This window comes from Heterocephalus glaber, unplaced genomic scaffold, assembly GCF_053883595.1.
Source record: "Heterocephalus glaber isolate CG9 unplaced genomic scaffold, H.glaber_assembly_v1.0 deba00001729, whole genome shotgun sequence".
Classification (NCBI taxonomy): domain Eukaryota; kingdom Metazoa; phylum Chordata; class Mammalia; order Rodentia; family Bathyergidae; genus Heterocephalus; species Heterocephalus glaber.
The window spans coordinates 146,102-218,190 of NW_028258440.1; the positions used below are offsets into that span (position 1 = coordinate 146,102).

Below are 72,089 nucleotides of genomic sequence, written 5' to 3' on the forward strand. Positions count from 1 at the left end.
AACAAGAGCCTTGGTTGGTAAAAGCTGTTGTGGCACTGACAAATTTTTGGAATATCACCAATTAGGTTGAGGCACTAAAGACCTCCATTTAACACTGATTTCAGCTGGTAAACTGGAGTAGCTGCAATTCATACAGCCCCTCAAACCAGACTAAGAGTTTAGAGCAAACCGGGTATGGTGGCACAAGGCTGTAATCCAGCACTTGGGAGGCTGAGCCAGGAGGATCTCCATGAGTTTGAGGCCAGCCTGATTAACATAGTGAGTTCAAGGTCAGCCTGAACTATACAGGGAAACCCTGTCTCAAAAAACCAAAAAACAAAACACAAAAAGCAAAAAAGAGTCTAGAGCAAGGAAGGACAAGGAAATTCAAGAAGGTTTTGCCTCTACTAGCTGCAGATACAATTTTACTAAAATTTATCTGTCCTGCCAGACCCTCCTTCCAAGCTTTGCTCTATAGTTTTGATTTCTTCATATCTAAAAGGCCTTTCTCAGAAAGAATCCTAAGTGAAGGCCCGGAATTTAGCTCAGTGGTGTTGCCACCTGCCTTGCAAGCACAAGGTACTGAGTTTGATCCCCGGTACCAAAAGAGAAAAAAAAAAACAAACAAACAATCCTAAGTGAATTCATTTTAATATATACATCATTTGTTACAGTGTTTTCCAGACTTGCCTGAGGAAGGTTCACCTGGTGTCATTCTCAATTGCACTCTTGCACTTGTCTGTCATTCATTCATTCATTCATTCATTCATTTATTTGAGACAAGGTCTTGCTGCATAGTACAAGCTGGCCTTGCACTTACGATGTAGTCCAGACTGGCCTCAAATTCACAGCAGTCCTCCTGCCTCAACATCCCGAGTGCTAGGGTTATAGACGTGTATCACCACACCTCGTTTCTTGTCTTTCTTTTAGAAGTTTATATTAAATAGGTCTGAGGTAGGGTCTGGGAATCTGTTTTTAATAAGAACTCCAGGGTTGAGCGTGATGGTGCACACCTGTAATCCCAAAACTCAGGAGGCTGAGATTGGAGGATCACAATGAGTTCAAGGCCAGCTTGAATTACACAGTGAGACCAAGCAAGCAAGCAAACAAACAAACAAAAATAGTAAGACCCTCTCTCAAAAAAACAAAAAGAAAGCAAAAAAGAGAGATGAAAGAAAGGAAGGAAGGAAGGAAGGAGGGAAGAGAGGAAGAGAGAGAGAAAGAGAGAGAGAGAAAGACTCTGGGTCATTCTCATCCTTAGGCAAATTTGAGAAACCATGAATCAAAACATTATCATGAGGAATTTCCAATAAGCCTTTTGATTTACAAGATGAAATCTAAAACACACATACCTAAGTATTAGAGCACTAAGAATTTTTTTTTAAATGTACTAATACAATAGACCTCAAAGGGTATATTGCCTCAAAATCCCACTCTGTAAGTGCAAAGACCATGGAGGTGCTGGATGTGGAACACCTCCACATCTGCTGGTTGAGGGCAGAGCTGAGCAGCTTTTGAAGTTTGAAACCCAGAGAACTACTGTGTAGACACCCAATACCTTAGAGGTGTCCTAGCAGTGCATTCACTTATTTAAGTAGTGATTGATTTTGCAAAATTTTCAAAAGTTTTGATTTGAGTCCCCTCTGCACATCCCTGTCTAGGCAGTAGTGTTAGTGCCTAATATAGGCATCTGGAGACTCAGGAAGGGGGCAGGATATACATGTGAGCTGGGTTTACTAGGGTAGATTCTTGTGGTTCTTGACCATTTCCACATACTGTTAGGTCATTTCTAGTTGTCACACAATTGCAATGTCTTTTGGGATTCAACTTCAAGACTGAGGTTGAGGTGTCTCACCAGGTGTCCGGAACCAAAGATCAAGTCCAGAAGTGACACAATGACATGAGCATCTCTGACATCCTCCACACCCGCTGTCATTGCCAAGTGAGAGAGAAAGGAGGTCTGGCATGCCCAGAGAGGAAGCAGCAGGTAGACATTGAGAAGCATGGTCTACACCAAAGTATCTGTGTCTAGATATCAGACAAGAGAGGCTCTGAGCTCATTTGAATAGAAATTCTTCTCTTGGGAGGAATGATCTCAGTGATACGTCAGGTGTGATGATAATGGCACATTTTTTATTTTCTTGTCAACAGAAATCTAGTGTTTCTAGATTTCTAGCACTCGAACCATCACCAGGAGTGTCTGGTGGGAAGTCAGTGCTTTATACAACCTAGTACATCAACATGGGCATAACACATCTGTCAGAATGAAGCCTGGGAGTCCAGCTGGGACCAGAGGCAGAGTTGCCCATGATAGCAGAGCAGCCTGAGAAGCCAGAGCTCCAGCAGCAAGGTCTTCCACCAGCTCAAGGGACATCAGGACACCCAGCATAAGAGCAGTGTGATGACTCAGTTCTGTGGCCCACACCAGCAATGACAATGTGTCCACTCATTATAATGTGTGATCTGAGATCAATTTTTATGTTTTAAAAATTATTGATCATATCAAAATTCAACCAGGATGAGAAGGGAGCATTCTTACTAAAAGGAAATTCAAAGACATATTAATGGCATTTGTCAGGTTTTGGGATTGTGCTATGATTTCTTGCCTCATTCTAAATAAATGCTCTCATTTGCAACTAAAAACAAACAAACAAAAAACAATAGACCTCATGTTTGAAAAGCATCCTATAGTTTTCATTATTACATATACATTATTGCATTAGAACTTCCTGAGAGCCTCCTAAGCTGTATAGGCCAAGGATTCTTGTCCCTGTTTTAGGGATGAGGAAACCCTGCCATAGTATGCCTTGTAATATACCTGGAGAGAAAGTAAGCTGGGTGCAGTGGCTTATGCATGTAATCTCAGCTACAAGGGAGAATGAAGCAGGAGGATTTCGAGTTCGAGGCCAGCCCAGACAACTTGGCAAGACTCTGTCTGAAAATTTTTTTAAAAAATAAAAAAGGACTGGTGATAAAGCTCAGTGCTAGTGTACCCATCTAACATGTACAAGGCCTGGGTTCAATATCCAGTACCACAAAAACAAAACAAAACAAAACAAAACAAAAACAAAGAAAATTAGAAAGAAACCCAATGTACCTTAATCAATGTAAGAACAACCAATGCAAAGAAAAATGTCTACATTTTTTGGTGGTGGTACTGGCAGACTGGACTCAGAGCTTCATGTGTGCTAGGCAAGCACTCCATTGCTGAACTATATCCCCAGCCCTTTTTAAATTTTTAAATTTTATTTTGAGACAGAGTCTAAGTTGGCAAAGTTGGCCTTGGACTTGTGATCCCCCCACCTCAGCTTCTGGAGTAGCTGAGATTACAAACATGTGCCACCGAGCATGACAAAATGTCCTCTTTTCCAAGAGAACACCTTATAACACAGGTAATATGCAAGGTTTCAGGGGATGTGGAACCCAAAGGCAGCCAAAGCAAACAGGAGTCAGAAGCCTCCCCAAGCTGGAAGGTATGTGTGCATTTGGAATGTCAATTATTTTTATGGCACTATACACTTTTCTACACTGGATTCTCATATGAGCTATCCCAGCTACATTTTCCACAACCCCATATTGTACCACAAACCAGTCCAACCTGCAAGCAAAGTACAAGCTTTGATCCTTTTGCAATGCTCTGCTGCCCAACCAGTTTGTGTTTGCAAAAGTGACACACAGCCAGGTCAAAATAGAGACATCCTAGTGAAGGGAAGGCGTTTGTTGCACAAGGCCTTGCCTAGAATCCTTCCTGGGCTCACTTAGGGGTTCTGATGTAGTGGAAGTGATGGATTTCATTTCATCAAATTGTATTAATGTCTCTTCTGGACCAGGCATTGTGCTGAGTTCTGGGTTATGCATAGTCTAGGCAGGAGAGAAGGGAAGACATATACATGACCAGTGGTTGGCTAAGTCAGGAAGAATTGCACAGCAGAATAAGCAATGTTCTATGGTGATGGAGCAGGAGTTCTGGAAGGTTAGTGAAGCAAATGATATTTCCACTTGGCCTTAAAAGATAGGTGGAGATTCCAAAGACAGGTAAGCACATTATAAAGTAGGGAATCTGAGCACAGGTATCAGAAGCCTGAGCCTAAGAGATACATACTGACAGCCCATTGCCTGGGTGGGGCTAGTAGGGTGAATTCTTTAGGGCTTATACTTGTCCAGAGGGGACTTGTGGCCATTCTGAACATCATTAAATTTTCATTTTGAAAAGTCAATCTTTAATAATATCCCAAGAAGACTATGGAAGTCACCGACAATGTAGCCTCCTTTCGAGAAGTATTTGGGGCAACCGATGCTGGGTGAATTGCCGCAGGTCCCACTTGTCTTCCATGGATGGATGGCTTATTGGACCAGAGAATCAGGTACATCAGAAAAGGATTGCAGGGACCTTATATACTATGATAAAGGGTTATCGTACAGCTGAGACTGAAAGGCTTTAAGCAGAATAATGGGATCATATATACATCTTAGAGCCCTCTGGCTGCTGTCTAGACGATGGCCAGAGGTAAGAGTAGGAGAGAGTCTAAACAGGAAGCTACTGCAGTAGGCCAAGAAAAAAGTCACATGACCTAAATAGAGGCTGTGGAGCTGTGAGCAAAGAGCGCGGTGGAAAAAGAGCAAGGGTCAATAAGACCTGTCTGTCTAGCTGAGGCAGAATCAACTAGCCTTGGTTCCTGATTTGGTGCCTATGGGGTTGGGAAGGACAGGAATACAGGGTGACTGACTGCCTAACAAATACAATGAGATGACTTTCTGTGAGGTCTCCAGTTCCTTCACGGGGTGGAAAGAGAGGAAGGGTAGGTCAGAGAACAGAGAAAGAAAGAAGTTTGGAGCAGTGAGAAAGAAGGAAGAAACCCCGACAGTACAGGCCAGGTGGCAGCAACAAAGCCCCGCCCCCTCCCGCCCCGCCCCGCCCCCGGCCCCACCACCTCTCCCTCTCCCTCTCCCCACCCACACCCGGCCCGCGACTCCTTCTTGGGGCGGGGAGAGGTGGCATTTGAGTCCTCCGGTATCCCAGCAGGCAGTGCAGCCCAGAGACGCTGACAAAGGAGCAGAGGAACATTTGCTGCTGCTTTCCCAGGAGCCAGTGTTGCGGAGGTGAGAGTCCCCCAGCGTCCCATCACCCCACTTCCTCCGACTTCGGCAGAACGTGGAAGTTACGTGGCCGAGAGCCCCCGCGCCGAAAGAATAACCCATCCCCAGACCCGGGGCTAGGCTCTGTGACTGACAGCGGGGCGCCGAGATGCGGGTGGGTGGTGTGTAGGAGGCAAAAGTGGCTACTTTCCCGACTGTCAGTGGCCCCGCCGCCGGGGGCTCGAGGCCGCTTCATCTGGCCGGCTGCGGTGTGGCTCGCTTTGCCCGGGCGGGGGCGGGCGTGGGAGCTCCCGGTGCTGCCCGGCGGAGTTCGGTTGCCCCGGGAATGTGCCTCCGGGGACAACTCTTTGGCGGACCGTGTGAGGAGGGCTGGGGGAGGGAGGTTCACTCCCTGTCCGCGGTGACACTGTCCTCGCCCTTCCTCCAGTCCGGCCGGTCCCCCCAGATCGAGTGGAAGGAAATGGGGGGGTGGGTGCTGGGGCGAGACGTCCCGGAATGGCTTTAGCTCTGCTCGCTTTGCCTGGAGGGAGATGAAGGTGGGATGGTGAGGCAGTAGACGAGAGCGAAAGCATTCTCGGAATAATGGGGATTGCGGGGGCGGGGTGGGGGGGGATGTGGCCTGTATCCTCCCCCTCTCCCTGGACCTCCGCACTGATCCCGATGGTTGCACCAGCTGCTCAGCTGTAAACAGGCTCACATGACCAGTTTCACATGGAGCCGGCCGGTGAGAGGACCAGGACTGGAGAGGCTGGGCCCCAATCAGGTGGGCTGAAGTCTTTGGACAGAACGTTTTCTACTCCCTTCGCAGCTCTTCAGCCCTTAATCAATGTTTTGCGGTTTCCCCTTTGAGGAAAGTAACTGACATCTGTCCTCTCCTACTTAAGTAGCATTTTTGTCCCAGCAGAATCAAAGGGTTCTTCTATCTGGGACAGGGACGAGGGTGGGGGAATATTTAAGTGAAAATGGTTTCAGGTCTTTTGACCTTTAAGGGAAATAAGAGGGCCCAAACCTCAAAAGTTGCGTCCTTCAGATTTTGTGTAAAAAGCAGTTCTGTTCTTTGGGAATGCATTGCCTTGCGTTCTTAATGTGAATTCCAGGCAGAAGGGGAAAGCCTACTTTTTTGCAGGCAAGGCACACATGGGATTTAATACATTCTTGATGATGAAAAGTTTGTTCATACTTCCTCTAAGTAGTGACATTTCTTTGCCTATAAAATGTATTGAGGAAACAGAGGTGAACACTAACTTTTAATTTTTTTTTTAAGGAACACTAACTTTTAGATTACACAAATATTTGGTATAAAGCAGTGGAAAGTTTGGGAAAACAGGAAACCAGGCCAAATGTGTCTTTCAAGTTGTTCACGTCTACATACCAAGTAGAATGTGAGTTTAAACTAGTTTCTGAAACATTCTAGGACTCTCAAAACAACAGGTTTATTCAAATGCTAGAATATTTGTTTTATTTTGGTTTTTGGTTTTTGGTTTTTGGTACCGGGGATCAAACTTGGGACCTTGCGCTTGCTAGGCAGGTGGTGGAACCACTGAGCTAAACCCTCGGCTAATGCTACAATATTTGGAAATTCTTCAAATATGTAAAGGGTAGTTGTGGTAGATTCTCTTTATGTGTAATGTAATTAAAGATAATGGACAGTACTCACTACATACAGTTACCCCTTTATGGGTGAAGATAGAAAGTAGAACAAATAGCATACAAAGGAATGGCATGTGTCTTCCATTTTCTTTACTTATATTTTTTTCTCAGAGGGTTCTTACGTTTAATTCCATTTTCTGAAAACAAAGAAATTAAGAAGCTGCAAGAAATTCTACACCATTCATTATTAGCTCAATAAAGTAATTTGTCACTATTATTTTTGTTTTTTAAAACATTTAAGATGGCAAATAGAGAAATTTAAAATATTTCCTAAAAGTTAGCAAAGAAGCTAATTACCAGTTTTGCTCTGAATCTTGTTTTGTCACCTTGCACCATTCTAGAGAATCTTGCCCTACAATAAATACTTTCAGTGATTTTCCCTGTGCACCGCTTGATTTCCTCCTCTGTAATATGAACGTTTTTGTTTCCAAGGTCCCCAGTAACTCCAAGTTCCCTACAACAGTGTAGATTTTGATCGGGAACTATTTTTGGACAAAATAAATTGGTCAAATAAGCTAAGATATTGGTATCAATTAAAAGAACCTGCAAGTGGGCCAGGGATTTAGCTCAGGGGCACTATGCCTGCCTGGCAAGTGCAAGGTCCTGAGTTCGATCCCCAGTACTGCCCAAAAAAAAAGCAAGTATCCAGAGTTGTGATAAATTGGAATTGCACCCTGAAAATTTCTCATTAGGTAAATTATCCATCTAGGTTGCCCAGTACCTCTCTCACTCTACAAGAAATTGAAGATGGGCTGGCGATTTAGCTCAGTGATTTCGCTGCCTGCTGTGCAAGTGCAAGGACCCAAGTTCGATCCCCGGTACCAAAAAAAAAAAAGAAAAGAAATTGAAGATGGCCTCAGCTAAATCATGGCTTCAAAATTAGAAATAACAATTCCACTTGACTTTCTGGACCTTCAGGATATAGTAACAAAGCCTGTTGTTTTACTCATCCCAACTTCTTCCTAAGTTAAGTGGGCCATGTGATTTTAATAATGTTGTTAGAATAAAAGAAGGAAAGCCCTAGCAGGGTCTCACTTCAGCAGTACCTTGGTTACATCACCAGAAACAATGTCAGGGTTCGAGCTTTTCCAGGTTTGAAATTTAATTTTGTCAGTATATCATGAAGTTATTTGTCAGTCTCAAGGACTGATCCATACCTACCAAACTCATGAAAGATTTATTTTAGTAATGAATCCCAGTTTACTAACAGTGAAAATAGAACTACCAAGCAGACCAGAAGGCTCCTGTACAAGCTAACATACTCTTTGCTCTTAACTATATAGAAATACATAGAAATTGCTCTTGACTTCCCTTTTTCTAGGGTCTATGTGGACTACTTTCAAACCTTGCAGTTGGTAGATTCAATGAGATTACAGCTTTCTTTTATGTAAAAACCATTTGTAAGTATCTATCCTAGTTATCTAGTTACCTGGTTGAACTTTGGTTACCTGTAGAACATCTCTCAAATCTGTTTCCATTCCTACTGCCTTAGTCTAGGCCAGTGGTGGCAAACCTATGGCATGCATGCCACAGCTGGCTGTTTGTTGTCATTGAAAGGCCTAAAAGGTTCGCCATCACTGGGCTAGGCCCTTATCATCTCTTCATACAATATTCATTCAACAGTTCTTTTTTTATTGTGACTACTCTGGAGTCTGCTGTTGTGCTTGATTGATCAATGGCAACCACTCTCCTACTTCAGATCTTCTTGGGTCAGTTCCCTGCTTAAAATTATTCAGAGGTTTCCCATTGCCTGCAGCAGTGGTTCTCAGAGTTAGTCATGCATCACAATCACCTAGAGGGCTTGTTTAAAAACACAGATAGCTGGGCCCTGTGCATCCAGAATTTTTCTCATAGTACTGAGGATTGAACCCAGGGCCTGTGCCCTGAGCTGCATTCTCAGCCCTTTTTTATTTTGAGACGGAGTCTCACTTAATTGCCCCAATTGGTCTTGAATTTGTGATCCTCTGCAGTCACAGCCTGCCAGAGTAGTGGGATTACAGGTGTGCTCCACCATGCCTGGCTTGCTTCTAAATCAGCAGCACTAGGGTGGGGAACCAAGAGTTTTTGTTTCTAACAAGTTCCCACGTGAACCACCCAGATAGCAAGTCCAGCCTTAAACTTCCAAACTGGGCTTACAACATTTTTCACAATCTTGCCTCAACTTACCTTTCCAGTCTTATCTCTTACCACCCTCCCAGTACATACTATTTTTTAACCATATTCAATGCCAAAACTCATTTTAAGTGTTCCTTTCATGCCTCTACACATATGCTTCAGGGAATTCACTCTCCTCCATTCCTATTGTAGACTCTTATAAAGGCAGATTGTCACCTTTATGCTCCCAAATCACTTTGTAGCTACTGGCATTCCCGTCCCCTTTTTTTGGTACCAGGGATCAAACTCAGGACCTTGTGCTTGTGAGGCAGGCATGATGCCACTGAGCTAAATCCCTGGCCCTCTACTGGCATTTTAACAAGTCACTTCATATTCTAATGACAGCTGTACATACGTCTATTTTTCCTGCTTGATAAGAGTTTTGGAAGGCTGAGACAAATGTTTTTATATTTCTTCCATATTCCTCAGTACAGTGCCTGTTGTATAATAAATGCTGAGTAAAAGTTGAATTTGAGATTCTAAAACTTATAGGGGCCAGGCTTGTGCCAGCAGGGATTCTAAAACTTCTGAGACTGCTACATGTAGCAACATATATACTTCTTACAATGAATTAATATAGATGTTTCTTGGAGAATTATATACTTCTTGAAATAACTGGAGACATTAGAATGTTGTGAAATATAGAAGTAACATGTTTTTTCTTGTAACAGGGAAATGTTTTTCTAAAAAGACATTACTGTATTTTTTAATTTGCTATTCAGCATTCACATGTTGAATGTGTAATAGCCTACTGCTGCATACGATTTGTAGCAGTTGGCCCTATTAGTAAGATATGAAATGATATCAAAAACCTAGAAGATACATAAAAACAAAATTGCTTATAATTGAGCGATGAACAATTAAAATGTAAAATGGGCATTATTGTAATATTGTTTGTGAAAGAGCTGACTTTAGGAACATACTAGCCATTACAAATAATAGATGATACCAAAAATTCAAGAAGGACAAAAGCTCAGCTTTTCAGCATTTTTTTTTTTTTTTTTTTTTTTTTTTTGCAATACTGGGGATGGAACTCGGCCCTGTACATGCTATGTGAGTGCTGTACCACAGAGCTCCATCCTCAGGCCAAGAGCTGAGTTTTGTTTTGTTTTGTTTTGTTTTGTTTTGTTTTGTTTTGTTTTGAGACAGGTCTGGCTATGTACGCAGTTCGGGCTGGCACCCAACTCACTGCCATCCTCCTGCCTCAGCCTCCCAAGTGCTACGATCACAGGTCTGTGCCACCTCACCTAGTTTAAGAGCTGAGTTTTTTAAGTGGGAGGGAAAGGTTTTAGTGAGACTAAAGCAACAGAAATTGTTCTTATCTATTTTTTAAATAAATTTTATTTTATCCCACCCCCGCCTGCCATTCTTAACTATTTAGCATTTACTTGGCCTTTAGCAAGGATTGCACACAATATGCAAGACAGAGAGCTGTGCTCAGATAAAAGGGAGCTGGCCTGAAGCTGGAGCTCTGAACCTTAATCAGAGTAAACAGCAGGAGCGAGGGACAGATAGTTAAGTAGCTGGTTCACTGTGGCCAAGCAGATGGGTCACTAATTTCTGGGGAAGGCTATACTTTGAATCATCCTCAACTGGGTTTTTTTTTTTTGAAATTTTGAATCATGCTACTAGTACAAGAATACCCAGGGCCCACTTACTTGATTTGATTCTTCTTGCAGCCTCTTCCCAAAAAAGGGGGCATGGAAAAGAGCAAACGAGAATATGCTTTTAAAGTGTTTTCTGTGCTCATTAGCAGTCTCCATTTTTTGAATCCATGGTGATAAAGTACATTGAAACTTCCTTGTTTACCTGAGAGTCTTTTTGAAAGAGACACAAACAGTTATTAGAAATGTGAAAGTATACACTCAAAAAATAAATACAAGTATACACTCAAAGAAAAAGAGTGTGGGCCCTCAAGAGAGACAGGTTATAGTTTGGAGCTGGGAATATTTGAGGTTTTCGTGGTAGAAATCTGAATTTTGTGAATCTATAGTGAGTTCTGTCTTGGTCTTGGTTTATTGGAAAAGGATGGCCCCCTTTACAAGGGAAAGGCATGAGCCCCATTTTATTGTGGGGGGATGAGCAATCTAAGGTATTTTGCCTGCAAGCATTCTTTGAACTCTCTATCTGGTTCTCTAGCTTGTGATCAGGGTTCTGCCCTTCACCTTATCAACTAAGCTCATTTGGGCCTGGGATTTAGCTCAGTGGTGCCGCTGCCTGCTGCCTGCCTCGCAAATGCAAGGCCCTGAGTTCAATCTCCCCCGTACCAAAAAACAAAAACAAAACAAAAAAATCAACTAAGCTAATTTATGGATTCAAGTATCTTTAGAGATTTGTGGTGTGAAAGATCTAGAAGAAAAGAAACAAAACAAACCTAAGGAATATTGATATGGATAATCTTGGGTAACTTTGACTGTTTCCTGGAGTTGCAGTCTTCTTAAAGTACAGTTTGTTTGTTTTGTTTTCCGGTGACAGGGATTGAACTCAGGACCTTGCGCTTGCCAGGCAGGCGCAGTGACGCTGAGCTACATCCCTGGCCCCAAAAGTACAATTTTTTAGTTATTTTTCTTATCTCTTTTCTCTTATCTTTATTTCTTCTATCCTACCTCTGGACTTTGATCTCTTACTCTGTTTTTGATTTGGGTTTTGTTTTTTTGTGACAGAGTCTGGCTATGTATTTCAGAATGGCCTTAAAAAATTCACTGTGTAGCCCAGGTTGACCTGAAACTCCTGCCAATACTCCTGCCTCACCCTCCTGAGTGCTGGGATTATGATCGAGCCCCACCATGCCTGGATAATCCCTTATTCTTTTGGAGGGGGGTACTGGGGATCGAACTTAGAACCTTGTGCTTGCTAGGCAGACATGGCTCCACTGAGCTACATCCCCAGCCCTCATCCCCTGTTCTTAAGGGGTAAGAAGAGCCCAGGTTCTATCTTCTAACTGCTTCAGGCTAAGAAGAGGCATTAATGAAACCTAGCCAGGGATCAGAATCTTACCCTGACTGATCTAAAAGGCAAAGGAAGATGTGTTTTGTTGTTGGATAAACCGTCTTCTTTCAGTAATTGAAGTTTTGGTCCCGCACTTCTTTTTCCTCCTGCCACTGGCTCTCCAAGAGAAATGTCAAATGTCACAAGACAGGGTCAGAAGAGTTTCCCAAAGTAGAGATAAGGAACCTAAACCCACCCTACCCGTAAAATAAGTTTGTAGGTTCGCTGACTCCCATCATGGAAATAAGAATTTTCAGGACTGATAAGCCGAATAAAGGGATTCGAAGGGATTGGTAGGCAGCAATTTAGACGTACACACTCAAGGAAATAGAGTGGAGGCCCTCAAGAGAAAGAAACGCTGAGAGCCTTGTCTTTCCCTTCCTTTGCTCAATGCAAGTTGAGGAAAACAAGAAAACTAATCATTTGGGGTGCTATTCTTTCTGGGCGAATGACAGAAAGTCTATGTGAGAATGTCAGTGTTTATGCTGCTTCTTGTAGGAGAGTTGTTTGCAAACTGGTCACCAGGTGGTGTGCACACATAAGTTTTTCTTTTGTATTTTCATTCTGGATTGCTTCTCTGTGCCCGTAGTACAGAAACAAGGACAAGGTGGTTTCCTGTATCACCACCTCCCAGCTGCACCATCTGCCTGGCATGTTGGAGCCTTGGGTAAACACTGCTGGCCCAGTTTGACTCTGAGGAGCCGGGGGAGATGAGAGGAAAACAGAAGAGGAGAGGAGAGACAGCTGGGAATGCTGATTCTTTCTGCTCTACCCCACCCAGCCTATGGCTCCCAGCCATCAGAGATTTACTGCCCGTCTAATTAGGATCCTTTGCTTGTCTTTGATGGACAGAGTGCATCCAGCTGTGGGTTGCGCAGATTCCCCCATGGAGGAGACAGTTATTAGTAGATACCTGTTAGGATAACTGATAAGCCCAGCATCTGTTAAGAACCAGCAGTGAACTTGGGTCTACAAAGGAGGAAAAAAACAAACAAAAACCAATATGGCATTATGCCTGAGATCTGAACGAAGAATCAAAATTAAATCATGTAGAACAACTGTCAAAATATGAATCCATACAATAAGTACGTTAAAAATACAACACTGATGGGCCGGGGATATTTAGCTCAGTGGTGCCGGAGCCTTCCTTGCAAGCGCAAGGTCCTGAGTTCGATCCCCCATACCAAAACAAAAAAAAAATACAACCCTGAGATCCATGTAGATCTGAATAGTGAGATATGCTACAAGGAGGGCAAATTTATACTAGCCCTTGAAGAGTGCATAAAATTTTACTGTCCAGAAAGGAAGAATGGGGCAAGCCTTGGTTATTAATGCCCTAATTAACAGTTACTGACAGCCAGAGCTAATGTTTCATAATCAGGAAAAGCAAGTGTGCAACTCAGTAAATGAAACTGAAATTGTCTCTTGACTTTTTTTTTTTTTTTGGTGGTGGTGGCGGTGGTACTGGGGATTGAACCCAGGGCCTTCACACTGAGCTAAATCCCCATTAAGTTCATTATTTTTTTTTAATTTTTTAAACAGGGTCTCACTAAGTTGCTAAATTGCCCAAGCTGAGCTCAAACTTGTAATCCTCCTGCCTCAGCCTCCCATAGTGCTGGGATTATAGACATGTATAACCACACCCAGCTACTTTTTTTCTTTATAAAATGAAAAGGGAAACACAAATCACGATAATGCAGTCTTGGTTGTGATTTGAATTTTGAGTCATGTTTTAAGAACTCGTCTTTCTGAAAAGGAGGGAATTTTTCTAGAGATGAGGGTATGGCGGAAGTCAGCATCAGTGTGACTCTAGAGACCAGAATTCTTCCCCCACTTCCCTGTGCAATGCTGGGTAGGTGTCTTAACCATCTTGTGCCTACTTTCCTTATCTGCCAAATGAGAAAGATTGGAACCAGACCTTTTTTGATTTGGCATGCATTTGACTTTTAGAAAGTAACTTCATACCAAAAGAAAAAAAAAAAAAGAAAGTAACCTCATAAACCAATTTGTGGTAAGGTTTTATCAGCTTAGTGTATAATCTCTCCCCAGGACTTACACTTTATCATTCTATACTATGGACTGCAGCAAAGAGAAAGTGTTAAGTCTCCTAAAAAGCCATCAATTAAAGGCAGATGCTATGCTTCATTATGTTTGCTGGCAAAGTTGCTAATCCTGCCCTGGTGACCTGGTGCTAATTCTTCCCTAATACCCACTAGTTGGAATTTAGGATGCAACCTGTATCTCAGCCAAGATAAGTGATAAATGGGAAGGGAGAATGAAAAGAAACAGTCAATTCCTCAAAAATGATTAATGTCACCACTTTTTGGTGGTGACAAGGAGATGGCCTATTGGACTCATAGGGAAATGTACACATATTCAGCTCACAAAGAATAAGCTTCAAAATAAAAATAAGAATTTCTTCTAAGCCCTTATTCCAAGCTAATAACATTTGTACTATGACCTTTGCCAACTAATTTCTCCTTAAGTTAAAACCAAGTCTTTAGCACTTGTCTTTGTGGTTATTTTTGACCTCCTAGGCAGACTCACAAACCATCTCATGCACTTACTTATTTTTATTAGCACATGTTTGTGAGACATAATGATTACATTCTTTGTGGGTAGCTGGTACATTCTTTTATACCATAACATTTATATTGGAGTTATAGTTGTTTCTAGGTTGCAAACAAATCTTTGCTTTTCCCATTGTAATGAGTTTCTGTTGTGTCAAATTATTTAAAATAGTTGAGATCCTATTTAACACATAGTTTGAGATTTTAAATGTTATTAGAAGATCATAAATTTAAAAATGCAATTAACAGAATTTTTTACACATTGTTTCTAAATTCTCTCTTAGCTTTCAAAACAAACACATTTTTCACACTAGACCAAAGTAGTTGTGAAAGAGTATCTCCAGCCACTCAGTTTCTATCTTAGAGGCAAACGTGAGTATCCTTCCAAAGATTTTTCCACATACCCAAGAAAGTAAGTATACATGTTCTTTGATTTCCCTTTCCCATACAAATGGTAGCGTGTGCTTCATGCTGCAGTGTTCCTTGCTCCTTGCAATTAACCCTACATCTTTTGAGGGGAGAGTGGTGCTGGGGATTGAACGCATGGCCTAACCCCTTGGTTTTCCACCAGCCCCAGCCGCGACTTTATCCCACATCTTGAATATCAGTCCATGTCCGGCTGCACAAAGATCTTCCTCTTTCTGACAGATATCTGGTATACCAACAAATGTATGCTTTAATGAGTCCCCTATTAATGGACAGTTGGGTAGCTTCCAATCTGCTTTGAATGGTGAGCTTGTATTGAGTATAAGCTCTGTTCTCTGTGCTTCTCATACATCATTTTATTTAATCTTCAGTGCTGCAAAGAAAACCTTTCACATACAAAACTTCGCAGAGATGTGTATCTCCCATTCCTTTCTGTACCTGAATATATATATATATATATATATATATATATGATATCCATATATATATGGATATCATAATATGGCTTTAGTTTGCATTTCTCTTTGAGTCAAGTTAAACATTCTTTTTTTAGCAAAACATTTATTGGTACATTTTAGATATACAGAATGATAACTCTCATCATAGGGAATTTGCACCTGTACATGATATATCCTGCCTCTTCTTTTTTTCCCATTCTCTTCTCCCCCTCAACGCCCTCCCCTCTCTACACATAAAAGCTTTGTTTCCATTTTTTCTTTCTATTTTCACTTTTTTTCTTCCTTCTTTTCCCCCTCCACCTGCCTCGTTCCCCTTCCCATTTGAACATTTTCTTCCCATTTCCCAATAACTATTATGCATTTTATTTTATTTTATTTTATTGGTCTTTTTTTTCTTTTTTCTTTTTTGGTACCAGGAATTGAACTCAGGGCCTGGCACTTGCCAGGCAGGCACTGCGCCACTGAGCTACATTTTATACATTTTAGTCCTTATTTCCACTTTTGGTTTCTCACACCAGAGAAACAATGTGGTATTTATACATGTGTGTCTAAAAAAAAAAAAGACTAAAATAAAAAGGAAATTTTAAGCTGGGGATTTAGCTCCGTGGTTTCGCCGCCTGCCTCGAAAGCACAAGGACCAGAGTTCGATCCCTGGTACCAAAAAAACAAAAACAACAACAACAAAAAACTAAAATAAACATGTGTGTCCAATTTATCTCAAGAGTATGGTCTCAGGAGCATCCATTTAACTAGAAATGTGTCAAGCTCATCCTTCTTTATGGCAGAGTAGTACTCCATTGTATAAAAAAAACACATCTTCTTTGTCATTGGTTGAGCGGCATTTGGGCTTAAACATCCTTTTGTAAGCCAGAACAACTTGTAAGTCTTTTTCTTATAAAATAATTTGTTTGTTTTTCTACTGTCTTGTCTTAATCATTTGTAAGTCCCCTGGTAGGGAAATTAGACATTGCCTATGATATGAATTGCAAATGTTCTTTAAATTTTGCTTATAAAATTTTTGACATGCAGAATTTGAAAAGTTATATAATTAAATTTATCAACATTTTTGGTTTCTAGTTGCATGCCGTTGTTAGGCTGAGATTAAAAAAACGAAATTATCCTTTTTTTTTCTAGTACTTATATGTGTGTTTGTCATTTTTTATATTTAAAGTTTTAATCTGTTTAAAATTTATCTTGGTATAAAAAGTGAAGGATAAATTCAACTTTGTGCTTTAGATGGCTACCGGGTTTAATCAGTACTAATTAACCTATCTCTCACAAAAAGGTGCCACCTTTTATGATAAGTTACATTCTGATATCAACAGAATTTTAGAATGAGGCAGTGCATATCATTTACTAATGTCAAGTTTGGATCTTCTCTACTTAATAGCCAAGCTTTCTGAGAAAGTAATTATTGAGCTGCTTATTTTCTACTGAAAAGAACTATATACCAAACTTGTGAAAGTACATTATCTGAACAGAAATGTATATAGCTTTAACCAAAAGAAAGAAATTCAGAGCAAATAAAAATGCAAAGTTGGAATTATTTAATCAGATGCTTTTAAGAATCATCTCAGTTTTGTTTTATAGAAACAGATAGGCAGTTGTGTAGTGGAAAGAATACTGGACTAGGAGACAAGTGGCCTGCCCATTTTGTTTTTGTTTTGACTTTTTATCTCAGTGCGGTCTCTTCATAATTAAATAATAATGATAAACACTTAGAACATTGCTTGGCCTACAGTAAATGCTATCTGTTTATTAATCATTCAGTCCATGTAATTAATAGTTTGTAATTTGTTATAAATCATAAAATGTTAAAGATTATTACTAAGAAAATGTCATCAACAGACCCTATCTCAGTCAAAACAAAACCAAGAAGGAAATTCAATATTGTATTAACCACATACATGCTATAAATAAAGTAAATGGCTACAGAAGTAAGGAATGAGTCCCTGGGAGAGCCTGTGGCTTCAGTCCCTTTGCATATCTAGCTCCCTTGGTGTGAATGCCCACCTCCCAGCACTGAAATGTGTATGCTTCTTTTCTTTAAGGACTCTATCACATATCACCTTGTGGCCTCTCTTCCAGGTAGAATTATTCCTTTAGTCGTTGGACTCCTAATACTTTATATACCTTGCTATGCACTATGATGGAGGTAGCTTCAGTAGTTTTGTCGCATCAACTAGACTTGAACCTTTTGAGAGCAGGACCTGTGCATTACTTCATCTTTATATCTCTGCTCAGCTACTGATGTATTTCCTGGCATATAATAGATGTTCAGTTGAAAGAAAAAATAAAAATTTGGCCACACGGTTATACAGTATCCTGTTTGATAAAAAAAAAAGCGTTAATAAGAATCAGCGTATTAGCCCTGATAGTAGTAAAACCAAATTTATTCATTGGTTATATTTTTCTCTGAATGTATGAGAACCTGAATCCAAGGTATTAAATGGTTTATAACCTATTTTAAATGTGTGATCTAATGGGTGAAAATCAGTTTCTGCAATTGTATGTTTGACCTGTCACTTTTTTTGTGTTGCGATAGGAATTGAATCTTGCGTTTTATTTTTAAGAGTCACACTTAAGGTGTTTGCTAAATAAGAATATTGATTCAAATGAGATTAGAAAATAAACACAGAAGCACCACACTTGACATTCAGACATTTTCTACTTACAACTATTTGGGATATATTCAAGAACCCAAGAAGAATCCAAAAATACTTCTGAAGTTGGAAGAAAAGAGCTCTCATAAAGCCTGTGTACTTGATATGGGGGGGTGCTACATATGCCAAAACCTACTTACTGACTGCTTAGCAAGCATGGCTCTTCAGCTTCAAGACATTTTAGCTTGTCTTGAGTAAAGATTTAAAGAATTCCCACCCGCTGCTACCAGAAGGCACTAAATAAAGCATTGTTGACATGAGTACAAAAGTTAGTCTCATGTTTTTCTCCCATAAATCATGGAAACTCACTTTGTTTTTCAGTTTTAGTCTTTAAGAATTCTGATGGACTCATATAAAGTGAGTTTTGACAATACTTAGGTTTTTCTACTTTTTAAAAAATCTGAATCTTAAAAAATGATGTCCCTGTGATCTCATTGTTTTGTTTTGTTTTGTTTGAGACAAGGCCTCACTATGTAGTTCAGGCTGGCCTTGAACTCACTGTGTAGCACAGGCTGGCCTCAAACTCACAGCAATCCTCCTGCCTCAGCCTTCCAAGTGCTGGGATTACAAGGGTGTGCCCACCACATGTGGCTGATCTCACCTTTTTAAAAGGAGATGATTAATTTGAAAAAGTCTTTATTCCTTTACTCAAGTACTTATGCAATTTATCGTAGGTTGAAGCTAGAGCATGAAAGGAGTCTGTAAATTTCTTTGCATAATTTGGAATAAGGTATATAAGTAAGCCACGTGGAAAGGTCAAAAGGCATGTTTTGGCGATTTGAAGAACTATTTTCATGGATGTTAAACATGCTTTTTGTGGGAAAACTATAGAGTAATGAAAATCAATATCATTCAGTTTCTTTTCTTTCTCTTTCTATTTCTAGATTGCCAAAATGCTTTGGAGTTTTTAACTGAATCTAGGAAAAGTCCACAGTAGATTTGAAACTGTAAAATAGAAGCTGCAGCAAGGGCGATTCAGTGCCAATGCATCAACAAAAAAGACAACCAGAGTTAGTGGAAGGAAATCTTCCTGTTTTTGTGTTTCCGACGGAGCTCATATTTTATGCAGATGATCAGTCAACACATAAGCAAGTGTTGACTCTGTACAATCCCTATGAGTTTGCCTTAAAGTTCAAAGGTGAGTCTCCTAGGTCAATCTTACACATTCTTAACTAGTCCCTACTAATTTTTTACTTGTAGAAACTAGTTGTTTTAAAACCACTAATGGCCATTGTGACTTTTTCTTTCAGTTTTGTGTACTACTCCAAATAAGTATGTTGTCGTTGATGCTGCAGGTGCAGTAAAGCCTCAGTGTTGTGTGGATATGTAAGTCAAAATCACTTCCTGGTAACACATTTTCAGTGTGTTAATATTTATGTTTTTAACTTGAAAAAGACCTTTTCATGAAGCTATTCCCACATAGGCATTGATAATCTTTTGATTTTTTTTTTTGCTGAAAATTATCAAACTTTAAGAAGTTTCTAAGAGATTCTAAAGAAATCAACCAACTTATAATAATATTTCATTATGTTGGAGCTAATGTATGTGTCAGTAGTTCCTTGAATACTTCCTCAGTGTGGTTTTCGTTGAAGCAGAGGTGTTGATGAAGGCCAAGTTCTGACTTGTTCTTTCAATTTCTCCAGCTATAATAGGGATTTTAGTTTTCTTTGGAATATCCTGCTATTACTGTGACATTTGGGAAACTAATAATACTATGGTATAAAAACAATGATGATATAAGTCCATTCGAAATTATTCAGCTAATAAGCCTGGAAGTTACTCTATATAAATAGGAAACAAGTGTGTAACTACTCATCTGTAAAAAGTTGTCTGAGCGCTTCCAGATAATTTCATCTTAGAGTGTCAGATAAATGATTGTTTGTACAACCTGTTCATATTTAATTTTCACTTTAGAGCTAGTGGTGACCATATGGATCCATTGACCAGCCCTTAATTTAAGCCACCAAGTAAACTGTATTTGTTAAAATCTTCTGTGAAAACACAACTCTTTTTTCTTAAATATATTGGCATCATCTTAAAGCCATAAGTTGATGTATATTTGCGAATGTGTTTTTACACATTTCTGTGGATTTTCATTCAGTACACAGTAAGCAAGGACTATTCCCAAAAAGTAGCCTTGGCACATAAATGTGTTATCCTTGACTTAATTGTTTTGTGTTCCCTAGGAAGAATAAAGTACAATAAAAAGAACTGCAGAAAACATTAAAATTACAGTGCTTTATACTCTTTTTTCTCTGTAGAAAAGTACAAAGGTGTATTATTAGCCCTCTGGAGCATTGGTCATAGTGGACTAGCTATTTATGCAGTTATTTATTTTTACCCAGGTATAAATTAGTTCTAAGTCTTGGGTGAGTTTTATGACTTGAATAATAAATTAGTAGCAATGGAAATTTAGGTATGCTTTTTTTTAGGTATGCTTATAGGGGATGCTATTTCATAAATTCCTATTTAAGAAATATTCCTTTCCACAGCTATCCAAGAAAAAAATCATTTAAAGAAAATTTACTTATTCTTTTACTTAAGACTTTTCTATATTTTAGAGTATGTGCTTTCATCAGATATTTCAGAATTACTCATTTCTTTAGGGTTATACTATTAATTTTTTGTTTTGCATCATTAGTAAATTTCTGGTTTTGAGTATTTGGTTATGGTCAGTTAATATTATTTTACTGTGTTAAAATCTCCTATTGCATTCTGTTTGACAGATCCCCAGAAACCTAAAGAGTATTTGTTATTTTTTGCCATTTTCAGTGTGATTCGTCATAGAGATGTTCGATCCTGTCACTATGGTGTAATAGACAAATTCCGTCTCCAAGTTTCCGAACAAAGCCAGAGAAAGGCTTTAGGAAGGAAAGAGGTTGTTGCTACTCTTCTCCCATCTGCAAAAGAACAACAAAAGGAAGAAGAGGAAAAAAGAATAAAGGAACACTTAACTGAAAGTTTACTTTTTGAGCAGTCATTTCAACCAGGTAGTGTTGGGTTATTTTTAAGCCCTTTGGGGTTTACACATTTCTAAATTTAAAATAATCAAAGAGCTAAGAAAAAGTACTAGAAAGTGGATCTACTACTTTAAATCTAGTTAACCACTTCAAAATTGAACCTAGAGACTAGGCTACCTGAAAAAGAACAAGAGGCCTAGAACTGGAAGAGAAGCTAGCCATCACTAGACTGGGCAATAAAGAGAGGGCAAACGTTGTACCCTAATTTTTATTTATATATACATATACATATATATTAAGTGTAAAAGCCTTTTTTATTTATTTTTTATATTTCTCGTGCTACATGATAAATATGAGTATGTATATGTTTCATATATATACAAAATATATGAAATTGGAGACTGCGGGCACCATATTTTATGATGCTGGCACAATTTGGCAATTATATACTTTTGTTTCTATGACTTTCTTATATCCTTTCTCATTTAATTAGTTCAAAAGAGGAGAGAGATTGTGTTTGGCAATAGGCCAAGTTTAGTGCACTGTTCATATTATTTTGAAAAAAAATCTCATTAAAGTTGAAGTTAATTAAACTAAGTAGATTATAATATCCCCTGTGGGCTATTAATTGAATCCCTCTCTACTTCTCATTTCCTTCTAGCTTAGATATTCAAAGTGTTATGATATATTCTTTCAACATTGACAGTATCCTCATATTCAACTCTTGGGACATTGTTCCCCCTCCCTCCTAACTTCTCATTATCTCTCTCTAAACCTATTATAAGAGGAGGGAGATAAAATTTTCCATAGAAAAACAGAGAAACTTTTTTGATGGTGTTATATGAATGTGATAACAGCTGTCCTTAAAATCGTAGCATATTACATATGAGGGATTTTTTTAAACATCCACTTGTTATTACATTATTAATTCATAGATCCTTATCAGTTTATTCATCTTCACCTGTTTCCTTACTGTAGCCACGTGTGTGTGTCTTATCAGCACATGCAGAGAGGGTCCAGATTTCCTGGTGGTACCAGGACTAGGGATGAGATAGTAGCTAATAGATTATTTTCTTCTCAGCAACTATTATTAATTGGTAGGACCATCTTTTCATCTTTTGAGGAAAGAGAACATTTGCCAGATGTCTTTTTGACAGATCAATATTGTGAAATTGACTTTCTTAGGAAATGCAGGATTCTCCCTTCAAAATCCCTCCTCTAGGAAAGAAAGGACATTTAATGATTATTTTTGATGTTATATTCATAATTTAAAGTAAAGTGGTTATTGGAGCTAACTTTGGACTTAAAAGACTAGTTTAATAGCCAAGAATAAGGTTAAGGCTTAGGGGTGTGTCTATTTGTATATAAGGAGAAATTATTGCTATTTTTTAGTTTCTTAGAATTCAAGTGAAAATCACCCTAAAAGACTGAATAATTATAAGATATTGTTTCACTCTTATTTTATCTTTATGATAAACATTGGCATCTAAAGTATATGAGAGAATTTTAATTGTAATGTTGGAGCAGGTAGATGAATTAGCATGGAGGATATTGGCACAACACATAGTGGTCTCTGGGGGAAAAAAACGTCTAAGCTATTGATGTCAGGAAGCTCACTGAAGGCAGACACCTTATTTCTCTTGTTCACCATTATGTCCTTCGTACTAGCATAGTGCTCAGCACAGAGTGGTTACACAGTAAATGCATGAATCGGCTGACTTGAGCCCTTTAAGTGTGATGATGACTTAGTCTATGTGGGCAAAGTGATATATTTTAACTTCTCTTGTCTATTAATTTATGTGTGGTTCCTAGAATATAGAATGTTCAGCTTTTCTTATTAACTTTCTCTGAACTAAAAATGTCAAAATAAATTAAGTTTGTTTTGTGGAAGTTTTTTCTGGGAGGATTTTAAATGTCACTATTTTTTCACGTTGTTAGCTTAGAAAACACTTCAACAAAAGCATATTATTAGAAGTGCCGCCAGTGCAGCAGTGTTAAAAGACTCACTGTTAGCTGGAAAAGGACTGTAGGTTGCATCAGGGAAAATTTCGATTTTAAAATATATTGAAAGTCAGTAAAATGAGAAGTTTTTAAGCTTATTGTATAAAAGACATTCAACAGTAATAAATTCAAAAGAGAAAGCACCTATAATCCCATGCACTTAACAAATCTGCTTATGTAAGTGCTCCATGTTACTTTCTTGACCTCGCCTGTGTGCATAAATACAATTTTGTATCTTCTCGGTTTTTTATTTAGCAGAAATTTAAGTGTTAAAAAGTTAGAGAAGCCCACAAAACCTTTCATAAAATACTAGAGCCCAGGTTATTAAAAAGACAATTTAAAAGATATAACTGAATTTTGCTGGGTCTGTCTTAATTGCATTATTAATGAACTGCTATGTCTTTGCTGCTTGAGTCTGTGCCTTCCGGCTCAAGAAAATTATGCTTTTTATTGTTGTTGATAGTAATAAAACTTTAAAATAACCTAAGAGCCCACCAATTGGGAATTGATTAAATTATAAATGTTCATAAGATGGAATGCAAGGCAGACATTTACAAGGATCTGATAGAATGATACCTGTTTATATATTGACATAGAAAAATCTTCAAATATATTTCACATTTAAGGGATGGGAAAGTCAGGCATGGTGGTACACACCTATAATCCAGCACTCAGGAAGGCGAGGCAGGATTGCTGGAGTTTGAGGACAGTCTGTATAACACAGTAAGTTTGAGGCCAGCTTGTACCACATAGTAAGATGCTGTCTGATAAACAAAATTAAGGGGATTACAAAAGTTATATAACAGTATTTATAATATGATTTCATTTATGTTTAAAAAATTATATCTTTATATGGGTATTCATAAAATCTGAAAGGATATAACCTAGCTGAGAAGATGGAATTATGGAAAAAACTGTGTTTTATTTTGTTGGTGTTTTGAGACAGGGTCTCACTATGTAGTTCAGGCTGGCCTTGATCCTCCTGCCTCAGCCTTCCAAATGCTGGCATTACCGCCATGCACTACCATGCCTGTCCTAGTTTTTGTTTTTGTTTTTGTTTTTTGAGATACAATCTTGCTTTGTAGTTCAGGCTGGCCTTGAATTGACCATGGAGTCCAAGCTGGCCTCAAATTTGCAGCAATCCTCCTGCCTCAGCCCCCTGAGTACAAGTATTACAGGCATGTTCCACAACTCCCAGCTTTGTTTTATATAGCTTTATAACATTTTTACAGTGTTCACATAGAATCAGGAAAATGGCTATTTCTCTTTTGTTTTTATCTTTTTGGGGGGTACCACAGATTGAACTCAGGACCTTGCGCTTGTGAGGCAGGCTCTGGAACCACTGAGCTAAATCCCCGGCCCTCCCTTTTGAAAAATTTCAAGCGTTTATGCAAATACTTTGGGAATCTCTGTAAATACTCATTTTTCTTTGGAATTATCTTTATTGTAGGTTTTCAATGAGCAACATAATTTCCATAAATGAATATGTCCTTAAAACCCATCCTTGTAACAAATATACATCTAAAATTACTTTCTTTGTTAACTAAGACTTGATTCTTTTTTAGGTATTTGTGCTATTGTTTTATGCCCACACAATAATCACTATAAAATTTGAATTTGTTTTCTACCTCCCTGGCTTTGGTGAGGTTCAATTAAACTTTACAACAGCTAAAGTATAAATAATTTAGAAAAGCTCCACTTACGAATAGAATGAACAGTGTTATTGCATTAATGAAACACCAAGATTGTGTTGCTGTTGGCTATCACTTTTTAATGAAAGGAAGATTAATGGGAAAAAACCATATAACAGAAAATGCTGTTGGGTTTCTTAAAACGATGGGTATGTATATTGTACATACAGAGTCAGAACACTAGAATAGCCAGCTTGATGACAAATCATTTACATTTTTATTTTGTTGTAAGGATATTCAACATGAGATTGACCCTCTTAACTTTTAAGTGTATAATGTTAGCTGTAGGACAAGGTTGTAGAAAAGATCTCTAGATCTTCTTCATCTTGCATAATTGCAACTTACACCCATTGATTAGTAGCTCAACGTTATTCTCTCCCAGGCCCTGGCAACCACCATTCTACTCTCTGCTCTACAGGTTTTGACTATTTAGATACTTAATTTAAGTGGGATCGTGCACAATTTGTTCTTCTGTGCTGGCCTTACTTTCACTTAGCATAAATTTGCCAGGTGTTGTTTCTCCTGCTTTCTTCTTTACTATAAATGAGGTAGAGCAGCAGGGGCAAGAACTTTCATAGGCAGGTTTATAATATTAATATTTTCAGAATTGGAAGCAGGATGCTGCAGTTATTAGAATCAAATTTACCTGGCGACCTCCCTAAGATATTCACAGAAGGTAATGCCGCTCTAATATAGTGGGCTCAAATGAAGTCCAGCTGCATCCTTGACCTAGGATGTGGTTATGTCCCCATGATCCCATTATCAGTCAAATCCATAGAATATTCCTAAACTACTAAGCCTCGTGGCTTAATCACACAGACACTGTAGCTTGTTGCTTGTCCCTTGTGATTGCATGGCTGACTGAGACTGCAGCTCACCGTGGCTGCTCAGTATTGCAAGATCATACCACATATCACTAGCCCAGAAAAGACCAGAATTCAAACTTTAGGGAATGGCTTCTGCTGAGTGTGTAACCCATTTGTACTGTCATAAAGTCAAGCCATATTAAGTCTCTTGCGACACTATTGAGGAAGAAAATAGCGAAAAACATTTCCTTTTACCACATTCTTTTAGGGTTCTGTTTGTATGTTTTACATTAAGCATACTAGTACAGAAATTGTGCAGATTATTTATAAATATACATGTACTGACAGTACACGCTTGAACACTACTGATGAGGGTGGGAAGTGGTAGCGAGGAGTGGTGGGCTACTGTTCTTTTCAGTAGGAACTCACAAGGTCACAATGCCATTTCTGGATACGTCTTGTAATGGCTCAAAAACACTTACGTTATAGGCGTCCAGATAAGTGCACCAGATAGGTCTCTATGGAATGGGAATGATGGGGAAGGCGTCAGAGAAGTTGGCCATAACGGAATACTGGTGAGTGGTAGCCAGTATATGTGAGGGAACTTTTGAGTTGTTTTTAGAAGCAAGCTCAGAAGTCTTTGTCTTTTTTACAGAAAGCAAAACTGTCTCCTCAGGACCTAGTTTACTAATGGTCTTCCTGGGAGTGGTGTGCATTGCAGCCCTGATGCTGCCTACGCTGGGGGACATGGAATCACTGGTGCCTCTCTACCTCCACTTAAGTGTGAATCAAAAATTAGTGGCTGCTTATATCTTAGGTAAGGGTTTTAAAGATGCATTTGGGATGTATGTGTAGGGTTTATTTGTGGGAGGTGAGGTTTTTGTAAAATAGATGAAGGATTGCTTCAAAAGCATGTTGAGGTCAGGTGCATTTGAAGATTTAATTTTTGTCTCATATTATTTCTTCTCACCTTACTTACCTAGTAGCTAAGACTATATTTACTGAATTATTTTCCTTTTGCTGACTTGCAGTGGTGTAAGCCATGAATAAAATGTATGTATTTCATGGTACAGCGCTTGTGCTTACAGGATCGGCTCTGGGAAACACTTAAACCAGGTGCTGAATGATGCAACCATATTTAATATCGTGAACATTTCGCTTGAAACCGGATCCTTATTTGTTGTTCAGTCAGTCTTTCAGTCATCTGACTTCAAATCTTATATTAATAATTTCAATCGAGCAAACATATATTAAGTACTTTTCATGTGTCAAGAATTGTGGTTGTGGTGATAAAGGACTATTTCTTCATATTCTCTTCTCTGCTCGACTTAGATGCCAGCTCTTTTGAGTATTCGCTCTCAGTATTTTTGGTGTGCTGTCTTTTTTATGTTTTATTTCAAAATTATCTTCTAAATTGTCTCCCTTGCTTCTGTGTGTGCTCTGCCTCTCCCTATTCCTTCCCCTCATTCTGTCCATCTTTCATATTGCTGTCAGGTGGGTTTCCGTTCTGTTTTAATTTCACAGCCATTCCCTACTCCAAAACCTTCAGTACTTCCTTCCCCATGGTCCACAGGCTGAAGTTATAACTCCGTAGGCTGGCATGTAACAGTCTCCACAGTCTGAGACCTCGCCAAGCCAATCTTGTCAAGCTGCTTCCCTATATAAACCCTTGAATAGAGCCTGTTGGATTATTGATTGATTTCAGAAAAGCTCATCTAGAATCATGGTCCTCCTCCTGGGCTCCTCTCTCCCCTGAAATGCCTGAGCACCCCGTTGTTCTGTATCTTTTCTGTCTGTCTTTTAAGGCTCGTCTCGGCTTTTACCTTTGGAAACAGCTTTGCTGACTGCCACAGTCCTATGTCATCATCTTTCACCTGTGTCCTTTTTATGTGTTTGTTTCCACTGCAAGGGCTGGAACCCAGGGCCTCATACATGGTAGGCAAGCAGTCTACCACAGAGCACCACCCCTAGCCCTGGACATTTTGATCACACACTCTCCTCACCACTCATTTACAACTGGCATGTTCTTATTTTATTAAGTGCTTATGTTTTCATATGTGAGATCTCTCAAGGAAAGCACAGATGCTTCTCTCTCTTTGTAGCACTAGGGCCTTGTTACAAATAGGCTCTTGATGCTTCTGTTGATAAAGTCTTTTGGCTTTGCCAACACTTTAAAATGGCATGTCTGCTATTATTATAGCTGATGTGACTGGATAAAGTGGGAGGTATGTTTGATGGTGAAATTAGCTATGGGAAGACATTAATGATTTAATTAAATCTGTCCAGTAACTGCCCATTGCTATAAATTGGATTTCTTCTGTATAATATCAACTAAATTCAAATTGACTTTGTGCTCTTACAAGAATGTCTGCCTATGTACTATATTTTATTTGTTCATTGAGGTTCAAACAATTGCTTCTTAAACAGAAGATTTTGTAAACTTCATGTCTTTAATTATTCTCCAATATTTTTCTTTTAGGTCTTATCACAATGGCTATACTTAGAACATGAGTGAGGATTTCAACTGACTTCTGAAGTAAATTTATCTTAAATATGAATGTGGACTGCCTTTCACTATTTCACTCCATTATCATGCTACACATTATTGAATGATTTCAAATCATTGTAAATGTATAATATATATTTTAAATTACTCTATAATTTTATTTGAAGGACTCTAGCACATTATGTTACAGTCAGCAAGGATGCTTCTGAGTGACACTTAGGAAATTATTTGATGAAATTCTTTTTATATCTATACCTATGGTACAAAAAGATTTTAATTAAAGCATTTGTTATTTTCTCATCTTTTTAAAATTCACTTTAATTGATAAGGGTCATGGGTCCTTCAAAGGTAAAGGCCTCAAAGAGCAAACTTTCCAGCCTGAAAATCAAATTACGTTTATTTCCTAGCTGTGAACATCAACATAACTATCTGAATTATACTTTGCCCTCTATTGCCATAAAGAGTTGCTATGATGTTTCTAAAATAACAGTTTTGCAGTTAATATGTAGAGGGTTAAAAAGGGATAAGGTACTAAGGGATTGTGCTTATCCTAGGGTCTCACAGAAAATAGGACATATTTAATTCATTTTGTGAACTACAGAATGGGTTTTGGTCCAGACACCAAGCATAGGAAATAGGTTGACCTCTCTATTTGGTCTAAGAGTTCTAAAGGAAGGCTAGCATTTGTTTAGTTAGTTAGGAGGGAATAGCTGGAGTAGGGAGGCAGCAAAAAATTGCAAAAACATGGCTTTACCTCTGATTAATGCTGTATGTTAATGGGAGGATCACTTTATCTTTTCTCCCAAGCCCCTTCCCTGCCCGACTATAAGTTACTTGTTCCAGTTGGGATTATCAGATACCAGGTAGTTTGTGTGAGGATGATTTTTTCTTTCAAACTCTAAGCCAAGTATAGGAAACCCTTGATAACCTGTGTCTACTTTGTATCTGTCACTGAGACACTTTTAAGTTTTTATTTATTAAAACAACTTTACCAAAATATCCCCTAAGCACAACTATATTTACATGTCGTAGAGCCTCTTCTGATCTCTAACGTATATATATATGCAGTTTTAACTGTTATTGTCATAGCAACTGATCATTTGTTTTAGAATTTTTATCTGAAAGCACAATGCATTGAGTCTCTTGAAAGTCATCTTTCAGATCTTTTTACAGAATGAATTTATGCACTGCTACTGTAGCATTCTCAAGGAATATATGTAAATACAAATGTATGCCTGAAGTGGGTTTCTTGCAGGAAACAGTACTCTGCTTCTAAAAGTACTCTGCTTCTCTGCTTCTTTTGTGTCTAGTCTTTCATAGAAAATCATTGTTTAACCATTTGGGGAGCGTAAATCATTTAAGGATCATGTCTACGTTGTGTAATGACGGAAAGAGCACATCAATGTAATCTACTTTGAACTTTGTAAAAAAGAAAAGCTTATATTTGGAAAGCTCTCTTTTTTCTCTGTTTCTCAAGTCCTGTGTTGTGCATGTGCAAGTGCACACATGTATGTGTGATAGCTCATTGTAAAAAACAAATTACTTTAACAAATAAAAGAAAATGGAGACCTGAGTTTCACATTGATGTAAGCATTTTATTTGGGTTACTTCTGAGGAACTCAGAGTTTTAGCTCTCATATTAATGTCTCATATTTCTGTGAATTAAATAAGGAAAAAGAGAACAGTGAAATATATGAGCTGGAAATATATCTGAAACACTGTTGAGGGACATTTTTGAGACTGAGGTATGTGCCATTAGTTCCCATCTCCCATGAAGAAAATCTTTTACTGCCATGGTTCAAGGGGATGGACATAGCTAGTGAGGAAAGAGCTAAAGTAGCCAGGGAACCATAGGTATTACAAAGTTCAAGGAAGAGGCGGTGAAATAGTTGTCGTTATGAAAACAAATATGATTCATCCTGAAAGCAGCTAGCAAACAGGAAGCGCACAGCAAGAGACACAGCAATGGTTGTAATTATCTGTCACTGCAGGTGTTTCTGCCACCTCCAAATCATTAGGCCAGCACAATTCTGCCACCCGAGTTCACTTCAAAAGGGGTTGTACAAAGTCAACATGTGAAGTTTCTGGTTTCTAGAAAGGATTCTGGAGGCGTGTGTCTCTTAGATATTTTCATTCACTGAGTGATTAAGTGGAAAGACCGTAGCAGCTGCTAAGGAGATACCTGTAGAGTTTCTGCATGAACACAGAAATAGGTGCTAAAGTTTCCAAACTTTGCTATTAGGAAAGAGACTGAACATTTCAAGTGGCACCTAATGCCCTGACATTTAGAGAGTGCATGCCTAAAAGGGAAAATTTAGATGTAAAGGAAGTTGGCAAAATGAGGACCCTGTGGCTACATTAGACTATTCAAAATGGAGGAACCCAGCAGAGCCTAGCTGCATTATTCCACCAACAGAATGTCAAGTTAGTGATTATTGCATTAGGAAAATATTTGCTACACCTATAATCTAGAAGTGACAAACAACACACCAGAGCAGAACATTAGTCTCCAGGATTAAATACCAAGCAGAATAACAAAGAGTTGACCCAGCTACAGGCATTAGGATGAGGGCTTGCTTAGTTACCACATCAAAGACTTTAAGTAAGCCATAAGCAGAGAAAGGAATAAATTAGGACACTCCTTTGGAGATGCTTTCTAGGACCAACAGAAGAAAAATGTGAATGGACTAAATCCAATTTGGCTGTTTTCCTTATTTTGTTCATTTAGTATTGCTCTGATTTGCTCATCACATGGTTAACCAACGGATCTTCAACAAATGAAACAAATGACATACTCTGGGCTATGTCAGCTTCAGCGCCTAATAAAAACTGGACCCAGGTCAAGGAAGATGATAGTGGAGAATGTTCTGCTCACTAAATGCATTTTCCAATTAGCTGGGTGATTGCTTTGTGAATCACTGACTTAATGAACATACAAGCTAGGCAGTTATGGATGTGATCAAGGTAGGCGGGGGTAGGGGGGACAGGCTTGTTTCAATAAAGTGAAAATAATAAATGATTTCCTAAGTCCACCAGGGTAGAGAAAAACAATGCAAAATCGATGTTGGCAAAATTAAGTGAGCTCTGCTAATGTTAAAAAAAATGTGCTAAACCCTGTGATGGATGGCAGAATGCAAATTTGGCATACACACAGATGAAACTCCACAGTAAATTACTTTTGCACAATCATAAGTCACAGGAGGCAAGGTTAGGAATGAATTCATTTGGAAAATTTAAACAAAAGCTCTTAGTCTCCTGAGAATGTATTTTTGGAGTTAATCACTGTACTAACCTGTATCTTCTGCTGTTCTCTGGCTGTTAGGAAATGGATGTTTTCTGCTTGTTTTTTTTTTTTAATAGACTGTTTTGTAGTTTTGGGTTCACAGTAAAATTATGTAAAAAAATATAGCGTTCCCATCACTTACATGCGCAGCTTCCCCTGCTATCAACATCCCACACCACCGTGGTACATTTGTCACAACCAGGAGCTTATGTCGACACATTACACTCCAAAATCCACAGTCTACACTAGGGTTCGCCATTGATGTGGCACACTCTGGGTTTGAACAAATGTATAATGACACACACATATTTGACAGTATCATACAGAGTAGTTCCACTACCCTAAAAATCCCTTCTTGAGTTGTTTGTTGCGCCCCTGTGGATTGAACCCATAGCTTTCACACTGAGCTACATCCCAACCCTTTTTTTCTAGGAGGGAAGGGGGCTTTTTTGAAACAGGATCTCACTATGTAGATCAGGCAGGTCTTAAATTCACTGTGTATCCCTGGCTGGCCTTGAACTCACAGCAATCCTGCTTCAGCCACCCCAGTGTTAGGAATACAGGCATGCACTACCAAGCCTGGCCCTTTTTTTTAGTTTTAATTTTGAGACAGGATCTCACTAAGTTGCTAAGTTACCCAGGCTGGGCTCCAATTTGAGATTCTCCTGCCTTAGTATCCCACAATACTAGGATTACAGGTATGTACCACCATGCTCTGCTGGGGTTTTCTTTTATAAATTAAAAAAAAATGTATTATGGAAAAATCTTAAACACTTAAAAAAGCCAAAAAAAGTATAATGAACACTTCCTATGTACCTATCACCTACCTTCAGATATTACCAGCCATGGCCAATCTTGATCAGACAGATTTCATAAAAGCTACAGGAACATGGATATTGGCACACTGGTTATTACTTTGGGAGAAAAAGGGTTTCTTCTCAGTTATTTTTAAATGAGAGAGTGAATTATTCTAGGGCAATGATGTATTAATCACTAACTCTACTAGGCACTTTGCAAATGGTATCTATACCCTTGTTACTCCAAGTGAGGCCCAGTAGTACCAGTATCACTAGGGAGCTTACTAGCAATGGGAAACCTCAGGCTCCACCCTAGACCAACTGAATAAAGGTCAGCATCTTAACAAGATTCCCAGGTGATCCAGATGTGTATTAAAAGTTGAGAAGCACTGTCTGCTAGCACAGGGTAGACACCGAGTAGCCTTCTAACAATCTTATAATGACACTACAGGGCAGATGCAGTATATCTTGCTCAAGTTACAGATGACTGAAACAGAGACCTTCTTTGGCTTTGCTGAGGTGCCACAGCTAATAAATTTAGGTCCATCTGGCTTCAAAGTCAATGGTTCATAACATGCTTTCTCCCAGTTAGAGTTCACTTCCATAACAACTCAATAAAAAGAGAAACCAAGGCAGTATGTGTGTACACACAACACGAACAACCAGTCATCTCAGCCACAACAACAGAAAACCAAACTGCTATTGTGCTAGGAATCACTTGCTTCACCAAAAGACATTTTGACTTTCAACTAGTCTTTATGGTATCATGTAGATATTTCAGAGAAGTTTAAAAAAAAAAAACAAACCTTAGAGCAATTACTAAATTACTCTCGACAAGTGACTGTTGACCCAAATTGAAAAGCATGAGCTCTCCCATGACAGAGATTTGCTATGGACCCAAATAACTGGTAAATATATTTTTAAGACTCTCCCCCCCGCCCTTCTGTCTCACATGCTCTCTCTCCTGGTTTCTACCGCGGCATGTCACAGTAAGAAGGTCCTCACCAGATGAAAGCACCTCAACCTTGGACTTCCTAGCCTCTGGAACTAAGAGAAATAAATTTATTTTCTTTATTAAAAAAGTCAGCCCAGCTTGACATCATATAAACAGGTGGTCCCCGATTCCTATTTCAGTTTCCAATAATTTGGGTGGCCTTCCCTGAATTGGTAGACCAAGAAGAGAGCCTTAATTGCCTGAGTTCCAGTGGACAATACAATGGTCCCTTTTGTTTTCTGGGTAGCTTTTAGAAAAAAATATTACTGAAAAAGGGAGGAAAAAAACCATAATGCCTAGAGCACAACTCCAGTTTAGCAGGAACTCATTAGATCTCAGGAACTTCTCTCCTCTGATCCTGGGAGATTAGGCCATTTCCTTCCCTTTCAGTGTCCTAATGAGTCTGGAGACTCGCATTAATGGATCAGCATGGCTACTTTGTTTAGCAATGTGCTGATGTGGTGATTAATTAGCCTCTAGCAGGAACCTGATGAAGTTCTCAGCTCAAATCCCCAGGGATCCAGTGTGGGGCGATCTGCCCTTACACATACACCAAAAAAAAGTCTGCAAACTGGCCAGCTGATAGGATGCTACAGGGATTGTGACTGACTTTCTACTTTACAGCCAAGTGACCAGAACACAACTTGCTGTTGTGAAACAGTAATATTTCCTCAAATTAATAAACCTATAGATTTCATAAAGCTAGTTCCATTGCTACTGTAAGACTGAGGGCCTTACCAATCCCTCCGAGGAGCTGACTGCAGCGAAAAACACCTGGGAAGGAACACACCGGACAAGTTGGAAAGTAAAACAGACCTTTATTAGTCTGGCCAGACGGCACTCCCAATGCAAAATAGCTTAGAGAGGCTACTGGCTCAGAGTCCGAGGCTGTTCTTATAGGGGGTTGAGGGGGAAGTTAACATATAGAATTAAAGAAAAGGGACAAAGGTTAGTGGTCAACTGTCATGTATTGATGGTCAGCAGACATTTGCAGCTTGTTCTATAGATTGTGGTGTCCGGAACATCAGTTCCGGGCAAACAAGGAGTTGAGTAGTTTACTTTGGGACTTTAGGTCTGTTACAGATTTTTATCTAGTGTCCCAAAACTAACAAGCATCTTTATCCATTAACTCACATTTAATCACAATGGGGCTGGAGAAAAGGAACAAAGGTTATGCAGTCCCACACTACTTCAGTCCACAAACTTGATTCTTTGCACGATGCTGGTCGCAAACTGAATTGGATGAGAATCAAATCAAATTCAGTGGTTAGGTTCGATGTTGACCTTAGGGTGAAATTCAGTTCAGTTCTCGTCCAGTCTGGTTTGTGACCAAAATTGTGGAGAGAATTAAGTTCCTGAACCAAGGTACCACTGTATTGTTATGCAAGACATCAAATTTTTAGTGTATCTCCTCTGCCATTTAGACAACTGTTTGGTCATCTTATCCAACTTTCTAATGGATTTAATATTTTTATGGCCAACTTTGTCCTCATCTTTAAAAATTATAATGAGCAATATGAAGAATTGAATCAAAATGAACAAAAACCACCCCCCAAAAAGGTAAAGTAGTTTAAGACTTTACGGGTTACTTTAAGAATATTTTTTCTAAGCCAGGAATGGTAGTTTAACATGCCTATAATCCCAGCACCTGGGAGGATCAGAAGTTCGAGGCCAGCCTGGGCTATATAGGAAACTCAAGCCCAGCCTGAACTACATAGTGAGACCCTATCTCAGAAATACAACAAGAATTTTTTGTCTAAATATTGAAAACATTTTAAAGTAATAATTTAATATTATATTTTAGTACTGTATTAATCACTGTATTTTCCCTTCAAAACCTTCAAAAAGCCTTTTCTAAGCTGTTCTTAATCTCAGCGATCACCTTTATAAAGTTAGAAGGGCAATTATTTATCTCCTTCTTGCAGATGGGGACACTGTGGCTATGAGAATTGCAGATACTGTTGCTCCCCACAAGAGGACCTACTAGCGAGTAACAAGTGAAGCTAACACCACCATCCAGACTAGGCACTAGCTCTGTGTTCTTTCCTCTTCCCATAAATTGAAGAAAAAGTTAGCACACGAGTAGGCACAAAATTACCCCCTAAAAAAAACAAAGCAGCTGAGAACATGTCAGGGTTATTAGATTTGTTGAAAATATGTTTTTGCTTTGAAATTACCAAGAGCATCTAGTGGCTTTTTGCTGAGGGGAAAACCTGAGCCATAGTAGCTGCATGCATCATGCATCCTGAGGACCTTTGGTTGTGGCTGTGATGTGGACCCAGACAATGGTGTGGAGTGGGGCACAGAATTAGGTGCATTCCTCTCCTGCCCTCCCTCGTTGCTTCACCTACGTGGAAGTGAGGAATGTTCTGGAAGGCAGGGTGTTCCTGCTCAGACAGGAGGGAACTGGGACAGATGCCAGGATGACAATGTCTCTGGGCTCAAAGGCAGATACTGGCACCTTCCTCTAGCTCTGGGCCTGGCTGTGGAGGGAGTCACTAGGTTGAAGTCATCTCTTCTCAAGGGCACCGCACCCTAATAGGTCTGACCCTGGGTGTGTGTATGCGACACTTTTGAGATGAAGGTAGCACAGTGTTCTTTGTTGTTTTCTTTTTTGGAGGAAGCAAAACCTTTATTGATACATTTTAGATATACACAATGATCACATTCATCACAGGGAATTTGTAACTGTACATGATACATCTTGCTTCTTTTCTTTCCCTCTCCCCACCCTCCCTTCGACTCCTCTTCCCCTCCTTATTTATAAAAGCTTTGTTTCCATTTTTCCTTCTATTCTCTTTTTTCTCCTTGTCCCTTCTCCCCCCCTCCCTTCCCATTTGAACATTTTCTTCACGTTTCCCAATATCTATTTTACATTTTGGTCCTTATTTCCACTTTCGGTTTCCCACACCAGAGAAACAATGGGGTATTTAAACATAGCACAATGCTCTTTGTGAAAAACAAGTTAAGTTCATGCAAAATGGAAAGGTGTCAGAACATTTCAGGGGAGAGAGGGCGGAGGGTCCATATTCATCTTAGGTGTGGAATCCCTGGGGCTTTCCTTCTGCTAGCCCCTGTCTTACCGTGGCTTCATTCTTTTCTGTTATTACAGTGGGCTACAGAATGAATGCCTTGCAGAGCTCTCCTAACCATAAAGGAGTCCTGAGGAGCTGAGCATCACTTCAGATTATCTCTTTAGAGGTATCAACCTTTTAGATATCATGGAGATAATACCTTACAATCAGCCTGGGAGCTCAGTTCATCACTTTCATTCTAAAGATCCTAATTTCCAGAGGCCAGATTATTTAATCTACAGTGAAGTGCTTTCTGGAATTTTCTTTGAGCCTGCCAGTTTTCCTGAAACTCATCTCCCTCACTAGGTAAAAGGAAAATAAAAAGGAGGTTCTTGTTTAGGAAAGGACAGTGTGTAATGGAAATATCAGCAGGTGAGGGAGATTTTGCAACGGTTAATCTGCACACTACAGTTTTTCTAATTACTGAATAAGTTTAGGGAAGAAAATAATGTCCTCCCTGTAAATGTTTATATCGAATTCCTCAGTACTACTAAATACCAGAGAAGGTTCTGACTCCTATGTGGTAGAAGCTGGATATACATTCAACAGGGAAATTGTGGAGGGAGTTAGGGCATGAAATATGGGTCTGGGCTGGGGAGGCTACTGTTTCGAGCTTGAGATTGCATGAAAACTAGAGGTGTCAATGTACTTTCTCAAAGAAATTATACTTTTAAAGTACACAATTATGGAAATCAAGAGAAAATTCATGGTTACAAGAGATTATGTGTAGTGGGAGAGGGGTAAGTGTGACTATAAAGGGGAACATGCAGGAGATCTTTGTGGTGACAGAATAGCTTTGCATCTTGATTGCAGTGGTGGGTCCATTAATCTATGCAGGTAATCAAATGGCATAGAATGAGATACAATTTGTACCTATGTCAAGTTTTCTAGCCTTCCTATCATACTACCATTATGTGAGGTGGAATCATTGGAGGAGACTGGGTGAAGGGCAACTCCTGCGAATCTATAATTTATTCAAAAGAAAAAGTTAAAAAAAAAACTCAAGCACAATCCCGTGTTTCTTTAAGTGCTTACAAAACTATTTTCCAAGTTTTCTTTTGAAAGAAGCTCACCCCAGCCCCGCCCCATACCCCACCACTCCTCCACTCTTCTTTGTTTCTCCAGTACCAGGGATTTAAACTACTTAGGGCCTTCACACTAAGCTACATGCCAAGTCCTTTTTACTTTTCCAGATGGAGGTCTCACTAAGTTATTAAGGACTGGGCTTGAATTTGCAATCCTCCTGCCTAAGCTTTCCACAGTGTTGGGATTCCCGTTGTGTGCCACCATGCCCAGCACTCTATTCTTAAGAATTAGAAGTACAAACTAAGAAACAAATTTTCCCTTTTCATTCTTAATTTCTCCATTATGGATAACAATCTTTTATTTTCATCTGTGGGTCTGTGGGTCTGATGTTTCAGATGGAGCTATCTATTGTTAATGCATTCAACAGACTGGGAAGATTCTTTAACTAAGCCTGCTCTTCTCCCTGCCATGGAAAAAAAAAAAAGCAGAAGCATGTTAAATTGCATTCACCGCTTAGATGTGAATAGAAGCGTAGGAGTAGGAAGGAGAGAGGGCACGCTAGGAGGCTGTGGGCTTTTGTGGTTCTGCAATAAATAAGAGGCTGTTCTCAGCTCAGAGGGAACTGTGCTTGGGGATTGAGACACATGGAGAGATTGCCCCCAGGAAGTTAGCTTGAGAGAAGGGGCAGCTTGAGTTGAATGCAGAAACCTAATCGGCTTCCCCTCCCACCTTCCCAAGCACAGCAGAAGAGGAGATGGACAAAGCTTGAGCCCTTCAGTGGGAGCAGATGGTTGTAGCTGGCAGTTATAAAGAGATTTGTAATGGGAGCACTTGTCACACTGTCAGACTGCAGACACATACTACTGCCCAGAGGCCCCGGCTTGGCCTTCATACATTCCATGTACTCCCTGAAACTTCTTTAGCATCTCTCATCTGGCTCATACAACCTAGCAGTTGATATACATTGTCTCATTCACATTAGTATTTTAAATCAGAGGAACCTGAGTTTGAATCCTAGTTGTATCACTTTCCAGCTACACAATCTTGGGTGCATTGTCTAAAGTTCTCTGCCCTACAGTTTGTCAAGTAAGGGTAAGACCTTCCTTAAAGAGTTTGTAAAGAGTCTGGCACCTAACAGGTCCTCAGCAAATGTTACCCTTCTCCTTGCATTGTTCATCTTTTTCCATGTGGATGCCACATTGCTTGCTAGACTGAATGCTTCTCTTCTTTATTCTCCAGTACCTAACCTCAGGTTGGGCACATGGTAGCTTGTTAATGACTCATTGCTGCCAAAGCTAAATGGCATTGGCTGCTTCAGCTATGCTGATGGAGCTCTGAAATGGGAATGGGCATAAAGGAACACCAGCATTCCATTTCAAAGATATGAAAGGAACAGGATAAATTTGTGTGTGTGTGTGTGTGTGTGTGTGTGTGTGTGTGTGGTGCTGGGGGTCAAACACAGGGCCTCACACATGCCAGGCAAGCACTCTACCTCTGAGCTACATCCCTATCCAACATGCTCAATTCTTAAAGCTAAATGTTATTTTTGGGTTTTTTTTGTTTTTTTGTTTTTGGTACTGGGGATCGAACTCGGGACCTTGCACTTGCTAGGCAGGCGGCAGAACCACTGGGCTAAATCCCCAGCCCATAAATTCTTTCTTTCCTTAGCATATTCTTTTGTTTGGTTCGTTTTGTTTTGCTTTTGTTTTTTTAAATATTATTTTATTGGTACATTTTAGGTATACAATATAATGACATTCATCATTGGAAATTTGTACCTTTACATAGTCTCTCTTGGTTCTTATTTTTCCCCCTTCCCCTGCCCTCCACTCAACCCCTCCATCCCTCCCTATTTGCAAAGACTTTGTTTCCATTTTTTCATTTTCACATATTAATTCCATTCCTTCTTTCCTTTCTCCTACCCCTCCCATTTCCCCTTCCCCTTTGCCCCTTTTCTTCCTATTTCACATTATCTATTATACCTTTTAGTCCTTATTTACACTTTCAGTTTCTCACACTAGAGAAACTATTTGGTATTTACACATGTGTGTCCTATTTATTTCACTTAAGAGTATGGCCTCAATGTGCATCCATTTAGCTATAAATGTCTCTAATTTCTCATTTTTTATGGCTGAGTAGTACTCCATTTTATTTTTTAAAAAAACACATTTTCTTTATCCAGTCTCCAGTTGATGAGCAATTGGGCTGTTTCCAAGTCTTAGCTATTACAAATTGCGCTGCTATGAACATGGGTGCACATATATCACTGTGGTATGATTCTTTTAATTCTTTGGGGAAGATACCCAGCAGGGGAATAGCTGGGTCAAATGGGACTTCCAGTCCTAGTTCTTTGAGCTATCTCCATACTGATTTCCACAGTGGTTCCTTAGCATATTCTTATAGCAAAACTCTTCACATGATAAATTTTGCCTTTAATCCAAGCGTAATTGTAGATGAATGTTAAGTACCTCAAGTAAAATTAGAAGCCAATGGTTTCAAATATCTCGACCAAATGGCTTCTTGATCAGTTTATCAGGTGTGAAGCAGGAATAAGAATCAATTAGAGATTTCAACACTACTACAGACTCCAGAAATTTATGAAATGGAGCAGAAGTATCTGAAATTGACTCAGTTACAGCTATACCCTCATCACTGTCTTGGGAACACTCCTCAGTCTACAGTTACTTGTGAGTTACAGTGGAAAGAGTAATAGGTCAGGAAATGAAGACTAGAGCTGGAGTCCCAGACTCAGACATTTGTTGACTCATTCAGCCATAGTAGGCACTTGGCTTTATAACTGGATGGCTGTGCTATATTTGATAACCTGTGTATGTGTGTATGGAGAGAGACAATGAGAAAGCAAATGTAATAAGATACATATTTACAATAGACAAATCTAGACAAAGGTTATGTGAAAGCTCTTTTTACTATTTTTATACAAGTTCTTTTAAGTTGAAAGTATTTCTAATTAATATTTTTAAAATATATTATTTTGGAGCTGGAGTGTAGCCTAGTTGTAGAGTGCTTGCATAACATGCTCAGGGCCCTGAGTTTGATCCTAAACAACTTTGAAAACATGCACATACATACACACGCACACCTTACTTTGAGCATTTAACTATGTGCCTGATGTTGTGCTAAATGCGAGATGTTCAAGGGAGAACAAAACATGGTCATTATCCTTAGGTTGCAGCCTGCGGCAGGAGGAAGACATAAAGGGGCAAGAGAGATGTCACGTGGTCCTGCTGGGAGAGCTTGAAGGTGGCTTCCAGGGTAAGGGGTCAGAGAAGCTCTTTATAGAAGAGGGAAGGAGGGCGCTTAGAGTTAGGAGACCTTGTGAAATTTTGGGTATCAATGAGACTTGCAAGCAGAGGTGGCTGACCGGCTACGGGATATGGGAAGGATACCTGGGCCTATGGGCAGCAAAAGGAAGCCCCCTGCCTCCTGAAGACAGACAATAAGATTACCAGGTGACAGGGGCCAGGCTGAAGCCACCATAGCCAGTGAGGTAATGTAAGAAGCACAGATATAAGCAACTATTTGAGGCGAAAAGGTTGAACACAAGTGTGCTTACTGATGACCTTTGAAGTTATGTATACTGAATGTCCAAGAGACATAACCCCCAAGATTGATAAATGTAAGTAATCCAGATCAGGGCAGAGCTCCAAATTAGTGTTGCTAATAATAAACTATGAGGCACAAGGAGAATGTCAAGTGATCATAAGAAACTAAAGAAGTGATTTTTTTTTTTTTTTTTTGAGAACAGGATGAGCTTTACTGGCAAAAGGATAAGGTACTAGCCAATTAACACACAACAGGATGGGGAGAGATTGTAGTTAATAGGAAAAATCCTGAGAAGAATACTGGGTTCCATAATAAAGGGCAATCAGTGAGGCAGTACTGCTGTTTCAGATGAGGGAGTGGGAATTTCCACTCAGTTATGAGATATTAGAGCCAGGACGAGAAAGTACACAAATGTCCTTAGCAAGTGCCTGCTGGGAGTGTTTTTCTTCTTTTTCAACTTTAGTAGTATGAAAATTTAGAAAAACAGTGAAAATACCGGTATCTTAAACCACATGAAATGCTGAAATTTGACCATTTTTGACCTACAAAAACAGGCAATTTCATGTTCCAAGTAAAAACAAACTCCCATACATCTATCACCCAACTTCAACAATTATTGACACATGGTCAGCTTCATTTCATCCAAATTCCCATCTAATACCCTAGCAAGCTGACTGGTATAAAACAAATCTCTGGACTTTTTGTTGGGCTTTTGTTTTAGTGATTTAATATCTATAAAAAGAGTCCCAAATTATTTATGCATTCAGATTGAGAGTTTCAAATTATGTATACACATATCATTTTAGTTAAGTGCTTTATTTTCTTGGTAAGCTATTCACATGGCTGAAAATTCAAAATGCACCAAAAATAGACAAGTGAAAAGTCCCCCTCCACCATGGTCCCCTAGCCAACAGCTTGCAATCCCTGTCCATTTGTCAGCAGCTCTTCCTTTTCAGAGTCAACCAATTTGAATTGTTTTTTATGCATCCTTCTTCGGAGCTGGAGCTGTTTTATGCATATGTTAATAAAGAGGTTACAAACTACTCACATTCTTCTGCGCCTTGCTTCTTCCACTTAATAATAAATTGTGGCAAGCATTCCACATCAGCACATAAAGAGCTTCCTCCTTTTTAAACAATCACCTCGCATTCCCTTTTTGAATGATAATTTATTTAGCTAATCAAATCACTGTTGATGGACTTTCAGACTGTTTCCAATTTGCTGCTTTGCAGACGATGACTCGCCTTACACAACCGTCTTGCACAAAAGCAAGTAAGCATATCAGTAGGAGAAACTCATTTAAAGTAGAGTTGCTGGATAGAAGGGAATGTGCATTTGTAATTCTGGAAATTTTTCTCCCCCGGGTGAGAGTTGTTTGAATGCTGTTTGTACCCACTGATCATGGAGTTTCTTAGCTGCTCCTTCTCATCTACTTCAGGTATAATGGCCGTAGGGGGCCACGTCAGTAAATTCAGAAACACTCCTCTCACCTCAGCTTCCTATTGGTCTCTTTCTATTGCTTTTGGCCCCCACAGCCACCAGCCTACCCTTCTTCCCTTCTCTTTTCCCAGAGGCCATCAGTAGCTTCCCAGCTTCTTTTCTTCCTTCTAAGTAGGCCCTGTGACCAGCCATTTAAACGCTGCTAGTGTTGGTCCCCTGGACTCATTCTCCTAGTGGCCTTCACCAGCACCTGCTCTGCCAATCCCCAAGCCTGTGATAACCCCACCATGCATTCTCTCCATCACCATCTCTAAACTGCTAGCTAGTGCAGGAGAAGGTCATGAAGTTGGCTCTGCTACAAAGCCAACCTCAGCAGGGCCCCAAGGGCTCTGAGACAGCCCTTTTATATATATCTGTATCAAATTTCTCTCGGCAATTGTTCCAAATCCTTTCCCTCTCCTCACATCCCCTACCTACCCCTTTTCCAGATCCCTTCAGTCAAGGGCCTAGCTTTAGATTTCAATGAAAGGATATCATTCATCAAAGCAGGAACTCCCTCAATCTCTCTCCCTCTTCACCTTCTCTACATACTCCCCCATGCCTTTCACTTCCCCCCACCCCCAGCCCCACATGAAGAAGGTACTTTCTTCTTCAGGCCACCTCTTCCACTGGTGCACTTGGCACCAAGTTCTCCTGCCTCCTCTTCACTTGGCCCCAGGAGCCGCCCTCCTTCCCTCTCTCCACTGTTTTTTTCTTCTCAACCTAAAAACACTTTCTTTTTATGTGTGTCATTGTTCTACATCACCACCAAACCTTTAAAATGTAGTAATCTTTACCAAGATGCATTATATGAAGGTACAGTTCCCAATGAGAAATGTAATTGTGTTGTATACCTACAATGTACCAATAAAAGAATTTAATACAAAAAAAAGTGTAGTAATCTCTAAAATTATACAACTAATTTATGTGCCTCCTGGCTTCATTTTCTCCTTCCACGTTGGGCCGAAAATTTAACAGAAAAATCACAAATACTAATAAGTAAAAAGAAGAAAATAAAAATCAACCACAATGCTATCAGTCCAACTATTAACATTTTGATGTATTTCTTTCCAATTTTTATATGCACATAAAAACATTTTTTTTACAAAATTGCATCATAGTCATACATAATGCTTTGTTATAATATGCTTTGGGCATTGCTGCTCTGCTATTAGTTGTCTGACCTTGGTTAGTACATTAACTTCTATGGATGATTATGCTTCTTCCTGTGTAAAATGTGGACTATTATAGTAACTACCTCACAGGGTTGTTATGTGGATGAAGCGAGATAAAAATATATAAAACTGCCTGACACATAGCAAGTTAAATTGTTAGCTATTATGATCTTCCCACATCAACAAATATAGTGCTATCTAATAATTTAACAAATTATGTCGCTGCTGTGTCTAACAGGAGTGACTAAAAGCACTGCAGTGACTCGCCAACACATACTCAGTTGGCACACAAGCAAGGGTATGTGGGATAAACGCCCCAAAGCAGAATTCCTGGATCAACGCAATGTGTATTTGTAATTTTATTAGATATTGCTAAATGTTCCTCCATCAAGTGCCAGTTACCATGATTTCTTTAAATTACAAATCATTGATGGAGACTGAGGCTATTTCACACTTTTCACTAATACAAGTCCAGTCTGTGAAGAACATCTTACAGCTAAGTCTTTGCATAGGTCTATGGTTATTTATCCAAGACAGAGAGAAGAGTGTGAATAAATACACAAGGATGAAGTACAAATGGCAGGCATGGGAAACTTCTAGAACTGGTGACTCAGAAAGGTGAGAATGGCAAGAGGTGAGACTACAAAATAAAGTGGAACCGGATTAGGAGGGATTGTGAATGCAGCAGTCATTCAGATGTTCAGTCACCAAATATTTATTGACCACATACTATAGACCAGGCAATGTTTTAGATACCTGTTCACTTACTGAACCAAAATAGGAAAAGATCCCTGCCCTCACTAGCTTATATTCTATCAGAAAGATACAAACAATAACAACAATATCACTATTGATTACTGTGAAACAAAGAAAAACAGCAGCTCAAAGCAGATCAAGAGTACTGGAAGTGAGGGCAGGCAAGGTGCGGTATTAAATACCGTGGTTACTGCATTATGGACTTTGAACTTATTCTAAAAGGAAGAAATCACTGAAATAAGCATTTCTTTTTTTTTTTTTGTCCTCTGTACCAGGGATCGAACTCCGGATCTGGCAGCACCACTGAGCTAAATCCCCGTCTCAGCATTTACTTTTATTTATTATCTTTGACATATCCTCATATGATCTGACACCTGCTGATTTTCTTTAAATCAACTTACTTCCTTACTTAAATCTATTTTAAAGGAAACTTTATAAGACAAGAAGAAATGGAAATCCAGTGTCACATGCCATAAAAGCCTTGAAAGGGAGATCTGGAGATACTAGAACTGGTCTTCGTCCCTCCTTTCAGAGACCAGTTTATACATCAGAAGCAGCAGAACTTTCTGGCCAGTTTGCTGTTTACATGGAGCAGATCTTTTCATTTTCACAATAACCTTATGAGGTAGGTATGTGCTATCATTGTCCCCATTCTTTCAGCAGGAAACCTGAGTAAAGTGAGTATCTTTCTCAAGCCTCAGTTTCCTCCTAAAGTAATGGGGATGATAATGGGGATATAAGAGAAAAGGGCCCATTGGCTTCTGCTTACTTCACATCACTCTTAAGGGAAACTTGGAGAAGGGGCAAAAAAGGGACTGAGATTTCCAGCTACATCATTCCCTGACCCACCAAGGGTCAGTGATTGAGATTAGAACTAAATTACTGCTTTAAAATAAAATTTGCTAGAAAATAAAAAGATAAATTAGTGCTTTAAAATACCTCCCCCAGAATTAAATCTATTGGTCATGGTAATCTTCCTGTGCCATCAAGGAAATGCAGATCAAAATTACATTAAGAGTCTGTCAGAATGGCTATCAGCAAGAACACAATAAATGTTGGTGAGGGTGTCAGGGAAAAAAGAACCCTTTTATTCACTTCTGTAAATTAGCACTTTTATCCACCTGTAAATTAGTACAGCCATTATGAAAATCAGTATGGATGTTTTTTGTCTAGTTGATCTGTCTATATGTGACAGTGGGGTATTGAGGTCCCCCATTACAACTATATTAGTGCTTATATGAATTTTCATGTCCATTAATATTTGTTTTGTATGGTTGGGTGTGCTGCTATTTGGTGCATAGATACTTATGATTGTTATAGCTTCCTCTTGGATTGTTCCCTTTACCAGGATGTAGTGACCTTCTTTTCTCTCATAATCAGCCTTGGCTTGAAATCCACTTTGTCTGCAAACAGAATAGCTACTCCTGCTTTTTTCCAGTTTCCTGTTGCACGGAATATTGTTTTCCATCCCTTGACTTTCAGTCTGTGAGTATGTTTTTCAATTAAATGTGTTGCTTGTATGCAGCATATTGTTAGATCTTGCTTCTTGATCCATTCTGCCAGTCTGTTTTCTTTGATTGGTGAATTGAAATCATTAACATTGATGGTTATAACTGATATGTATCATCTTATCTCTGTCATGTTATTTTCCTGCTGTTGGCTTCCTTCTTTCCTTTTCTGTTTAATTTCTTGCCTTGCCTGGTGGATTCGCTCTGTTAGGGTTCATGGAATTGTAATCCTTATTGTCTCTTTCTAGAATATCCATCAGAACACTTTGGAGTGCTGGTTTGGTGGTGATGAATCTCTTCAGGTGTTCTTTGTCATGGAAGTATCTTATTTCTCCATCAATTTTGAAAGATCATTTTGCAGGGTACATCAATCTGAGTTGGAAGTTGTTTTCCTTTAGGGCTTGAAATACTTCACTCCAAGCTCTCCTTGACTTGAGAGTCTGTGTTGAGAGGTCTGCTGTGATTCTGATGGGCTTTCCTTTATAAGTGATTTGTTTCTTTTCTCTAACAGCTTTTAGTATTTTGTCCTTGTGTTGAATTTCTGGAATCTTGACAATTTATGCCTTGGGGAAGACGTTTTTTGATCATGGCTAATTGAAGTCCTATATACCTTACTTATCAGTATGTCAAATTCTTTTTTCTGCCATTATTTCTGAGAACTTTTTTTTTTGTATTAAATTCTTTTATTGGTACATTGTAGGTATACAACACAATTACATATCTCATTGGGAACTGTACCTTTATATAATGCATCTTGGTTCTTATTTTTTCCCCATTCCTAGCCCTCCCTTCATGCCCTCCACCCTTCCCTATTTACAAAGACTTTATTTCCATTTTTTCCATTTCTCAGCATTTTTTCCTTTCCCTTCTTTCCTTTCCCCTGTGCCTCCCACTACCCCTACCCCTTCGGACCTTTTATTCCTATTTTACATTATAGATTATTCATTCTAATCATTGGTACATTTTAGGTATACAATATAATGACATTCATCATTGGAAATTTGCACCTTTACATAATCTCTCTTGGTTCTTATTTTTCACCCTTGCCCAGCCCTCCCTTCAATCCCTCCAGCCCTCCCTATTTACAAAAATTTTGTTCCTATTTTGCCATTTTCTCATATTAAACCCATTCCCTTCTATCCTTTCCCTTAGCCCTCCCACTTCCTTCCCTTTGCCCCTTTTCTTCCTATTTCACATTACCTATTATACATTTTAGTCCTTATTTACACTTTCAGTTTCACACACCAGAGAAACTATTTGGTATTTACATATCTGTGTCCTATTTATTTCGCTTAAGAGTATTGCCTCAATGTGCATCCACTTAGCTATAAATATCTCTAATTTCTCATTTTTTATGGCTGAGTAGTACTCCATTTTATTAAAAAACCACATTTTCTTGATCCAGTCTCCAGTTGATGGGCATTTGGGCTGTTTCCAAGTTTTAGCTATTACAAACTGCGCTGCTGTGAACATGGGTGCACATATATCACTGTGGCATGATTCTTTTAATTCTTTGGGGAAGATCCCCAGCACTGGAATAGTGGGGTCAAATGGGATTTCCAGTCCTAGTTCTTTGAGGTATCTCCATACTGATTTCCACAGTGCTTGCACCAGTCTACACTCCCACCAGCAGTGGAGCAGGGTTCCTCTTTCCCCACAGCCCCGCCAGCATTTGTTATTGGTTGATTTCATGATAGCAGCCATTCTTTCTGGAGTGAAGTGGAATCTCAGTATTGTTTTCATTTGCATTTCTCGAATGACCAGTGATGTTGAACATTTTTTCATGTATTTATTTGCTGTTTCTACTTCTTTGTCTGAGAAAAGTCTATTCATTTCAGATGCCCATTTTTGGATTGGGTCTTTAAATTTGGGAGGTCTGATCTTTTTAAGTTCTTCATAGATTTGAGATAGTAGACCTTTGTCTGAGGAAGAGCAGGTGAAGATTTTTTCCCACATTGTGGGTTGTCTCTTCACACTGCTGGTGGTTTCTCTTGCTGTGCAGAAGCCTTTTAATAAGAAGAGATCCCACTTGTTGATTGTTTCTGCTAGTTCACGGGCAAGTGAGGTTTTGTTCATAAAATCTTTTCCTACATTGATGTCTTCAAGGGTTCTACCTAACCTCTGTTCCAACTGGTTCAGAGTTTCTATTTTAATATTTAGATCTTTAATCCATTTTGATTTTAGTTTAGTGCATGGTGAGAGATATAGGTCTAGTTTTAATCTTTGGCAAGTTGAAGCCCAATTTTTCCAGCACCATTTATTAAAGAGGCTACCTTTCCTCCAGTGAGGGTGTTTGGCTCCTTTGTCGAAGATGAGATGGCTGAGTGTGTCTGGAATTGTTTCTGCATCTTCTAATCTGTTCCACTGGTCCTCAAGTCTGTTTCTTTGCCAGTACCATGCTGTTTTTATCACAGTAGCTTTGTAGTATAGTTGCAGGTTGAGAATTGTGATACCCCCTGCCATGTCTCTGTTACCTAGAATTGCTTTTGCTATTCTGGGTCTCTTCTTGCTCCAAATGAATTTTTGGATTGTTTTCTCGAGGTCTATGAAGTATGCTGCTGGGATCTCAATTGGAATTGCATTAAATCTATATAGCAGTTTTGGAAGTATGGCCATTTTCACTATATTAGTCCTTCCGACCCAGGAGCAGGGGATGTCTGTCCATTTTCTGATGTCATCTTCAATCTCTCTTTTCAGAGTGCCATAGTTTTCAGAGAAGAGGTCTTTGATGTCTTTCGTTAGGATGATTCCTAGGTATTTCAGTTTTTTAGATGCTATTGTGAAAGGAATTATTTGCCCTATTTCTTTCTCAGTGAGTCTATCATTGGTGTAGAGGAAAGCTATTGATTTTTGTGTGTTGACCTTGTAACCAGCTACTTGACTGAATTTGGTTATTAAGTCTAGAAGACTTTTGGTGGAGTTCTTGGGGTCTTCTATATAGAGTATCATGTCATCTGCAAATAATGACAGTTTGACTTCTTCATTTCCTATCTTTATTCCTTTTCTTTCTTTCTCTTGTCTAATTGCCGTGGCTAATGTTTCCAGAACTCTATTGAACAAGAGTGGTGATAGTGGACATCCTTGTCTTGTTCCTGATTTTAGTGTGAAGGATTTCAGTTTTTGACCATTTAGTCTGATATTGGCTGTTGGTTTTTCATAGATGGCATTTATCAATTTGAGGTAGAGACCATCTATTCCAATTTTTTGTAGGGTTTTTTTTTTATCATAAATGCATGTTGGATTTTGTCAAATGCTTTTTCTGCGTCTATGGAGATAATCATATGGTTTTTGTCCTTCTCTCTATTGATATAGTGTATTACATTAATTGATTTTCATATATTGAGCCATCCCTGTATCCCTGGGATGAATCCCACTTGATCAGGGTGTATGATCTTCTTGATGATCTTCTGCATTCTGTTTGCCAGTATCTTATTAAGGATTTTTTCATCTATGTTCATTAGTGAGATTGGCCTATAGTTCTCTTTTTCAGTTGGGTCTTTCTGAGAACATTTTTTTTTTGGTACCGAGGATCAAACTCAGGACCTTGTGTTTGTGAGGCAGGTGCAGTGCCACTGTGCTAAATGCCCGGCCCAAGAACAGGTTTTTTTATGTCATTTGCGCTATCTCCTGCTTTTTCATTGACTCCAATCAATCTTATGTTATTCTTCTTTGTATCATCTAGCAGCTGCTGGATTGATTTCTCCTCATCCCTTGCTATTTTTAAGAAATCTCTCTTAAAAGAATTAAAAGAATCGTACCACAGTGATATATGTGCCCCCATGTTCATAGTGGCACAGTTTGTAATAGCTAAAACTTGGGAACAGCCCAATTGTCCATCAACTGGAGACTGGATAAAGAAAATGTGGTGGTTTTTTTTTATAAAATGGAGTAGTACTCAGCCATGAAGACTGAGAAACTAGAGAATTTATAGCTAAATGGATGCACATTGAGGTGATACTCTTAAGTGAAATAAATAGGGCACACATGTGTAAATACTGAATAGTTTCTCTGGGGCCAGGGATTTAGCTTAGTGGTTCCACCGACTACCTGGCAAGTGCAAGGACCGGAGTTCAATCCCCGGTACAAAAAAAAAAAAAAAAATGAATAGTTTCTGTGGTGTGAGAAACTGAAAGTGTAAATAAGGATCAAAAGGCATAATAGGTTCAATAGATAATGTTAAATAGGAAGAAAAGGTTCAAAGAAGGAGAAGTGGGAGGGGTAGGAGAAAAGAAAGAAGGGAAAGGAATAAATATGAGAAAGGGAAAAAATGGAAACAAAGTCTTTGTAAATAGAGAGGGGTGGAGGGATTGAAGAGAAGGCAGGAGAATGGTGAAAAAAATAAGCACCAAGAGAGATTATGTAAACGTACAAACTCCCAATAATTAATGTCAGCATATTATATACCTAAAATGTAATAAAATTAATGGAAAAAACCCCTCTCTTTTCCTGATCACGAACCACAATTCTGTCTTTCATATCTGATATTCTGTCCTCGTATTGGCTCATTCTGCTGTGTATACTTTCAATGGAGTTTTTAATTTCCTGGATATCTGTTCAAATCTGTTTCACAGATTCCATTTCTTTCCTATTGCTTGGCATTCATGGCTTCCATCATGTTCCTGAGCTCCTCTATTTCTTTTCATCTGTATCTTTCATTCTGGGCACCATTTTTGTAGATATCTAGGAAATTATTTCTACCTTGATTTTTTTCTAGAGCCTGGTTCATCTTATTTGTTACTTCTGCTGTTACCACTTCAGAGAGTCCAGGTGGGTGGCTTTCAGATTGTTCCACTTCATTGTCCCCAGGGTTTGCCTTTGGTTTGCCTCTGGAAGTCTTTGGGGATTGCATCTTGTTTAAATGTCTTCTCATTTTCTACTTTTTTTTACAGTTTGATTCCTGAGTTGATGCTTGTAAATTGCTTATGCCGAGTAGCTTTATTGCCAGTATTCAGAACCCTTAGGAAATGACTACTTCTCAGAAGCATCTTCCAGGTATAAGGTATAAAGCTAGCTTTTGGGTTTTGAGCCTGTTGCAGGATCCTACCTCTTCAATTTATTGGGGATGAGAAGTTTCTGCCTACTTGACCCAGCTGCCAGTTCTTTGGCACTGGCCTGTAGGCTTTTATTTTTTTAAGACTCTTAGGCAATCTCAGTCTTGGTATACCAGGAGGAACAACTGATTAGGACAATTATGTCACCTTGGCTAAAGTAGTACAATCAACAATAGCAATAGCATCAAATACAGCCTAGAAAATGGATCATGGGGGCACTATACTCATCCATGTGCTATGTGGCCTGGATAAGTGTGTGTGACCTGGATAGAAGGTGTGGCCTGGTTAGAAGAACTATGTCACTGGGGATATGCCTTTGAAGGGTATCTCTCCCTCTCTGGCTCTTCCCTTCTCTCTCTGTTTCCTGGTTGCCATGGGTTGAACAGCTTTCCTCCACCATGCCCTTCCACCACTATGTTTCTGCCTTGGAGCTAGCCAGCTATGGACTGAACCTTCTAAATCTGTGAGCTAAATAAATCTTTCCTCCTTTAAGTTGTGGGAGTCAGGTATTTTATCCCAGTGATGGGAAAGTTATGTGAACCCTTTGTTGCAAAATAAAAGACTATTTATGATAGAAATCCCTAACAACAAGCACACTGTCACTCTGTAAGTAAATGAATGAGTAAAGAGACCTCAGATTCCTTTAGTATACCCTAGTGATGTGAGACTACATTATCTAGCAAGCAAATGGCTTCCTTTTTCTAGCCAATATTTGGGAGTCTCAACATTTTTCGGAGACTCAGGCAATGATTGCACTTCTGTTGAAGTTTCTATTTGCAAAGTAGGATTAGATGAAGATTGTTGCTTGGTAACATGTGCTCTATAAACCTTTAGATCTTTGGTATAATAAAATAGAGCAAGTACATCTACTGTTTTATTTAGCTGTCTGTTTTTATTCCTTTCTTGTCATCGGGATCCAAAGGGTGATACCATGCATGGTAGCTTTCCAGGTACCGACAGTCCCTAATGGTATGAATATTGGCAAGTGTCTGTGAAGTCAGATTCTTTTCCTGCCAGTCAGACAGAGTTCAGGAGGCCACATAAGCATCTCATATATCACTGAGGCTTTAACAAATCATAGTGTCTCTTTTTTTGTTGATTGTTTCTTTGAGACAGGAACTTGCTATGAGTTCAGGCTGGCATTGAACTCACTGTGTAGTCCAGGCTGGCCTTGAACTCATGGTGATCCTCTTGCCTCAGCCTCCTGAGTGCTGGGATTACAGGCATATGCCACCATGCCTAGTTCCACATACCCTCCCCCTCTCTTTCTCTCTGTACCGGGAATCAAACTCAGAGCCTCAACCTTGACTGGCAGGTGCTGCGCCACTAAGCTACATCCCTGGCCCTCACATAGTGTCTATTTAACTGAATATAACTTAGCTTAAATTTGTAAATTAACTTAAAGAAATGGGAGATCATATGAAGCTATTCCTAAGCATTTTAGGAGTCTCTAGAAAAAGTAGTTTATTTTCTAAAAAACAATTAAATTTTCTTTTAAAGGAAGTATACCCCTTAGCTGATTATTTAAAACATTGATGAATAATTGTATTTGGCCAAATACCAAAACCCAAGGTATGCAAGTTAAATTCTTTGGTAACAAATATAATTTGATCAATATTTTTGACAAAATATTTAAATAAAATACATTTAAATACATTCTTACCTCCATTAGTGGCTTTCTTATCTCAAGTAACATTTAGCACAACAAATGCTTTCAAAAAGTGGAATCTCAAAATCAAAATGTTATTTAAATGAGTACAAATATGAACAACATAAATGAGCATGCACTGCAGGTGGAAACCAAATCACTGGAAAATAGGCTGGAAATTTCTTATACCTTTTTTTTTTGTGTGCTGAGGATTGAACCTAGAGCCTCACACATGCTAAGCAAGTGCTTAACCACTGAGCTACATTCCCAGCCCTGGAAATTTCTTATAAAGTCAAACATGCATTCACTATATAATAGTATAGCAATTCTACTAGATGTTTACTCAAAATAAATTAAAAAGTACAGCCACACAAAGACTTAAAGAAAAATGTTCATAGCATCTTTATTAGTGATAGTACTCGTGTCCATTACCAGGTGAATGGATAAACAAATGGAACCACAGACCTACAATGCAATATGGCTTGAAATTAAAGGCCAAAAACTACTGATACAGAAAACAACACGAGTCTATAGCCACACCACCCTAAACACACCCTATCTCATCTGGTTTCGGAAGAAAGCAACACAGATGAATACTAAAGACATTCTTTCAAGAAAAAACAACCAGACACAAGAGTATGTACCATGTGATTACATATATATGAAATTCTATAAAAAGGAAATCTAATCTAGAGTGATGAAGAGAGTAGCTATCAGTGATAGTCTGTGGCTGGTGGTGGGAGTAGAGAAAGATTAACTGCAAAGGAACAGTGGACATTTCTCTAGCAATGAAAATGGTCTATATATCTTCATTGTAAGCTTAAAATAGATGCAATCTGTAATATGCAAATTGTACCTCAATATAATTTATTTTAAAACTGCATAAATGGAAAACTCTTCAAAACTGAAGATTTAAAGTTATTTGTGCTTAGCAAGTAGTAGGCGTCTGGTGTGAACTGTGCACTAAGATGTAGCATCTACAATTAAGCCACTATACAGTATCTTTCAAAACAACTAAATGCACAGGCACCTAGGCATGGCGAGAGTTATTAGGCTCTGTGCTATTTGGAGATAAAACATATAGTTTTTCAGGCTCTTTTTAAAAGTGCCTACTATGTAGGAAGAATGCCAAAAGGAATAAAAATTAAAGTTTTCTTTCAGCTGGATAGAAGACCAACATGCACACTTGTTTGAGCAGGAGATACAGAAACAGGTCAAAGGCAAGAAATGACACTCTATATCACCATGAACCTGACTCATCACCACTTTCTTGAGGGGTACATTTTATTTGAGAGACCAATCAATGTTCATGCAGCTTGACTTTGTCTAAATCCGCTCTAATGGTGATCAAATGTCAGAAAAATTGATACCAATGACTAGAACAAAGAGTAGAAAATGGTACAGAGCAAGAGGGCTTCCAAATTGCACAGCCAATCTCCAGGGAAGTCCTTTTCCTCCCCAGCAGTATGAAAGACCTTCATTTTTCCTTTTAGTGTTAGGTAAAATGTTCTACTAACATTTTTGTATATGTAGCAAATTGGATGAGGAGTTGATCTGGAACATTTTATCCACTTTTACAACCTTGGAAATTAAAAGATGGAAGAGATAAGCAATTGAGTGTCTCTGATAATCTTTGTTGGGGACCAGGCTACATAATTCAGATCTCACAGTCTCAGGTTGGTGTTATCTTGCCTCCAGAACAGGGAAGTATGTGGAAGGCTGCATGTCCCCTGGCTGCTGGGAGAAAGCCAATAAGTGCAGCACTCTTGATGCAAGACACCTTCTGGTGAGGAAAGTTGTCAATATACAGACATTTGGGTGTAGAGAAAATCTGGTTCCTCATTAATTTAATCCTATCCACACCTTCTCTATAGTTGCTGTTCCATGTGAAACATGTGCTACCCCTCCCCCTGTGCTTTTCAGTGGCTAACAAAAGTGGGCCAATCACAGAGTTCTATTTGAGTCTGTCCACTAAACACAGGTCTCCTCCTGGTCCCCCCTTTATATCTTGAAAACTGTCTCTGTCTCTTACTTTTTATTCCTCAGCATTACCCCCAAAAGGTAGCTGAGGGTCTGATCAGCCTTCGATAAATCTTAGCATAGAATTCATCATACAGTCACATTAAACTGGAAAAGATTGTGGCATATTTTAATCAGAGGACTTTAATAATACCACCCTTTTATAGGAGGTGATGCTGAAATGTAAAAATGTATGGTATTATGGTCATTCCTGGGTGCCACACTTTAAGGATACTGATAAACTGGAAAATGTTCAAGAGGCCAATGGCTAGAATCACCACTGGAAGCCATCTCAGAGAAAAATGACTAAAACAGAAGATCTAGAGTAGAAAATATTTGTTTCAGATAATGCCAAATACTGCAAGTCTATCTAGGGGAGAGAAGATGAGTATTGCTTATTTTGTGGCATTCCCTACCACAAATCAGGACCAAAGGATGGAAGGTTGAATACCAGGAAGATATTTTAGTTCAGTGTCATGAGGGACCTTTGACTGAGCAGAACTTTCCAACATTTGAAAGGCTGTTCGACTCTCTTTCAGTGAAAGTCCAGATAGTAGTAAGAGAGTCCTGAGCCTCTTTCCTCCTCCCTCATGAGTCAGACCAGCACAGAGGGCTACGGGTGTGGCTCAGTAGTAGAGCACTTGCCTAGCATGTATGAGTCTCTGAGTTCCATTCCCAGCACAAGAAAACAAAACAAACAAACCTTGCAGATGACTATCTAAAATGTTTATTTTAATTTCTTTTTTAATTACAAAAGTAACAGATACTTCACATAGAAAAATCTGAAAATACAGATAGGCAAAGTGAAATGCATATAAAAATCAAATTCATCCATCTTCCACCTCCCAAACACTTCAAAACATTTTGGCATACAACCTTACAGACTTTTCCTGTTACATATCCATATAAACTATATACATATACTTTAAAAAAACAGATGAGATTCCATTAATCACACTGCTTTTTAACTTTACAATATAGTGTAAACCTCTTTACATGTCAAGTAATATATAACTACAACATCATTCTTAGTGGGTACAGAGATTTCTATGGAACAAATGTACTGTAATTTGTTTAACCCAGTGTTTCCCAGAGGATATTCTATCCCTCAAAAACAACAAAGTAGGTTAAACAGTTGGAAAATGCTTTATATGGAATCATCTTTATTGGGTTTTCACAATATAAAAGAAAAGAGTTTAACTGAATTTTTCAAACTTAATTGACCATAGAAATCCCCCCCACACACACACACACTTCCTCTTCTTTGATTTTCTAGGATATTTACTTTTTCACATTTTAGAAAACACCCTGAGAAATATTGGCTTAACTGATCCCAGTGTTAGACATTAGGTTTGTTAGTTTTGGTTTGGTTTAGTTTTTTGTTTGTTTTTTGAAATAGGGTCTCATTTTGTAGTCCAGGCTGGCCTCAAATTTGCAATCCTCCTGCCTCAGCCTCCTAAATGCTGAAATTACAGGTGTGCACCACCATACCTGGCTTGTTTTGTCTTTTTTACATAAAATTTACTATTTTAACCATTTTTAAACTACAATTCAGTGACATTAATTATATTCACGATGGGTTTTTTTTTTTAACACTCACAATGATGTGCAACCATCATTGTTACCTAATTCCAAAACTTTATCATCCCCAAACAGAAACTCTGTACTCATTAAAAATAATTCCCATTTGTCCTTTCCCTTAGCTCCTGGTAACTGCTAATCTACTTCCTGGGTTTGTTTTTTGTTTTTTATTTTTTGTTTTTTTCTGGTACCAGGGATCGAACTCAGGCCTTGCACTTGTGAGGCAGGTGTGGCACTATTGAGTTAATCCCCCGGCCCTACTTCCTGTTTTTATGACTTTGTCTATTCTAAATATTTCATAAAAGTGAAATAGGATAATATTTGTAATCTTAATTTCTGGTTTATTTTACTAGCATAATGTTTCAATATTCATCCATGTTTTAGCATGTGTCAAGACTTCATTTTACATATAAATACTCAGTTGCCCCAGCGCCATTTATTGAAGACAGTATGCTTTTTAGAATTAATTTTTCAACATTTACAAAAACATCTTCTTTTCAAATTGTCCCATATATTTTCCCTAAGAAAAATTCCTAGAAGAAATGTTATGTCAGGGACTGGGGATGTACTTTAGTGGAAGAGTGCATGCCTAGCATGCAAGAGGCCCTTGATTCAATTCCCAGAAGCAGAATGAAAAAAAACAAACAAGCAAAAAAACCCCCCAAAAACCAAGCAAACTGCTGTATGAAAAGATGTTCATCCCTTGAAGCGTTTTTGTTATATACACCCAAATGTCCTCCAGAAATGATACTAAGTACCCAGCATGGCGAATTCAAATACCAAATACCACCTTCCCTATATTCTCAACAGCTATGGGTTTTATAATCTCTGCTAATAAACTTGCCATGGGAATGTATTCCAAATCAAGCTGGGGGGAATTTTAGCAAAACTTCCTTTGACAGCCCTAACTTGCTGGCCTTAGTACTTCCTTTCCAAAGATTCTCCTCTTATGAAAAGATCACCCAAGAATAGGACTTGATGCAAACTCCTGTAGAATTTAACAGACGTCTAGTTAAGGAAGCAAACTAAACTCTTCCTCTCAGAAGAACAAGATTGAAAATGAAAAGTATAATTATTAGGCTCCTCTGCTAGACAATTAAAATTTTAAGTATTTCTTTCATCAGCACAAAGTTACAAGCCAGTTATTTGCAACTTTCAAATATGTCCTTCTTGCTTGTGTTTAGTGAAGAGTTACCAAGCACAAGACCCATGACAAGGGATAAACTAAACTGATGTTAGGAGGCATTTTGTTTTAGGCATACAATAAGCATGGAGGAAAAGGGTCTTTTGCTGGTAGTTTGCTTTTTAGTGCTAGTCAAAGACTTCCAGATGCATATTGGTGCAATGTTTTTGTAGTAGCTTTTAGCCATGTCTCTCTTGCTTCTCTGAAATGAACATACCAAGGATGTCTTTATTTTGTTTTGTCTCAAGCTGTAGTTACAGTACAAAGAAAATTTTATGGTGAGTGCTTTGTCAGTGGGAATTTGTTATTAATATGGAAATCCTGAGAGGATCATTTATTCGCACAAAACAAGAACCAGGGGGAAATTAGCTTTCCACATTTCATCATAAATCATGCATAATTCAGAGAAGAGAGAAAACTATTGATGAGGCTGAACAAAATGAGTTTCTTGTTGTCAGGAAGAATCAACATACTAGATATAAATCTGTCTGTTTTCCCAAGTATTTTCTTAAGGTATTCCAAAATGTCATGCCAACATGACTTTCACTGTCATGCTAGTAAAGATGAAGGCAGATGTTTTCACAGACTCAATAAAATTTTAAGAGGCAGAAGGGACCCTACAAATGTCTAGTCCAACTCTATTTTACAGATTAGGCACCTGAAATCCAGATAGGAGAAGTAACCTGCCCAAAGTCACATGGAACTAGTGACAGAGCTAGAGCTTCAAGTCAGGTGTTCTGACCCCTGTACTCACAAAGAATGCAGTGGGATCACTCTCCCAAAAGGCTGACAGGAGCAATTATGTTACCAATTTCTTTTAATGTCAGTAAAGCTACAGACATCTCCAATCTCATGCAAGTAACTATCGGTCAATTTAATTTACTAAGAATTCACTTAATAATTGCATTCACTTAATGCATCTCTTTCTGAGAGACCAGAGTCATTAAATCTCCCACTCTTAAGTGCCTTGAGCTTGTTTCTGAGATTCCTATATGATATATGACTCTGTCCACCTACACATTACAGACTTGTGAAAATCAATCTTGTTTACTCCTAAGAACTGCATTGTAAGAATCTGTGAGACATTGGGATTTCAGAAAAACAAAGCTACCTGTTTGCCAGAGTACATATGGCCTCCTGGACTTTTCTAAATTCACAATTTCAACTATCTGATAATGGGGTCTACCTGTATGACAGAGTTTTCAAGCTCAACTTTGGAGATCCTAAAATATTTAAAAACACTTCAGGCAAATTGTAATTATTTTGCCCCATAGATATCCAGAGTACCATACATGCATTTTTGTCATGGATATCTATATATAATTGCTTCTAGGTGAATTTTTAAAATTTATTTTGCAGATGAGATTAAATATATCATATAGTATGAATACTAATAATTCAAGGGGCAGGGACAAAGATTAACATAGAATTAGAATATTAACTCATGTGCTTTTAATAGTTCAATTAATTTGCCTCAATTCTAAAGAGAGCCAGTGGTTCAGAGTTTCTATTTTAATATTTAGATCTTTAACTCATTTCGATTTTAGTTTAGTGCATGGTGAGAGATATAGGTCTAGTTTTAATCTTTGGCAAGTTGAAAGCCAATTTTTCCAGCACCATTTATTAAAGAGGCTATCTTTCCTCCAGTGAGGGTGTTTGGCTCCTTTATCGAAGATGAGATGTCTGAGTCTGTCTGGCATTGTTTCTGCATCTTCTAATCTGTTCCACTGGTCCTCAGGTCTGTTTCTTTGCCAGTACCATGCTGTTTTGATCACAGTAGCTTTGTAGTATAGTTGCAGGTTGGGGATTGTGATACCCCCTGCCATGTCTCTCTTACCTAGAATTGCTTTTGCTATTCTGGGTCTCTTCTTGTTCCAAATGAATTTTGGATTGTTTTCTCAAGGTCCATGAAGTATGCTGCTGGGATCTCAATTGGAATTGCATTAAATCTATATAGCAGTTTTGGAAGTATGGCCATTTTCACTATATTAATCCTTCCGACCCAGGGTCAGGGGATGTCTGTCCATTTTCTGATGTCATCTTCAATCTCTCTTTTCAGAGTGCCATACTTCTCAGAGAAGAGGTGTTTGATTTCTTTCATTAGGTTGATTCCTAGGTATTTCAGTTTTTCGGATGCTATTGTGAAAGGAATTATTTGCCCTATTTCTCTCTCAGTGAGTCTGTCATTGGTGTAGAGGAAAGCTATTGATTTTTGTGTGTTGACCTTGTAACCAGCTACTTGACTGAATTTGGTTATTAAGTCTAGAAGACTTTTGGTGGAGTTCTTGGGGTCTTCTATATAGAGTATCATGTCATCTGCAAATAATGACAATTTGACTTCTTCATTACCTATCTTTATTCCTTTTCTTTCTTTCTCTTGTCTAATTGCCATGGCTAATGTTCCCAGAACTATATTGAACAAGAGTGGTTGTAGTGGACATCCTTGTCTTGTTCCTGATTTGAGTGTGGGGGATTTCAGTTTTTGACCATTTAGTATGATATTGGCTGTTGGTTTTTCATAGATGGCATTTATCAGTTTGAGGTAGAGACCATCTATTCCAATTTTTTGTAGGGTTTTTATCATAAATGCATGTTGGATTTTGTCAAATGCTTTTTCTGCGTCTATGGAGATAATCATATGGTTTTCGTCCTTGGCTCTATTGATATAGTGTATTACATTGATTGATTTGCGTATGTTGAACCATCCCTGGAATAGAGGTTAGGTAGAACTCTTGAAGACATCAATGTAGGAAAAGATTTTATGAACAAAACCTCAGTTGCCTGTGAACTAGCACAAACAATCAACAAGTGGGATCTCTTCTTATTAAAAAGCTTCTGCACAGCAAGAGAAACCACCAGCAGTGTGAAGAGACAACCCACAATGTGGGAAAAAATCTTCACCTGCTCTTCCTCAGACAAAGGTCTACTATCTCGAATCTATAAAGAACTTAAAAAGATCAGACCTCCCAAATTTAAAGACCCAATCTGAAAATGGGCATCTGAAATGAATAGACTTTTCTCAGACAAAGAAGTAGAAATAGTAAATAAATACATGAAAAAATGTTCAACATCACTTTTCATTTGAGAGGTACAAATGAAAACATGGCTGAGATTTCACATCACTCCAGAAAAAATGGCTGCTCTCATGAAATCAGCCAATAACAAATGCTGGCGGGGCTGTGGGGAAAGAGGAACCCTGCTCCACTGCTGGTGGGAGTGTAGACTGGTGCAAGCACTGTAGAAATCCATATGGAGATACCTCAAAGAACTAGGACTGGAAGTCCCATTTGACTCCCTATTCCACTGCTGGGGATCTTCCCCAAAGAATTAAAAGAATCATACCACAGTGATATATGTGCGCCCATGTTCATAGCAGTGCAGTTTGTAATAGCTAAAACTTGGAAACAGCCCAAATGCCCATCAACTGGAGACTGGATAAAGAAAATGTGGTTTTTTTATAAAATGGAGTACTACTCAGTCATTAAAAATGAGAAATTAGAGACATTTATAGCTAAGTGGATGCACATTGAGGCAATACTCATAAGTGAAATAAATAGGACACACATGAATAAATTCCAAATAGTTTCTCTGGTGTGCGAAACTGAAAGTGTGACTAAGGACTAAATGTATAATAGGTAATGTGAAATAGGAAGAAAGGGGGCAAAGGGGAAGGAATTGGGAGGGCTAGAGGAAAGGATAGAAGGGAATGGGATTAATATGAGAAAATGGAAAAATAGGAACAAAATCTTTGTAAATAGGGAGGAATGGAGGGTTGAAGGGAGGGTTGGACAAGGGTGAAAAATAAGAACCAAGAGAGTCTATGTAAAAGTGCAAATTTCCAATGATGAATGTCATTATATTGTATACCTAAAATGTACCAATGATTAGAATGAATAATCGATAATGCAAACTAGGAAGAAAAGGTCCAAAGGGGTAGGGGTAGTGGGAGGGGCAGGGGAAAGGAAAGAAGGGAAAAGAAAAATGATGAGAAATGGAAAAAATGGAAATAAAGTCTTTGTAAATAGGGAAGGGTGGAGGGGGTGGAGGGAGGGCTAGGAATGGGGAAAAAATAAGAACCAAGATGCATTATGTAAAGGTACAATTCCCAATGAGAAATGTAATTGTGTTGTATACCCAAAATGTACCAATAAAAGAATTTAATAAAAAATAAAATTAAAAAAAGAGAGCCAATGAAACAAGTCACCTGGACACAAACTCTAAACCAGTGCTGGTGAACCTGTGGCGTGCATGTGGATTGTTTGTATAACTGAAAGCTCTAAAAGGTTCACCTTCACTGCTCTAAATCCACCCCCTTTTAATGTAGGATTTTTCTAAGTGTGAGAGTCATTCAGCAATAGAATGAACAATTATGAGGTAGTCAATTCATTACTACGAGATTTCCAACTAAGGCTAAAACATAATCCATTTGGAATTCTTAAAAGGATTCCTGAATTGAGAGGTAGATTTGTTTTTGTTTTTATTTTGTTTTGTTTCATTTTTTTGAGACTGGATCTCGCAATTAGTTCACAAGGGCCTCCAACTCATGACAATCCTCCTGCCTCAACCTTGTAAATTTTGGGATTACAGGCATGAGCCACCATGCCTGGCGAGAGGTAGATTTAAAGACTTCAAAAATCCTTTAATTCTAAGATTCTATGATTCCAATTTTACCTTACAGGGGCCTTTTCATATTTTTTTTTTTTGGTACTGGGGATCGAACTTGGGTCTTTGCGCTTGCACAGCAGGCAGCGAAACCACTGAGCTAAATCCCCGGCCCCTTCATATGTATTTTTAGTTATCATATACTGCCTTGTATCAATGATATGTTTTACTTCTTGCTTAAAGATAGGGATGGTGCCTTACTCATTGTTGTATATTATATTTTTAGTATGGATCCTATAAACAAAAAGTACTCATTAGATATTATTGAATACACTTGAAATTACCAGTTTCGTTAGTAAGCATTACCATAAATTTTAAGAACCATATTTTTTTACTGATCTGAGACTCCAACTCATTTCTACAGTAAGTTCTCTTATTGAATCTCAGTAAATTGTTAGGGTGAATTTGGAGTATTCCTGTTTTATAAAGGTATGACTAAAATATGAATACTTAATTAAACACATATCTCAGGCTTAAAATGATACCCCAAAACATTTCAAAATCATATTTCCTTTTTCATCCATCCTATTATTGACAATATGAAAATTAGCACATTTTGTAGATACAGACATATCAAAAGACATACAAATACTTATGTATAATACAGCCATTTTGTTGTCATGTTTTTTGTTTTAATTTTTTTGAGATAGGGTCTGAATATGTAATTCAGCCTGGCCTTGAACACATTATGTAGCCCAGGCTGGCCTCAAATTTGTGGTAATCCTCCTGCCTCAGCCTCCTGAGTGCTGAGATTATAGGCATGACCACCATGCCCAGCTGTTCTCATGCTTTTGAGGTGAGTTATAGGAAAACTTCAAAAAACAACTGAATAAAAATGAAACAAGTAAAATCAAAATTCTAAAATTATACTATTGTGTGATAAATTGTGCTCCCAAAGAGATTAGTCCTAACTCTCAGTACTTGTGGATTTGATATTATCTGGAAATAAAGTCTCTGTAGATGAAATCAAATTAAGATGAAAGATTGGGCAGCTGTAAATCCAGTGACTAGTGACTTCATTAGAAGGATTGCCAGCAATCGCCAGCAGCTAGGACAGATTCTCAGAACCTCCAAAAGAACCCGACTATATCAATACCTTGATCTTGGATTTCTAGCCTCCAGAAGTATGAGAGAAAAAAAAATGTTCACTGTTTTCAGCCACCTGATTTGTGTACTTTGTTATAGCAGCACTTAAAACTTAACACATGTCCTCTATGGAGAAGAGATATGACAATTCTTCAACATGTTTTGGGTGACAAAATACAGCCTTACCATAATTTTTTGAAAGAAATCAAGCACAAAACATCATGTCAAAGTTACAACTGCTTTGATCTGAAAATCAATAAATAGAAAGTCATTTAAGAAATGGATCCTCCCAAAACAGAAGCTCAAAAGGCAAAGGACTAGAGAACCAGCCATGTAATCTTTGAATTTGGGCATGTTATAGTGAGTTATGGCATCCTAGTGTACCATTGAAATAAAACTAACTGAACAGAACAAAAGAATTGCATGAGATGAGAAAACTGCATTGAGACGATCAAGATTACCAAGATTTCAAAGTCTGTTATACAACTGAGTAGTAGGCTCACCCCCGTTGTTTACTTTCTCCATCCTTATAGTCTTTGTACTTGAAGTTTTCAGTCATTGTACTCTGAAACTCCTTTTACTTAAAGTGTCAATAATGCATGTGAAACTATTGGTCTGTCCATGATCTACAACTTCAGCAAGAAATATCACTGCAACCACAACTCAGTCCATGAGAGCCCCTGCATGTGTTCAAAATTGGTGATCTAAAGTTCTGGCAAGTAAAGAAGCTGAGTAACAAAGATAATATTTACAGTTTGCTTGTCCTTAGCCAATTTACAAAATCCTCTCTCCATTTCAAGAGACCATCATGATCTCATTCATCTATCTCATAAATATTCAGTTCCATCTCTTCATAGTTGAATAGAAACTTCCCCCACTTATATATCTGTTCTGATTAATTTCATCAGGGTCACTGTCAAAAATTTCTTAGTGCCATTATCTTTTCCCTATGATTGGACATATGTACACCAGATTTTTATCATTCTGATTATTTTCAATGACAAGGAAAAGAAACTTTTGTTAATATTTTAGATAATTGAGCCTGTTTTATTAGCTGAGGCAATTTAAATCAATTCTCAGCTTCAATTCATAAGAATACATTTCTATTTTTCAAAATGTTAATATTACTCCAATTATTTAAAGCATTTACTTTGATTTAGTTTTTTTAATATATGATTTTTTCCTTCAGGCTTTTGAGTAGAAAATTGGGGTTTACACAAACATTTACAGACCTTTGGGAACAATTCAAAGCACATGATTCTAGCAGAAAAGCCCTAATGTATTAAGACTATGTTTAATCAAATCAGTAGTCATGAAGATGAATAAAAGGTAATTCACAAAACTATAAAAGGCTACAATTTATCAACATTATATTTTTTCCACATTTAATTAGAATACAAAATTGATCAGGCTAATCAGGTTGAGTACAAATTGAGTGAAGCCCCAATTATGTATTATTTTCTTTTCATTCAATTAATTTTTATTCATCTTGCACTTCCTCTAAGTACTCCATCCCAACAAATTAAACACCCAAAGATTCATTTGCAAAATAGGCAATGTTTTGATCAGTACAGTATAATTGGTTTAGTTTTTAAAATTGCTTTTGGATAGGTGACTTTTCTTTACCAAGGAGAAGCTAGCAATTACTGAAAATATTATTAAAACTAGTATATCCATTAAGTGCATTTATTTATTTACCTACTTATTTATTTTTGGTACCAGGAATCAAACTCAGGGCTTCAGGCTTGCCAGGCAGGTGCTGCACCAATGAAATACATCCCCAGTCCTAAACGCAAAATTTTTAAAAATCATTTTACCTTGTTGATTAATTAGACAGGTATATGCCATCAAAATTTATTGTTGTATATACATATTATTTTCATTTATTATTTAGTCTTACAAATAAGTAGATTTCTCAGTTATATTTTATTTGTTTGTTTTTTGAGACAAGATCTCGCTATGTAGTTTAGGCTGACCTTAAACTAACTATGGAGCCCAGGCTGGCCTTGAACTGGCAGTGATCCTCCTACCTCGGTCTCCTGAGTGCTAGGATTACAAGCATGCACCACCACGCCCAGCAAGCTCTCAGTTATTAAAAAGTAGTCCAAGTGAAGCATTTTCTAGACATTAGCAGGTTACAGATATATGACTGTACCTTCAACATAGTTCTTATTTTAGCTGGTGAATTATGAGATCCAGCACTGATGTTGTTTCCATGAAGAGTAACGGGAGATAGACTCAGAGAAGAAAATGCCACTTACTTATAACAGAATTTAAGAAATCTCTCTGTGCACTCTGCTTTGCCTGTGTAGCGATGCAAACTACATGTCACACAAAACTAGCACCTGTGGGTTGTTCTACTTCAGTGCTTGAGAAGATCACATATTTGGACCCCAATTTAAAAAGCCCTGGAAAAGATCTTATGATTGCAGTTCAGAAAAAAGGAAGAGAGCTAAATAATCAAGAAAATGCCTCCTCTTGATAATGATGTACCAGTCTACAGCAATCATTTAAAAAGTATTGAACATTTTACAAGAGAGGTCATTACCTGCGTGGGCTTAATTACAGAGCAGGTGGTGTGTGACCACATGGAAGAGATCCTGGCCTTCCATTTAAAGGAAGCACATTAAGAAGGGTTGGTTACAAAATGAAATTTCTGAAGTAAATGAAAAGCAAGAGAAATTCTCACAGAGTGCAGAGGGAAAGGTCAAATAAATTAAATTGAGAAAAGAAGAGAAAAAGCAAGATGTACAGGGCCTGTCCAGGAGACACAATCTACATATAATAGGAATGACTGAAACAGAGGACAAAATAAATAAAGCTGAAACAATAATTATAGGGCTATATGAAGAAAACTTTCCAGAATTCAAGAATGAAGTAGGCCTGTGAAGAAGGCTCACAGGGTACCTTTACAATTTAATGAAAAGAAAACAATACCTAGGTATAGCCTCGTGATGTTTTGAAATTTCAAGGATAAAGAAAAAAATTTGCAAGTATCTAGACAGAGAAAACAGGTTACCTATAAAGGGCAAAAGTCAGACTGACCTCAGATTTTTCTCTTACAATTCTAAATGTCAGAAAACAATGGAACAACATTTACAGAGTTTTAAGGGAAAATAGTTTTGAACCAAGAATTATATACTCTCCCAAGTTAGTATTTGTGTATGAAGGCAACTGGAAGACATTCTCAAATAGCAGGGGGTTAAGAAAGTGTATCGACCAAGAACCTTCTCTGGAAATTTTGCTGAATGATTTACTGCAGCCAACAGAAAAATTAAAGAGTAGGGAGATAATTGTATGAAAAAATTGATGGTTAAAACGAGTTAAGAAATGGAAGCCTAAAATTGTTACATATAGGACAATAAACCTAAAAGCAAACTAGATTTGTAAGCTAGATCTAAAATTTTCAGTTAATGTAGTTTTAAACTGTCAAGGTGCATAACTATTCAATATATTGGGGAAATAAATACTGTTTTGTTTTTGCCATATAATTTTATAAAGATGTATGTTGTTAAGCCAAATGTATGTTAAATAAAAGTGCTTTGTCACTGTGGGAAGGACAAGTACAGAAAACACATTTTAAATGTTAATCTAACAAAACTGGAAAATGGTAAAGTTATATTTCCTCAAAAATCCTATCAAGTGCCGGGGATCTAGCTCAGCCGGGCTGCACTTGCCGGGCAAGCACAAGGTCTTGAGTTCAATTCCTGGTACTAGAAACAAAAAACAGAACAAAAACCTAACAAGTTCATAATGCTAATGTTGATAATGTAAGGAGAAAATTTCAAAAATAGAGGCTGGAGAGAGGTGGACATGTTTGAGATACTACTTGGGAAAACTAATAATTACTGCATCAGATGGTAGTTCATATAAGTCAACTTGTCATTGAATTGTGGACACAAATAGATTATACACATTTCAACTTTCTGGAGTGGAAAACAAGTGAAAATTCAAGAAAAAGCAAAAGAGAAATACTAAGGAAGTGTTAAAATTTGCATAAAAGTCATTGACAGAGATAGAGGTTAATTATACTCATAAACTGGTTGAGTTTCCAATTAATAACTTCCAAACTGAGTTAAAGAAAAGCAATCTCTGATTCAAGATACTCACATTTGTATAAAAAAAACAAAGGGGTTTAGGGCCGGGGATTTAGCTCAGTGGTTCCACCACCTGCCTCGCAAGCACAAGGTCCTAAGTTCGATCCCAGGTACCCCCAAAAAAGGGGAGGAGGTTTTAAAGATAATAGAAACTTCAGGTCACAGAAATGCAAAGTAAATTATTAGGGAGCAATAAGGATGTTATAAAAAATTTCACATTTAAGAGGTAACAAGGAACTTATGTAAGATTTTTGTTCAATATCTTGATATGGTGGTAATTTTACTGTTGTAAACTGATATAGTCACATGTATTTTAAAACACATTTAAAATTAGTGACTTTATGTACTTAAAATTCATTGAGTAATCCTTCAATTAAAGAGAACACATGTTAAAAAAAAACCCTGGCACTTGTTAAAAGTGCTGTTTTACAAAAGGAGTACAACAAAAACAAAAGTAACAATAAATAGAAAAAAATATCCTTTTAATATGTATTAAAAGGACAGATTCCTAGATACCTATGAATTACCAAAGCTGAACAAAGAAGACCTAAAAATTCTAAACCACCCAATATCAATTAATTAAATTGAAAATGTAATTAAAAACTTGCCAACTAAGAAAAGCCCAGGTCCTGATGGCTTCACTGCTAAATTCTACAAGACATTTAGAGAGGAACTACTGCCACTACTGTTTAAACTCTTCAATGAAATTGAAAGGGAAGCAATACTCCCAAATTCATTCCTGGAAGCAAGCATCACCTTGATCCCCAAAGCAGAGAAAGACCCAACCGAAAAAGAGAACTATAGGCCAATCTCACTAATGAACATAGATGCAGAACTCCTCAATAAGATACTGGCAAATAGAATACAGAAGATCATCAAGAAGATCATACACCCTGACCAAGTGAGATTCATCCCAGTGTCGCAGGGATGGTTCAACATATGCAAATCAATCAATGTAATACACTATATCAATAGAGCCAAGGACAAAAACCCCATGATCATCTCAATAGATGTAGAAAAAGCATTTGACAAAATCCAACACACATTTATGATACAAACCCAACAAAAAATTGGAATAGACGGTCTCTACCTCAGTCTGATAAAAGCCATCTATGAGAAACCAATAGCCAATATCATACTAAATGGTCAAAACCTGAAATCCTTCACACTCAAATCAGGAACAAGACAAGGATGTCCACTATCACCACTCTTGTTCGATATAGTTCTGGAAACATTAGCCACGGCAATTAGACAAGAGAAAGAAAGAAAAAGAATAAAGATAGGAAATGAAGAAGTCAAATTGTCATTATTTGCAGATGACATGATACTCTATATAGAAGACCCCAAGAACTCCACCAAAAGTTTTCTAGGCTTAATACCCAAATTCAGTAAAATAGCTGGATACAAGGTCAACACACAAAAATCAATAGCTTTCCTCTACATGAACAACAGACTCACTGAGATAAAAATAGGGCAAATAATTCCTTTCACAATAGCATCCAAAACACTGAAATACCTAAGAGTCAACCTAACAAAAGAAATCAAAGACCTCTTCTCTGAAAATTATAGCACTCTAAAAAAAGAGAGATTGAAGACGTTATCAGAAAATGGAAAGACATTGCTTGCTCCTGAGTAGGAAGGATCAGCATAGTGAAAATGGCCATACTTCCTAAACTGCTCTATAGATTCAATGCAATCCCAATTGAAATCCCAGCAGCATACTTCATAGACCTTGAGAAAACAATCCAAAAATTCATTTGGAACAAGAAGAGACCCAGAATAGCAAAAGCAATTCTAAGCAACAGAGACATGGCAGGGGGTATCACAACCCCCAACTTGAAACTATACAAAAAAGCTACTGTAATAAAAACATCATGGTACTGGCAAGGAAACAGACCTGAGGACAAGTGGAACAGATTAGAAGATGCAGAAACAATGCCAGACATACTCAGCAACCTCATCTTCGACAAAGGAGCCAAACATCCTCACTGCAGGAAAGATAGCCTCTTTAATAAATGGTGCTGGAAAAATTGGGTTTCAACTTGCCAAAGATTAAAACTAGACCTATATCTCTCACCATGCACTAAACTAAAATCAAGTTGGATTAAAGATCTAAATATTAAAACAGAAACACTGAACCGGCTGGAACAGAGGTTAGGTAGAACCCTTGAAGACATTGGTGTAGGAAAAGATTTTATGAACAAAACCTCAGTTGCCCGTGTACTAGCACAAACAATCAACAAGTGGGATCTCTTCTTATTAAAAAGCTTCTGCACAGCAAGAGAAACCACCAACAGTGTGAAGAGACAACCCACAATGTGGGAAAAAATCTTCACCTGCTCTTCCTCAGACAAAAGTCTACTATCTAGAATCATATTTTGATTATTAAAATGTGCTTTCTTAGGCATATTTTCACTAATACTCTCAACCAACAAAGCAATAAAACTCCAAAGTAAAAAAAGTACTACAGCAGAAGATGACTTTTTTCTAAACATGCAATTCTTTCTATGATTTTCAGGATTGAATCTAGGATCATCTATTTGCTAAGCAAGCACTTGACTGCTGAGCTATATCCCTAGCTCTAAGCATGCATTTTTGTGTATTTCCCTAATATTTCTTTGTTATCATTAATTAAGGTTATTGGTACAATTTAGATATACACAATGATCACATTCACCTCTAATACTTCTTAATCTAAAGCCAAACTTGTCTTTGAAAAATGTATCCACACTATAAAATATTACACACACACACACACACACACTCACACACACGTTAAAGAAAAGTAGTAAAGTTGATGGTATCTATTTGGGATATTAGTTTTATAACTTCTAAATATATTTAATAATATGCCATGCTTCTAAAAATTATCACAAAAGTAGACATAAAAACCAAATGAAAATGGCCAATTAATGTCAAAAACTACATGCTACTACCACACACTCTTTCTAACAGCTGGGAAGTCTCCCAAGCAAATATATTAGTGGTGCCTTGCAAAAACCTCTGTGGCTGATCTCCAAGCTATTTTAACTACATATGAGGAAACAGCAGATCAAGGGAGACACATCCTATTCAACATGTTTATTATGCTTTTAATTGCAAAAGCACTATTTGTTCATTGCAATTAATTTATAATACAGAAAAACATAAAAGAAAAAAGTCTTAAATCATCACTATCCAGAGGTAATCACTCTTCAGTAATCTCTAAATATGTGTGTATATATGATATTTTTTAAAATTTGGGTTTATACTGTATACAATAATGATATTTAATCTAGTTTTTCTTTTTAACAATTTAATTTTTTTCTTATTAGCAAAATTCTACAACACGATTTTACATACCTATGTAGTCGTGTTGCTTAATGAGTTTTAATCTCATTCATTATTTTAAAGCTTTAGGTTGCTGCTATATTTTGCTGAACACACACAGTGAACTAAATAGATAAATTCTTTTATAACACAATGAACAAAAGAAATATACTTTTAATAAGAAGAAACATTTAATCTCAAAAAATTGCATTGCAATAATTTTTGCCTTGAAGGAAATGTTAAAATCTGTACAATGTTTCACATTCATAGGATAACAATGTTGGGCCATGAGAAATGCAGACTTTCAAGCTTATACCTTCTGGGATAGAGTACATTTATCTGATAAAACATTAACCCCACCATTACAAAATAGTCCCAGAGGCAGAGATTCTATAGTCTTTCCCTAGGAGCACGATCAAGGTTCATAAACCTGTAAAGAAGTCTGATATATCTTGTCCCCTGCCAGATTACATTTATACTACTATAAAAAATACTTTCCTTTTTTTGTTTAAATTAAGAACATAACAAATCAAAACAAATTCCTCGGAACCATCATTGCTAGTGCAATGGTACTGACAGTGCCATCATTTCTGCAAGTTTTGTAGAAGTCTCACCTGAAGGCTTATTTGCTCTTGCTCACACCTAATGGAAGCAACTGCTGCTTAGGGCATACAATATGCCTTCCTACATTTGGAGGCTATGAGCTTTAGCTCGCATGCCTCCGAAATTTTAGAGTCCTTGTTCTTTTTAGCTCCCTCCATTACACCTTCCTTTTTCTTTCTTTCTTTTATTTTTTTCATGAATTTTATTGGTACATTTTGGGTACACCATACGATGACATTCATCATTGGGAATTTGTACCTATACATGACATATCTTGGTTCTTTTTTTCCCCCTTCACCTGCCCTCCCTTCAACCCCTCCACCCCTCCCTATTTATGAAGACTTTGTTTCCATTTTTTCCCTTTCTCGTATTAATTCCATTCCCTTCTTTCCTTTCCCCTGACCCTCCCACTTTCTCTCCCCCTCTGGAACTTTTCTTCCTATTTCACATTATGTATTATTCCTTTTGATTCTTATTTACACTTTCAGTTTCTCACACCTAATAGGACACACATGTGTAAATACTGAATAGTTTCTCTGGTGTGAGAAACTGAAAGTGTAAATAAGGATTAAAATGATTAAATTGAATAATTGATAATTTGAAATAGGAAAAAAGGTCCAAAGGGGTAGGGGTGGTGGGAGGGTAAGGGGAAAGGAAAGAAGGGAAAGGAAAAATTATGAGAAAAGAAAAAAAATGGAAACGAAGTCTATGTAAATAGGGAAGGGTGGAGTGGGTGAAGGGCACACAGGTAATGGGGAAAAAATAAGAACCAAGATACATCATGTACAGGTACAAGCACCCGATGATAAATGTAAACGTATTATATACCTAAAATGTACCAATAAAAGAATTTAAGGAAAAAAAGAGTATAGCCTCAATGTGCATTCATTTAGCTATAAATGTCTCTAGTTTCTCACTCTTTATGGCTGAGTAGCACTCCATTTTATTTAAAAAAACACATTTTCTTTATCCAGTCTCCAGTTGGTGGGCAATTGGGCTGTTTCCAAATTTCAGCTATTACAAACTGTGGTACTATGAACATGGGTGCACATACATCGCTGTGATATGATTCTTTTAGTTCTTTTTTGGAAGATACCCAGCAGGGGAATAGTGGGGTCAAATGGGACCTCTAATCCTAGTTCTTTGAGGTGTCTCCATACTGATTTCCACAGTGCTTGCACCAGTCTACACTCCCACCAACAATGGAGAAGGGTTCCTTTTCCCCCACAGCCCCACCAGTATTTG

The 72,089-nt window shown here is 38.2% G+C and overlaps 1 protein-coding gene across 8 annotated transcripts; it reads left to right on the forward strand.

Moving 5' to 3' along the window:
* The first annotated feature begins 4,917 nt into the window (after positions 1–4,917).
* Mospd1 (motile sperm domain containing 1) lies at positions 4,918–29,522 on the forward strand. 8 transcript variants are annotated; one of them, XM_013077909.3, is made up of 8 exons: positions 4,972–5,079; positions 10,030–10,111; positions 14,723–14,850; positions 18,870–19,123; positions 19,236–19,311; positions 20,758–20,975; positions 26,099–26,260; positions 27,923–29,522. In XM_013077909.3, exons 4-8 carry the CDS (start codon positions 18,970–18,972, stop codon positions 27,952–27,954), a joined length of 642 nt encoding a protein of 213 aa, XP_012933363.1. In that variant the 5' UTR covers positions 4,972–5,079; positions 10,030–10,111; positions 14,723–14,850; positions 18,870–18,969; the 3' UTR covers positions 27,955–29,522. The 8 variants fall into 8 exon arrangements, with proteins under 8 accessions (XP_004860158.1, XP_012933366.1, XP_021096256.1 ...); XM_021240596.2 differs by having other exon boundaries at positions 14,723–14,810; XM_021240597.2 differs by lacking the exon at positions 10,030–10,111 and having other exon boundaries at positions 4,949–5,079.
* Positions 29,523–72,089: the final 42,567 nt, after the last annotated feature.

Bases quoted from the DNA above. Each gene is read 5' to 3' on its own strand.
- Mospd1 (XM_004860101.2), top strand. From the start codon at position 18,970: ATGCATCAACAAAAAAGACAACCAGAGTTAGTGGAAGGAAATCTTCCT. The intron at 19,124-19,235 runs GTGAGTCTCCTA...TTTTTCTTTCAG, and splicing joins GTTTGCCTTAAAGTTCAAAG to TTTTGTGTACTACTCCAAAT. The intron at 20,976-26,098 runs GTAGTGTTGGGT...TCTTTTTTACAG, and splicing joins TGAGCAGTCATTTCAACCAG to AAAGCAAAACTGTCTCCTCA.